Here is a 60,143-nt window from a genome sequence, read left to right as displayed (position 1 = left end):
ATTCAGCTATTTATATCTTAAATCTCTCAATTTATTTTTATCGTCACAGTCATGTCAATTTTATGTCTTCCTATATAATGTATTTATGCTGCTGATTGGAGCATGCAGGCGGGGATCGGCAGCAGCCCGACGGCTGTGGCTAGCAGGGGCGGATCTACGGGGAGGGGGGAGGGGGGAGGTGTAGGGGTTTACCCCCAGCTGCGATCACCTTCGATAACTTGGGGGAATCAACACTGTAACCCCTGCAAAACATGGTCCTGATCAGTGGCGGATCCAGGGGGCCCGGGCCCCCACCCCTGGCCAACAATTAAGTTTTTAAAAAAATGGTAACGTTAATTTTACCTTTAAAAAAAAGATGCCCCCCCCCCCCTCCCCCTGCCAATATATATATTTTTTAAACAATTTTACAAAGGAGGGTATTCAAGGTTGTACTTCACAGAAATGTAAAAAAAGAAGACAAGTATTAAACTTTGAAGGGGATATCGGAACACTGAAAACACACGCACGTACACATACAAACTGCCCTCCTTATGACGAACATTCGCCCCCCCCCCCCCACCCCCACCCCCAAATAAAAAAACAAAGACAATATGGAAACGGTAAAGGAAAACAATTTTTTACCATCCAACGTAAATAACTTAAGTGCTTACTTCAATTAATTCATTATGAATAATGTATACTACTGATGACACGTTTGTAATATATTGAAATCAAGTTTCCAGACTATAGTTATAATGCACAACATTTTGTAAGAATATCGTTGTATAAAACATGGAGATTTGGGAAAGAGTCCTTTCCCTCGCCAAGAAAAGTTCTTAATTTTGAAGAAAATGATGAATAAATGGAGCATATGCATGTATGGGGGGGGGGGTAAGTGTACGTGGAAGAAATATTGGAGGTAATAAGTCCCCAGAATGGTTAAAGGTAATGCAAAGTTTTGGAAAATTTTGAACATTGGATGGATAGTAATTCTTTAAATATTTTATATATTTGGATACCCTGTGGGTGTATAATAAGCACGAGAAAATTTAGCCCCTAAAACACTTCTGCTTTCGAGAAATTGAATAATAAAAAATTTACCGGTGCTCGATCCGGTAAATTTCAAATATTTCAAATAGCGCCCAAGGCCGTTCCATGGTAGCTGCAACCATGAAAATCTCAGAAAAGGCTATGCAGTTATGATATATAATTTCCAAGCGGGAATAGCAACTCGGTCGATTGTAGCAAGAAACATTGTTTTAAACTTTAAAAATATCAGTCCTCAGAGGGAGCTATACAACATAAAGAGATTATTATTTACAATTTCATCATTTTAGTCTCGACTAATTCAACCGCGACAATAAATTATTAACGATCAATGAATATTGTAAAATCGCATAATTATGCTTTATAGAAGCTGCATATAATTAGGGCCGGCCTAATTCACTGCACAGCGTTAGAAATAGGATGTATAGTGTGTAGAATCGTTGGAGGAGCCAGGTGAGGGGAAGGGGCATGTGCTTCCACGACCATACCCACTCTGCATGCATATGAGACAAAACAAAAATCTTCCCCCCCCCCCCTTATTGTGACCTTGCAGCTAATTTTACTCCGGGCCCCGGCCCAATTTGCTTGTCAGGGAACTTCTGTGTGACGATGAAAGGAACACACAAATACAGTGGCGTAGACAGGTTCGTACACCTGGGGGGATGACTCAGGGGCGGATCTAGCTTTTTGCTAAGGGGGGGGGGGGTTGACCAATAATGACGATGCGGAGCATCGTCCACGAGCCGCAAAGCGGCGAGCCAATTTTTTTGGGGGGTGTTTATTTGAACCCCGTAAGTGATGTTTACCTGGCATCTATTAACACAATGGAGACCATAAAAAGCAGTGCATGATAACGTCTTTTTTAATCAAGTAACAGTTAAATACACAGTTATATTGAGAGTTATCATGTGTTTGGTTAAGTTACCAGATGAGTTGAATATCTTCTCACAATATTTGCACTTGAAAGGGTTTCTCTCCAGCGTGCGTTCTCTTTTCTTTCTTTTTTTCTTTTTTTTTTCCTCTTTTTTTCCCCCCTTTTTTTTGTTTGTTTTTTGGGCCGCCCAAGGGGGGGGGTTTAAACCCCCTAAACCCCCCCCCCCCCCCGTAGATCCGCGCCTGTTTAATCTTGTGGTTATCTTGTGGTTTCCAAACACAAAATACTTGTAAGATTTTCTTTTTTTTTACCGTCTGAATTGGCTTTCACCGTGTGAATGCGGCTAATAACAATAAACACAATTACAATAATGATGAGGATTATTATTATCATCATCATAATTATTATTATTATTAATATTATAATTGTTATCATTATTATTATTACTATTATTATCATCATTATGACTTATTAAGTAAGCAAATATCATTCCCCAAAACCTGGGGGGATGATTGTACATGCCATCCCCCCCCCCCACACCATGTGAGGTGGGGGGGGATGCATCCCCCTCATCCGCCCCCCCCCCCCCTGTTGTCTACGCCCCTGCACAAATATGATGGCTTTTCTTTCCGTTGTGTGCGTGTGTGTGTGTGTCAGTGTGTGTGTAGTTGTTGCTTGCTTGCTTGCTTCCTTTTGAGATAGGTAACAACAGCTGTTGTATATTCCTATTTTTTTATTGGGGGATCAATAACTATGTTTTTTTTTAATTAAAAAGTGCCTATATATCCCATAATGACAATGCGTGTGGAAATTTTGTAACATTAACTTGTGATATCATCAAATCCATTAAATATTGCTTACCGAGCTAAGTCGTCCGCTTCACAGGCTTACCCTACTGTTAAATCTGCAATATCATGGGTTTTTTTTTAATCCTAGATCAAGCTATTTAGGCCTAGATATGTACTTGCGCTATAGTTCAGTGCCCGCCAATGACAACTCGATCCCGTGACTATACATATACGAAATGTCACGCGGACGATCTGTCTAGGGCACGCAGGCCGATCAATCAAGCTAGGTCTAGTGTATCGCCCGTACCTTTACATACAGCTAGATATGTGTTTGCACAATGTTACGTTTGAGCGAATAATTACGGCGCAGATGCAGATCTGACTAACTGTCTTGTATTTATTGTCAACGTGGCTTCCGCAGTGGACACTGACGTTGTGAAGCAGATTTGTGGCTTCTCTTTTGAAATTTTGAAATCATAAGTGTATCACCATGACGAGAACAATGTTATCAATCTTACTGGTTTGCTGCTTCATTCTGGCTACCCATGTTGAAGCATTTTATTTGCCAGGACTTGCGCCGGTTAGCTTTTGCGCTCCGGAAGTTCAGAAAGCCCACGAAGAAGACCCTTCATTTTGCAAGGTGATTATGAAGGACATGACTGATAGTGATAAGTGATATATTACAGTCTACTTAGGCCTACTTAGATCTAGGCCATCTAACAATAACAGTAACGTTGTAGAATCAAGACTAGAAAAAGTCTACTGCTAATTTGTCTGAGATGAGATTTATAATCAGATAGACTCTAGAAAGAATTGGCGCTAGTTCAGAAGTCTAGCCAAAATTTGACCCGTAACCAGTAGGGGCGCTGGTCCGAGAATAAGGATCGTCTTCATAAACGAGGATCGTCTTCTTTAACACTGACCAATGCGTCCTCAAAAATAAGGACCGTCTGCATTTTTGCAGACGTTTCATATTTTTGATCGGCGCATTGGCGATGCAAAAAACGGATTCTGCAATGATTTTCTTGATGCAATTTACATTGACTTTGTACAGAGACCTTCACATTATTTATGAGCAATAAATCCTTGGGAAGACGGACAACCCATAAAAGTAGACGGACAACTAGGGTTATTTTCCCCTGGGGAATCCATTTTTGGCATCGCCAGCGGGCCGTTCTGTAACATGAAACCCCCAGAGCGCCGATGAAAAAAAACGTCCTCGAAAATGCAGACGACCCTTATTTTTGAGGACACATTTTGTCTTCGTTTATGAGGATATCCTTGTTTATGAGGACGATCCTCATTCTCGGACCAGCGCCCCTACTGGTAACGCTGGCGTGGAGATACCCTACTAAAACATAGATCTACCCAAAAAGGAAGTAGATCTAAATATGCGTCAAATGTCCAAATAAAGGTCATGATTTAAAAGTCAATAGGCCTAGGGCCTAGGCCTATGTTGTTACGGGTTTTGTGTCAATTTTTTTAAATCTTTTTCGGAGTATTTTTCCTAAAAATGAAGAAGTTATAATGTGCACTTTGTCACGGGATTCATGGCAAACTGCAGCACAATACAATTGCCCGTACCGACGGTGGTGCGGGCGCGCGCGTCTTTAATTAGCGACTGTAAACCAAGATTACAGTCGCTAACTGAACACACGCGCGCGCCCGCACCCCACCGGTATGCAATTATTGTGCTGCAGTTTGCCATGAATCCCATGACAAAGTGCACATTATAACTTCTTCATTTTTAGGAAAAATACTCCGAAAAAATAAGGTTGATAAGATACCTTTACCCGAGATTCTGGAAGAATGCTGTGTTCTCAGCAGTCGGGCTTCCAGTTCAATTTCATTTTCTTCCTTCTCGTAGTTGGGTGTCTTCTTGCATTAATCATTATAATCCAACATGGCGGCCCGCATGTTTTGCCTCTTTTCTCTAATATTATTAATTTCAAAGCCATGAACGCAGGATTAATTTTACCCAAATTAAAAACCCAGATGGGAAAACAAAGTTTTTCATTTGATGGTGCGGCTTTTTTTTAATAGTTTACCTAATTTTTTAAGAAATGTGCCATCAAATTCTTCATTTACTCTTTTGTTTTGGCGTTATAATAATTTAAATCAGTAAACTGGTCCATTGTGTTGTTTTTATTTCTTTTCTTTTGTTTGAAAATGTTGTAACTGAATTCATATTGTTTCGATTTGGATTGTTTACATCAATATGTTTGTAAATTTTGTATTTATGTTGTAGGGCCTCCACGGAAAACAGTATTTAAATACTGATGGAGCCACCCTACTAAAAACAGACTAGTAAATAAATAAATAAATAAATGAAAAGGCACTAAATATCAACAAACATGTTCTACAACAACTCCAAATGACAAAATAATCCCAGCTATGCATTTTTTTTTACAGCATTTGATAGCCCAAAACTTGAAAAAAATTTGGTGATCGGAAATTATTATCCGATCTCACCTGATTGGCTCAAGATCGGCCCCCGTTCCGATGATTGGTTACAGGCCTATTTGTACATGTATTATAACAACTGAATTAATCATACCCCTTGTAAATTTGATGTACACTGTAGTTTGTGCTTTTCGTTACTCAAGAATAAAAGGTGGACTACCGGGAGTTGAATTACGGTCTTTGTTGAATATTTTAGAATAACTATTGTCAAGAAACATATAAATCAAGGTACCTAAAATGTTATAAAACTTGGTAAGAGTATAAATAATTTAGTTGTTCAGTAACTGTATGTTCATTTATCAAACTTGCTCATTTTATCAACCCTCCTGTTTGCTATAATACCGGCATTCAACTTAATATTTAACCTGTTATGTACATGTACATGTACATGTAAAAGAAGAAATGTGCATCAAACAGATGTACCTGTACAATGTACATGTAGTATTAATGAAGTAAAATCCTCTTATCGTTATTTCTTCCATTTCTTTTTCTTTTTAGAGTGACATCAATCTGTTTGTCAACCGGTTAGACTCTGTGGAAAATGTCATCCCTTATGAATATGACAGGTTAGTATGGATGTGCTTGGTGCTGTGGGTTGCTACGGATACATGTGATTCCACTTGCCCATCATTGTATTTGTAAACAAACTACACCTGTAGTTAAAAATGCATCTGTGTGTATGCCCACTTTAATCTCAACCTTATTGCTCGCACAGTCAGGTACATATGATTTTGTATTTGCATATTTACCCAGTACATGAAATAGCTTACATGTAGGTATGTTGATTTATGTGGGCAGGTTTTCTACATTGTACAGGTACCCTTTTACTAGTATACAAATTTACACTGTCTTGAGAGGTTCTGGTTGAAACTATGGGCAAGAGGTGACTCAACTCAAAATGATCATTTTTAGAGGGTTATTGCAGCAAGCCAGTTAGACATCATGAGTGGTATTAGATTCAGTACAACACCTACATGTATTAAGCCAGTGTTTTACGTACATGTAACTGTTGGCTAAGTGTAATGTCTTAACTCATCGCATTTTCATGTACATCTTAGCATTAAGCATTTTACTCTAGCATGCTGACTTTAAGGCAAAATACTTACTGATCAATAAGCATTGTGACAATACATACATGTACATGTATAATCCATCAAAAATAATGCACAATTAACATTACAGGCCTTAAATTTCAATATTTTTAGGGCAAGGCCACTTTTCTGTAGGGCACATTCCTATATTACCTCACAAATAGGAAGAATTGGTAAGGGCACAACAAATCTCCAAGGCCAATGAGAGGGGCATTGGGGCCAATCAAAAAGGCATCCACGGCCATGGTCTTGGTGGCCTTGGATTAATTTAAGCCCCGACATTAAATTGTTGTTCAAAGCTTGTGATGACTAAGTATGAAAACCAATCAAGGCCCGTATAATTATTGTCTGTTAGGGAGCTGTCTTAAACTTCTAAATGGTTACAAAAACACTTGGCCAAAAGCTTCAAATGAATACCGAAGTTGGCAGAGTATTTGTGTGCTCAATTTCCACTCCCTGGGGAGCATTGCAGCCAGGCATTACTTGACGCTAAAAAAATGTTTGACCAACCATGATGATCGCATCCTACCGGGTACCCGTTTAACACCTGGGTGGAGAGTAGCAAGTGCAGGTTGATATCTTGCCAAAGGATATTAGTGCCATGTCTGGATTCAAACCCTTGCCTTTCGCATCTCCAGTCAAGTGCTTATACCACTCGGCCACAATACTCCCACTTGGAGGAGAAAACATTATAAGTGAGCTGCAAAAATTGAGATCCATGTGATTGTTTTGATAATTACTTCATGTACTGTTCTCCCCTTTCGTCTAAAGTCCAACAGCTAAATACATCTACATGAACGTATATTCAAACCTACATTCAAACCTACTGACCAATATATATCATAGTTTAACTTTTAAGAGGGGGTCAATCACCAAAAAGATTATATATTAATTGATATTTGTTGAAGTCCCCCACCCCCCTTTAAAGTCTACATTTGGCTTCTTCTGCCAGATCAAGCAACAGTAGTCTCTACAGTAGTTCTGGAGAACCTTGGATGGTCGTTCAAGAGCATGTACAGCATCTATCCCTTTGTGATTCAAAGTTTTGTGTACCGGTAGTGTAGGATAGTGTAGGATATTGAAGGCAGAGCATGCGTTGTACAACTCCACACTTGTGTGAATTCACACTTAATGCAAATTGCAAGACCTTTTTGTTTGATGTGTCCCAAGTTTATATTTGTGCTGCACAATATTGTCATTATCAGATACGACTTCTGCCAGACCAAGCAAGAGTACTCCCCATCGGAGAACCTGGGTCAGGTGGTCTTTGGGGAGCGTATCACCTCCTCACCGTATAACTTCACCTTTGGTCATAACAACACATGTAAGAAGGTCTGCACAAAGAGCTACAAGGCTGGAGGTGAAGAGGCAGAAAAGGCAGAGATGAAGCACAAGCTCAATTTCTTGCTTCGAGGCATTCAGCTGAACTACCAACACCACTGGTAAGTTTTCCAATATACCGGTAGATAGAATTGAGCACTGGTCGAACGATTAAATTGTGAAAGAAACTTTTTGAAATGATCAACAAATAAAGAAATGGAGTCATTCTTGATGGAAATCACATATGCTGCACATACAGTATGAGTCAAAATAAACTATACGATTTAACGCGTTTAACGTTAACGCTATAAATAACGCGTTACTAACGGGTCGGTTCTGTAGTTGCCGTTAAATATCCCCTTGCCGTTAAATGTCTCCTTGCCGTTAAATGTCCCCTTGCCGTTAAATGTCCCCTTGCCGTTAAATGTCCCCTTGCCGTTAAATGTCCCATACCCGTTAGGAAGTTCATTAACGGGTATGGAATTTTTCGAGTGCGCCAGGAATGTCCCAAACATTACAGTTGAAAGCAAACAGGGTCTGGTAAATTTCGCAGAGACGTACGTCTCTTTACAAGAAGCCACAACAAGTCGGCAATATCAAAGAATATTTAGAGAGCAGTGTATAGCAGCGTGGGAAACTTGCTCACAACGTGGTCGAATACAATCACGAAGAACGATCTTTTTAACTTAGCGATTTTCCTGTGAATTCACTATTTTTAAACACAAATATTCAGAAATGTCCATCCAAATGATATATGTCAATTTTCATGACTTACAATTGCTTCATTCCCGAGATATATCCCTCAAAACCTGGTTAATTTTTCAGCGGAAATGCCTCCAATATCTGTCTTTTTATGTCACATTTTTTTACCAGCACGTCGCACAGTAGCTAGCGGAACGCTATTTCCGCATAGCAACAGCTTTATAGAAGGGGAGGAGCTAGCCGAGCGTAATAGGCAAATTGACGTGGGCGGAACGGGAGATCTATGGCGGTGTAGACCGTCAGCGCTACGGCCTCGCTGTTGTTGGTGTTGTTATAATTGTTGTTGCAGTTATAGTTTGACACGTTTTTATTTTGTTGCCCTGCATGCTTTTCAGACGCATTTCGAGCATTGCTCGTGTTTTCAGTTTAGCTTGCTGGTGTTCATTTTATCTTGTTTCTTTGTCACTTGATTATTATGATGATATTCAGTCTCAAAAATAATTAATGCTATTTCGAGTTCTTTCCTTGTTTTTCACAACGGATTTTCTGAAAAATGACTGGTGTTTGTAGGCTCTACTACTTTTTTATGCATGCTTTGTTCTGATTTAAAATCCCGTTTTGTTTTTAACTAATAAAACTATGCATAAATTAGGTATGAAGTGAGGAATACTAGTACCGGTAGTCTACTTCCACAATGATCTATGGCCCTTTATAAGCCACATATTTGTTTTTCGTTTTTAATTTCTCTTATCTGTTAAATATGTATATATATATATATATACGAGGGTGTTTATGGCTTTATTGTCTTGCAATCAATACGTAAGTAAGTTTTTTTCACAAGCTACCGGTAGCATATAATTAATCATTATCCTGAGACACTACTGCTACCCCAATCCCCCCGCCCGCCCAATCATACGTAAGTTTTTCCACAAGTTACCTCTTGCAGACAATTAATCATTATCCTCCCCCTGCATCAAGACACTACCTGCCACTCCAACCAAGAAACGTCAAGCCACGAACCGCCCGTGATTCCTAGGGGTGTGATAACCAAGGCTAAGACCCCTCACTGCCTCAATCAAGCCAATATTTACGACTACGATTAGTAGTGAATGTATTTTTATGACGAATACTTCGAGAACAATATCAATTACCTACCTGTTTCCACCAAGTTCTGTATAAATTTTACAGTCTATGCCCTCTTCTCCTTTGGTTCCTCACCAGAATCGCACACCATCCTCGTCATCCTTTAGTCTTCATTTGGATGTACAGTTTGTACATTATATCCCATATACAATACCAATATAATGATATGCATGCAATTATGAATACTTTGCTATCAATGTAGCAATATCCAATACAAACTATTAGTCCTGAAAAGCAGATGTATGTTACGGAGATCAATATTTTTTCTAGCTCATGAATATGTGATAGTTGGCATATTCGCCGCGATGATGATAAAGAAAAGCGATGGTGATGATAGCACAAATAGCACAAATAGTTGCAATCGATTGTAAGTAAAGACGCTTTATTTTAATATCTTTTTTGTAAGCGTTTCATTCAACAAATCAGATTTGCGCATTTAAAAATAATGATGATGTTGATACTAACATGATGATGGTGATGATGATGTGATGGGCTGATGATGAAGTGACGCAGTATACATTTATTCAGGTAGGTGAATCATTTCTTCAAAGACAATGTGGATTCAAGCGACATCATTAGAAGGAACATGCATAACAATTCAACCACTTCCTTGCCCTGGTCAGGGCATGGGTCAGGTAGGTGGGCAGTAATTTGGGTACTACACCTTTAATCTCTCTCTCTTGATAATCTATCTCGAATCACCAATGTCTCCTTTCTTATCTTCCTCTCTCTCTCTCTATGGATGTTTGTCCCCCCCCCCCCCCCAATTTTTGTTTTGTTATCTCTCTCTCTCTCTAATCGTGGACCTACACTGATCTACAAATATGTTTCATTTATTAATGTTAATTATGATTAAGTTATGATAAAACATTGGCAATTCTCGGTTTAGTGTTTTTTGGGACGCACTGTATAGGCTGATTGTCTATCTAAAATGAGGCGTCATGTCAATCAACACCAAAGTTCCAAAACACCGCGTATATTCATGTATTTAACTTTGTTACGCGCCTTTGTTCTGAGAGCGCCACTCGGGACATACTTGTGGGGGGGGGGGGGATGTCATAATAAATCTGTGATTATTTTATGTCGTTGTTAAAGAGCTATGCCATGTGTATTGGAACATACGGACCATTTAAAAAGGAATTAAGAAATATTTTAACTTCTCATATATATTTACAAAAGGATAAAATTATAATTTCACCACCTCATCTTTCAACATCCATCATCTCTTGCATCCTTTTTCTCTCCAATTCCTCTCTCACTCAGTTTTTCTCTCTCCCACTCTCTAATGATCTATGACCTTCTCTCTTTTGTTTTAGATGCACACCCACCCCAATTTCAATGAAATTCCGAAAAATAGATATTATAAAAGTTAGGTTTTATTATTTATAAATTATTGACTACGATCGTCATCCCAGCTGACCGTAAACCAAGGACCTTTCGTAAACCTAGCTAGATGTATATATATATATATATATATATGTATCTAATTGGCCCCGAGCCCTGCCAAAAAAAAAAATTAAAAATAAGGAGGTAACCACAAATGTTGCCTATTTTCTTTTTTTGCTTCCCCCCCCCCCCCCCCCCCCCCCCCCCCCCCCCTATGCCGGCGGCGAATTTTTTTTCCCAAACGGGTTTACCTATGAGAGTAAAATCCTGCCTCCTGATTGGTTCAGAGGTATACGCGTTATGAATATTCACGAGCTGAGTTCACAGCACTGTGGCTGAGCGGCAGTACCTAGTATATGTATTACGCATGCGCGTGGACTTCAGTTTTGCTGGCCATTTAGGTGTACAAAATGTATGTGAGCTAGCTGTGGTGCGAGGGGATTTTTATTGGGGGAAGGGGGGGGTCTGTTTGTTTTTGAACATTTCTGGTTATTCTGGTGCTTGGTTTATATAGTTTTACACTGAGGATTTTTTTTCTCAAAGAGTTCACTTACAGTACACACACTAATATTCCAATTTCACACATAGGCTATACATACAAACACTATCTTTCTCTCTCTCTCTCTTTCTCTCTCTCGCTCTCTCTCTCTCTCTCTCTCTCTATAAACACACACACCCACCCACCCTCATGTATTTACAAACACATAAGCAACAAATGCACACACTAGCTGTCAAGAATACACAATAGACACACACAAGGGGGTATGAATTATCTTATCAGGATGGTCCGACATGAGATGGTTGGATGTGGGTCAAAGCCACTGTGTTGCTCCGAGCATGATATCTTGACAAACATTTAATATTATCACCCGTAACTGAAACCAACACACAATTAATATCACGGTATTAGTCTCTTTTTTGTTCCACCAAGCTAATTTTTGCACCTTGCACAAATGCACTTCTCAACATGAAATATTTCACTAAATTTGTTTTGTTATTTTCACTCAAAATTAATTCAGCCATGCTCACTTTTAATCACTTCACTTATATCTTATTTAACATTGAATACAATGCAGTTGCATGGGTTGTTCTTTTATTTTGTTAACTCGGCAGAGGCCACGGTCATGTTCAAGCATTTACGCTTACGACATGTGGTCTCCTGCTTTTTCCTTTTGTATGAAACTTTTATTTTAACTAGAAACAAATTTTGTCAAACTTACATGTTATTCATTATATTTATTTGTATGTTTCTTTGTATTGATATGAAAAAGTGGAAATAAAACAAAACAAACAAACATATCAGTGGTTCTGGTTCCTTTGTGACAGATGAACCTGGCCAAAGAAAACAAAGGACATAAAGTAATATATACAGGCTCTACACATGTCAAAGACAAGCTTTTATTATTAATATGCATACCAAGTGCACATTACACTGATTCATCTCTTATTTAAACATGAATATCTGACTAAGTCCTTTTCAATCTTTATATCTTCAAACTTCTTTTTTTTCAAGATTATCTTACTTAAATCAGAATCAAAACAATATTTAAAGGACATCCATTTCATTGCATTAATTTGAGCTTTCAACAATAAATACAAACAGCAGGTTCATAACCTTTGACCTAGTCTACTTTCATGAATTTAAACTTGATATGACATGCACAGGATATGATTTTACATTTTCTGTTATTAAGATACAATCCCCACACACATTTATTTCACTGCCTCTGTCAACTAAATTTGAGACTCCATATATATTGCATGCATGTGTCACTGCTTTTGAGACTAATTCAGAATACATAATAACATAACCTACTGACACTATATACTGACAATTTCAAAGCATTAAAATAAAAATGGGATGGGCCGATTTACAATTTCACAATAATATTGTGGTACTTACATAAAGACTTGTATGGTTCTTGCAGAAGAAATCGGTATTCTCTTCTTTAGAGCGACCAAAATTGCAGAGAGTTGTACTTGTAGACTCCGCCATAATACTATAGCTCATGTAAAAGTTATAACTTAGAGCCAATCACTGCGCATGCATATCCATGCATGCAGTGTATAGCCTACGTACTATAGCTGCGCTGCATCAACGAACTCAAACTTGGATTTCGATGAGCTGCATGAGCAGCTTCGCCTGGTGTCACGCGCATGCGTAATACTACTAGTATCTTTCAGCTCAGTCATGAATATTCATGATGCGTATACCTCTGAACCAATCAGGAGGCAGGATTATACTCTCGTAGGTAAACCTGTTTGGGAAAAAAAAATTCGCATCCCGGCGACACTGCTTTCCTCTATTTTCATCATCTCTCATACTGTATATCCTCTCTCCCTTTCTATCTAAAAATGTATCATTTCATCAGTCCCCTCTATTTTCCCTATGAAATGAAAATGTAAAGACAAGCAATTCGTCGGCGTTTACATGAACCGTCGAATCCGTCGATTTTTGGCAAATTTTTCAAAATATTTTTTTTTCCATAATTGCGTTGACTGTTATGATATCTTTCTACTAACAAATTTTCAGATGCTGATTTGAGATAATTTTTGACAAAAATATGTTTATATTTTTACTAAAAACGAAACGTTGCGCGGAGCGATTGCATGAACCGTCGAATGCGGATTCGTCGGTTCATGAAACCAACCCTCCTTAAATTCTAGCAGACGATGAACCGTCGAATCTGTAGCATCGTCTGAACGGGATGTAAAAATTGGTAAGTAAACTGTGTTTCGTGTACCTAGTTGTACTTTTATGAGATAAGATGCATGAATTTAATGAAAATCTGAAGTCGCTGCTTAAATTATACCAATTTATAACACATTTAAGCAGATATTTCGAACTCAAAACTCGGATTGTCCCACCTGTTGATTTAGATGTTAGTAAATCTAGAGATTTCGATAAAATCAATTTCAATGGACAATATACTATAGGTCGAGGTCAAGACGGACGATTGTTCGTGCTATGAATCTTAAATTAAACTCTAATGTGTTATCATTTCCCTTGTTTTTTTTAAATATGGGTAGACTTTTGAGTATTACTGTTGAAATTATTAAGTGTCGACGGCGGTTAAGTCTGGACTGTACTGTAGACTAATGTAGTGTGGTGCATGCATGGTGTTGCTCATGGTTGCAGGTTGTCACTCACTACTATTCATTTTATTTTAAACTAGAGTTTAGACTAAGTTAAGTAAGTGGTGCATGCATGGTGTTGCTCATGGTTGCAGGTTGTCACTTACTACTATTCATTTTATTTTAAACTAGAGTTTAGACTAAGTTAAGTAAGAGTTTAGCCACCTTGACACTTCCACAAATTTTGTTCCCCCATATACGCCATACTTAAATATTGTTCACGCCATTAATATTCACGCAGTGTTATAATTAAGACCCTCTTTGCCGTCACTTTTTCTTTCCTGTTTTCCTTAGTTTTCTGTGCCGTTGAATGCACATGGGTAAACAATGCGCAAGTAATGTAAAAACTGCGGGAAGTATCGGCAGCCGATGCACAAATTATGAGCAATTTATTCGTAAATCCATCGTGAATTAGTTGAAAACATGCGTGCCACTCGGGCATTGGCACGCACCAGTCAGTATGGACACAGGTAGAATACGTATAGGATACTCATAGTTCCTGAAGTGTTCACGAAAGTCGTCCACCAAATTTGTTGTGCCAAAATTTTAAACATTTTGAAAATTCTGCCACAAATTTCAAGCTTTGTCCCGCATGGGCCTCATCCTCCAGCATGTTCCGCAAACTCTTCCCGTTATGGCAGAAACATGGCATGAAACGATGGGCAAACCATGCACAAACCAATGTCGTGCAAGTGTCAGGGTGCTCTAAGACTATGAGTTTAACTTTGAAATTAGTGACTAGATTTTGTCTAGATTTAGATCTCTACTGTTTGTGTTAACTAGTTAACTTAGTATGCAAATAATTGTGGTACCATTCATTGTTTCAATCCCTTGCCTTTTGTTTTGTTTTGATAATATTGTAATAGAAAGATGAGTATGGGTACTACATGTCGATGTTTATTACTTGAGTACACAATTTCTGTGCGGGGACACTAATAACTAATAGGGGCCTGGTTGGTTATGGCTCTGTCCTGATGATACTGACACACACTACAACAGCCTTAATTGGTTCTGTGATTTGTGTAGATCTACTCACCTTTTCTTTCCATACATTCACAAATTGAAGATTCTTTTTAAATCAATAAAATTTGAATTTGAATTATGAAATATCCAGCCCCACCCTCCACCCCCATGCCGCCTACGCCTATATGATGACGACTCGGACAGTCAGGTATTGGACATTTATATATATATAATTATATATATATATATATATATATATATTTTTTTTTTTTTTTTTTTTTTTGGGGGGGGGGGGGCTGAGGTGGTTTCCTTGTAAAATGTATCGTCTTAATTGTCACCAAAATAAATGTTCATAAGTTTGACTCTAAGTTGAGGGGGGGGGGGGGAGGGGGAGCAAGATTTCCCATAAAGGGGGCAAATTATGATAGGATTATGGGTGTGTTATGTTTTCCTTTCTCTTGTCCCCACTGGAGCGGGGGAAATATATTAGCTAGATTATGGGGATGTCTCTATATAATTATCAAAGATGAAAAGAAAAGACATGATACAGGGGACGCCACCGTTCCCATAATGCCTTATGGTCACAAAATTGAATCTTATTTGGCTTAAAATCTTGAAAATCCTTACTTGTATTGTATATTTACGAAAAGCTTGAATATAGTTTATAACTTAAGTCCCTATAACCCCCTCTCTGTCGCTTCCTTCCTTTGCTGAGAATTAGGGACATGTTAGATCAACCCCTTGATGGCAACGGTGCTACACCCCCACCCCCCCCCCCCATGAAACACACACCGGCTACGCCATCTATGAACTACTTGGACGAGAATTTTCGATAATATGCACTTGTACCAAGGAAATACTTCAGGGTGGGATGGGTCGAATCACGCAGCTTGGTCGGACTGATGGGGGGGTGGGGGAAGGGGGCTAGGGCCCGGGATGATGGGTCACATATCTTATTGGGGCATGCCTTTTTCTAATATTTTTTAAAAGTATGTTTTCAATGAATGTTTTCTACAAATATTCGGGCCATGTGGTATCCCCCCCCCTGCACCCACCCCTAAGCCGTGGGGTGTCCCCTATCCATTTTGCTTTCTTATTATCATTTTGTTTATTGCTTATTTGACTTTTATTTTTGTATGAATAGGGACCCTCTTCTCCTATTATGAAAAGCGACTGTCTTCTTGTATTATGAATAGCGGCCCTCAGGCTTTTCTAGTATTATGAATAGGAACCCTTTTCTCAAATTATGAAAAGCAGCCTTATGAATAGCGGTCCTTATGAAAAGCGGACCTTATGAATAGCGGACCTTATGAATAGCGGACCTTATGAATAGTGGTCCTTATGAACAGTGGTCCTTATGAACAGCGGACCTTATGAATAGCAGACCTTGTGAATAGCGATGTTGAACTGATTTTTCGGTCTAGGTTGGTGATTATTAAGAATGACTACTTCAGTTTAGTTCAGGATTAGGTAGCATGGTTTGGGTTAGACAGAAATAACCATCTGGTATGGGTCATTCTTTAATAAAACAGAATTTTGCCAACATTTCCCATGTAGACGGTACTTTTACGGCTCGCACAACAGGGGTAGATTGATCGATTGCTACCGATTTTGTACCACTTCCAGAAGTTCTGGTAAAAAAACTTTCTCCCTCATTTTTCTTGATTTAGATCTAATTGAAATAAAAAATCAGACAGAAGAAAAAATACATATTTCTTTTTTATGTAAAGTTTTTAAAATTTTAATTACGTATTTCCAAAGGCGAAATTTATGGAATTCCTTTATACGAGTTATCCAATTTTTATCTCAGAACCAGTGAAACGGTATGTTTATGAATTCAAACTGTAATCTAGTATGACAAGACCCGGCCAGGTCAACTTCGCAAATAATAATAAAAATTGAAACTTTTCATTTGTTTTCCAGCAATAGATAGTTGGAAGTTTCTCGCAGAAATCCTGGCATGACCTTTGGCTGTATTCTCGTGAAGAGTGCTGTGTGATCTGGTAAGTAATTCAGTTTGACCTTTTTTCTTCTTTATGTTCTCTTTATGTCTTGTTTGTTCAACAAAAGAATAATTGTGATAAGGTAAGTACCCCTGCCCCCCCACTCAGTGTTATTTAGGGTACGCATATGCTCGTACCCTCTTTTTGAAAGCACGCCCTATCTGAGCACTGCCAATATTTCCGAACCCCCCTTTCGCGGGCTTTTCGCGCCTTGGAGACCCCCCTAAATCAGGAAAAATGCTCAATGTACCCCCCTAAATTCGGAATAATTTCTCAGGAGTTCAAAGAGATGAGAGAAAAAAAGAAAAACACCCCCTTTTAAAGAAATCTCCGGTTGAAAAGTCAAATACACCCCTTTTTTTACAATTCTCGGGCCGGACTTTGTCGCACGAAAAGTACCCCTTTACCGGACATTTTGGCAACACGCATGCAGTCATTCCGACCTCTGAGTGGGGGGGCCGGGGTAAGTACATGTATGACTGCACATTATTGTCACATACCGCCATACAATTTGGAATTGACTAGATAGGTTCTGGCACATGTGCTGTTTTTAACATTCAAATATAGGACAGCTCCCCCTCCCACCCCCCCCCCCCCCCCCCCACTGTGTCAATATCTTGAAAATTACAGTGTGGTAGAATGTGCAGTGAGAATATGTTAATCGACATGACATGATGACATGATAACAGTGTGATTATTTTCTTTTTTAAGTGACAAATGCTAGTATAAGGTTCATTTGTACACCTTATTGTCTTGAATATTATCTTATTTGATAATGAATCTCAATCGAGTTTAACATACTGGTACCTGTACAGTATATCAGATGCCATGTGTTGCACGATTCGTCACATAAATTGATTTGCTGTAGAAGTCAATTGTATTAATTCATATATTTTATGTTTTCTAAATTCATCCCAGAATACATGGTTGCACTATGCAGTGAAAGGCATTCTGCAGTTGGGATTATGGTAGATTGACTGCAAAATGTGAGGAAGCAATCTATTGAATACTGAAAACCCAAAGTGACTACTACTTCTCCAGCAGCAAGGGCTATATAATCTAAAGATTTCACAGTTGGTGAGTGACAGCATTTATAAAATAACTTCAGTTTTGGCCTGAATGTGACATTCGAGATTATTCTATTCATCTTCTTTTCACAAAATTGAATAATCCCTAACAGGTACAGCTATAGCCCACAAGCTAGACACTTGGTATCCTACACGTAAAAAAGGCCCCCAAGCTAGACCATAAGTTAAAAAGGACCATGAGCTAGACTCAATATCTGTATTACGCAGTGTCAAGCTTGTAGGTCTATTTCACCTAGTGTCTAGCTAGTGAGCTGTATGTGTTGTGTGCCGTTTACATCATAGATTGTTGATCGTGTGGGCCATATGGATCGTGGGTGTCTAGCTCGTGGGAACACCTTCTCCCTCTCTGAAGGTTGTTGCAATTCATCTGATCATTGTACAGATCTGAGCATGTTCTCTTCTATCTTATTCCCATTTCCTTTTCTAGAAAGAGGGTTTCCATTCTTGTTTTTGTTTTTTTCCTTTTTATCATTGTGATTAATGCCTTCTTTCTTTTTATAAGAAGGTACTGTACATGTACAAGTCATCTGTCAAGTGTTTTTTTTTTAAACGTACTTGATAGCAGAGTGATTTACAGAGTCATTATTTAATTGTCATGATTCTCTGAAGAGATTTTTTTTGTCTTGTCTGCATAGCTAGAGTGAGACATAGGTACCGCTTTTTCCTACCGTGGCATCAACAATTTAAAATCACTCTCATTTCAAAAGGTTATGTCCAAATTTGATGAAAATTGCACATAGCAATAGGCCATTTTCGTAATGTAACCAAATTTAATGCATAAGTCTTTGTGAAGTGCCTCAGTACAAGTTATTTCATTCACCTTATAAGAATAATAGTATTTCAATAGTCAGAAGGCAAACTGCATATATTTAGTGTTGCTAGGTAGGTCAAGCCATAATGTTTGTCCAACCTGGCAACAACTAATGTATGCAGTTGAATGAAGTAACATGTATTGAGGCACTTCACAATGACTTATGCATTAAATTTGGTTACATTACGAAAATGGCCTATTATCAAGCATCACTTTATTATGTGGAAGAAATTTTATGAACAGAGTCAAGGTCAAAAGTAAGTTATGTTTAATATTACTTCAGAAACTTTTAAGTAAGCAATTTGATGAAACTTGCACGGATCATTATTAAGGATCATACATGTAGATTATGTGGAAGAATTTTCATATCCTAGGTCGTGGTCAAAGATGAATTATGGTCACTTGTGTTATATTTTGCTTCAAAAATAACCTTTTGTTGAATTCTCATTTCAAAAGTATATGTCCAAATTTCATTAAACCTGCACCCAACAATTATGAGGAAGAATTTCATCACCAAGATCAAAAATCAATTATGTTTTAGTGAATGAATAGTGTTGCCATCCAGTGGTTGGTCATTTAACCTGTTTTTAGTCAATTTGGCCGAATGCTACCAAATTTCTCATGAGATATCAATTGGTAGTGTTCATACTTAATAGGCAAATTGCGAGGTGCAGACATCACATGCAGTTTGACTTGTTTTTCTATTTTATTTATGCCTATATCTTTTTATTTTATTTTCAGGTGGAGATGTCCTGAACTTGCTTTGTGCTGCAATCTCTTGTACATGTACCACCAGATTCCAGGAATGTGATAACTCAACTTTACTTTCATCATAGAGGTGTTGTGGTCTAGTGAATAAGTCATCCGACTGCAGATCACAAGGTACAGGGTTCGAGTCCCGCCGCAGCACTAATGTCATTTGGCAAGAAGTTAATCTACATTTGTCACTCTCCACCCAGGTGTTAAATGGGTACCCGGTAGGATACAAAAGTTAATGTAGTTGGATGAGCAAGTGTGCGTTTGTAAAATGGGGACTGGGCGGAATGCTCCCCAGGGAGTGAAGAACATGCTTGTGTGCGGGCAAGCCTAAATCTGATGACTGGGTAATGATATATATATATCTGTAAAGCGCTTAGACACATCGTTGTATTGATGTATCATGCGCTATGTAAAAGCAGAATATTATTATTATTACACCTGTAAGAACATCAAGATTTCAAGGTTAAGAATTTCATAATTATAAAAAGCAAGGTGATGAATGAGAAATATAAAAGATTCAGCCTAATTTAATTGTCAATAAATGATGCAAATGAATGTAAAACCTTTCATGATTCTATGGTTACACTGATGGAGCATGCTTGCATGTTGTAATTATGATTCATATCAAAGTTATTTTGATTATCTTTTGCCAATTGCCCACTTTTGTAAAATAGAATATTTCAAGCTATCACATCTGGTTAAAGCTACAATAGCTGACAGTTGGGAAAGCATGTTCAATTTGTTTTGGTGTCAATGGGTGCCGGCTTAATGTGCATATGTATAGTGTTGGGTTCATGATCATACATCATGTTGAGCCCTTATTGTGTCGAACATTACCTCTTTAAGTGGTTATTTATATTAGGTATTGAAGATCAGTACAAGTTCAAGGCAAAGTTACCATAAGCGCATTACAAATTTAGTACATTGACAAGGGGCATTTAATAACAATTAGTGAACTGGCAGCATTGTATTAGAGAGTTTTTTGAAATTGTGACACTGTGTCTAAAACTTTTGATGAAGGAATAACCCACTGTAAATACAAATAATTTCAAAAACATATCTTCACTGAAAATATATGTGAGAATATAGTGTTACATGGTTTTGTGAAAACCACTGTTCTTGTGCATTACCAATATGACAATATGAGGTATAGTATACCAGGCCAGCAGCTGATTGTGAAATCATGAACATTGTTACCAGTTCACTTTAATGCAGATCTTTATTTGACCTTTACTCAAATCGTTTCGGAACTCATGATAATATTATGTAGCTTGTGCTGAATTCATGATATAGCCCAAGAAAATAAGTACACTGAATGGCACATGATTTGAATTGAATTTTTTTATTCATCAAATATGTGTAACACTCGAAAATTGTCCTGTTATTTCACCTAAATATATAGGATTATGATGTGTTTTAGATTAGGTCACACTACAATCGTCAGTGGTATCAATGCCACAGTTGTCATTACTCAAAGAGTTCTAATTTGATTATTAAATAATTGTCAAGTGTGTTTAAGATTGATGTCAAATAAATTTTGGATGTGAAAATATAATTTTGTCGTGTTTAGTTATTATTTGATAACGTATACAATGTTCCAACATAATTGTAGTAATCTGCCTGTCATACTTAAGGAAAAGGGGTTACAAACTTCAGTTCAGGATTATTTCCTATACTAGAAGTAGATGCTAAATGTCAAGCATGATATCAATAATGTGTTTAGCTTATGGTTACATTTTCGTTCATATAAATCAAGGTCTTCGAAGAGAGATGGTTGGAAATGAAATTATGTGATCATGAAAATACCCAAATTACGAGGGTGTGTGAGCGAAAATATATGGAGACTGAAATTGATTCAGAAAAGTGAAAGAGAAAGAAAAATAGAAAGAGGATAAAGAAAATAATTAAGTGGTATGATCGAGAGGCCAAGCAGTATGCAATGATTCAATGAGTGGTTGAATTCAACTCCATATAAAGATGAATTATATAGAAAACGATTGGAGAAACAAGATGTGATGGAGGGGGGTAGGATGGCTAATTAGACAAATTGAAACAGAAACAATATTATAAGGAACAAAATTTGAAGGGAGATTAATATTTAGGAAATGTTTATGAAGTCCTGATATTTCCTGAATTATTCATTTATCAATTAAAAGTCTCATTAAGAAAAATGAAAGTAGTAGGCCTAACCCAGATTATTCGATAGGTAAGCTCGAACAGTTCAACATTAAAAGTTCGATGACCCGCATTGGGCGCGTGTATTAAACGAGCAAGAACGGTTGCATGAACCGACGAATCCATGCGCATTCAGCGCTTTTGTGCTGCGCGTATTCACTTTCTGTTTTTATGAACCGTCGAATGCGCTCCGTTTGCCACTTTCTGTGGAAAAGCGTAGTGCGAAATTACATCATCATTTTTATTTTATCATTACTCGACGATTGTTCAAAATTATGATTTGTTTTTTATATGGTGATTGTTAGCTGGTTTCAGGCTTTCACACTGACTAAAAATTATCAAAATCAATTATCGTACATTGCGCTATAGCGATGTTGGAAAATGTCGAACTTTCAAACGCGTTTTTCTCGAAAGTAAGATTTTGAATTCAGTGGACGGATTCGACGGTTCATGTAAACGCCGACGAATTGTACGCATATACAATTTCAAATTATGTTCCTGTATGTATATTCGTATCAATAGCCGTCGGAATATATTCCAACACTATAGTAATAGGAGAGCTACGGTCAAGGCTTAATAGCAAACTTCCTGTCACATACAAAAGAAGCTTACTCTGAATGTGGCCTGCTATTGACATTCGGCGGGGGTAAAGGGCGTTGTCCTAGCTACAAGGCCTAATGTCTATTGTTCAGGGGGACCCTATGTTCAAGGGGATCCCCCTTGAACAATAGGTATTACGTAAGGATCTAAGCCACTGGCTATAGGGAGCAGTAGCAGGCCGGAAATGAATAGAATAAGTGAATGGCCAACTGTATTTGTGTTACTTTTAGCTAGCGGTACAGTGCTCCCCCCCCCCACATTTTCAAGTACCTCAAAAGGGCCCCCTTTTCCATAGAAAAGTGCCCCTTCCCCTTTAATAACTACCCTTTTTAACTCGGATAAGCGCTCCTGGTATTTTCACAAATGCTCCTTTTTCTATTGATAACTATATACCTCCATTAAAAAAAAGAGAAAGAGTAGCAAGCTGAGAATGAATAGAATGAATGGCAGACTGTTTTTGTGTTACGTTTAGCTAGCGGTACAGTGCCCCCCCCCCCCCCGTTTTTCAAGTACCCACAAAGTGCCCCTTTTACTTTGACAAGTGCCCTCTTTCCTTTGTTGTAGAAGTGACCCTTCCCTTTTAATAACTACCCCCTTTTACTACTTCCCTTCTCGTAAATGCCCCTTTTCAGGTACGAGAAGTTACTCATTTTTACTTCAGATAAGGGCCCCCTTCACCTCCGGAAAATGCCCCTATCAAAATATGATTGGTGCCCCTTTTCTTTCAACTAATGCCCATTTCCCATTATCGTAAGTGCTTTTTCATTCCTGATGAGTGCCGCCTTTTGTAGCTTTAAGAAGAGCCCAATTTTCACCTCTTTAATTATAACCTTTATCGCAAAACTTCATAAAAAGATGATTTCAAAGTTGTATCACATCTTATTTGGGTTATGAACTTGTATTAATATGGACAAATATGGCTGTTGTGTCAGAGAAAATGACGCGCATGCTGTGAGATTTTCAGGAAAGGAATGAATATGAGAAAAGTTGAAAGGACGGGAGAGGAAGAGATGAGGGGAGACGGGGTATATAGAGAGAAAGAAGAGAGAGAGATGGGGAGGGAGAGTGAAAGAAGGAGGGAAGATAGTGAAGAGATAAATGGGGCGGAGTAGAGAGAGACTGGAAGAAAAACAAAAGATCGCTACTATATTCACCCCTAAACTTGATTTACTAGTATGTGCTCGCGCTCGCGTGGCCCTATATAGCTGTCACATTCCACCAGCCTTCAACCACCAAGTCCCCAGAGAAACAAATTTATCTCTTATCTTGCTGACATAAGTATATCAGTCAACGACTAGATTCTAATCTCAATTTCTTGCTGAGAGACTTGATGCATGGACCTACTACAAACCATGCTTGATGACAGAGAAAGTGCATTTTACGCAATGTAAGAGTACACAGGCAGGGAGGAAGTTTCCATTGATTTAGGTTTCCACCCTAGGACCAGGGACTTGGAACTTGAAGACTGCTAGGACCTACTTCTTGGTAACTTTTATGTACTTTAATATACCATGTAGGGACTTCCATGCTAAAAATAGCTATGCTAAGCTGAAAGCAAGTTTTTTTAATCACCGTATTTAAATAAATAAACAAACAAAACTGGCTCACTGCTATGCAATATCAAGAGCACGTTCGAAGCTCCCGGTAATTCAGATTGTATTGCACAGAGATGGTTCTCCAGCCACGTAATGATTTAATTAGAAGATAAAAAGGCATTCTCCTCGTGGCCATCTTTTTCCCTTTATTATTTCATATATCATGTCTTCCTCTTTCCAACATTTACTACCTAGTCTCACGAATCAATCTACGATACAGGTTGGTAGAAAGTGATGAGGCACTTTATACACAAAATGATGTGCCTGATGTTGGCAAGTGCATAAAGTAAGTACTTGGTCATCCTACTAAACAATTTTATCAATCAAGTAATTCAAGTATGTCAATAATTGTCGGATCGCGTTATTACCAAATGACAAATTGAAGAATCGGAAGGAATTAAATTGAATTCCAAGAACCAAAAATACGTCTCTTCTGAGGACTCGATGAGGTCAGGTGCATTTACTGTAAGGGGGTCGGGGGGGGGGGGGGGGTTGTAATACAAAGTAGTCATTTTTTTAGGAAATCAATAGTGAAAAACAAAATATCTTAAATATTAAAATAATGTTGGAAAGACTGAATTAGTAACGAGTTGCAAAGAAAAACTAGACACCAAGTCCTGAGAACAGTCTAAATCCTTCCCCATTCACCCCAAAACTGAACTACCGCTTTAAGATATGTTAATGGGGGAACGAAACATGATTTTATAAGAATGAAAATGTAGAAAGCGAGTAATACAAATTAGTTATTTCTAAAGAAAATCAATAATGAAAAACAAAAGATTTTAAAATAAAGTCGGAAAGACTAGATAGTAAAGAGTTTCAAAGAAAAAATTAAACACCAACAAGTCATAGTGAAACATAAGTGATGTTCAAAATATTACTCTAATGCAGGCAAGAAAAAAAAACGATGTCAAAATAAAACGTTGAATGTTTGAAAACTGTTAAATTAGTATTATAAACGACGTTAGTACCAAAAATAGCAACCAATAACAAAATAATGAACATAAATCAACAACATGCATATTTCTGTAAAAATAAATTCATGCAACCGTTCCTGAAGGCATGTTTTCTGTGCCATGTCCTGGATGCAAAAGATTAAAAAAAAGACACACTACAAATTAAATATTTAAAGGCATGGAGAAAATAGAGGTGTTTCTCGTTATTGGCAGCAGGTGGCTACTAATTATTATGTACTGCAAAAGTGAACAAAAGAGCTAGGCCACTGTTCATGATTGACATGCGATGGTAGCAGTAGAGACGCTGCTCGGATACATGCGTTGCATTGTTCTCCTATATGGGATTATAAATGTGTGGCAGGTTAATCAAAAGCAGGGGGAACAAATTTATAAAGCAGTAGCTATCCGGATAAATTGGATCCCTATCTTTTATACTATTCATCGCGTTTTTCTTCCTCTTTGTCCTGCTATGAAATTGGCAGAAAATGAGATTTTGCTTCTGATGTTCACCTTGCGAGACCGTAGCCCTGTAAAAACTCAACAACTTTGAGCTAACAGTGGGCATAATTGGCATCGAATAAAATGGCTTTGATTTAGGGCGAGCAACCGTTCAATGATGAATCGGGATGACTACAATGCTTTTTCACTTGTCTTACGTTTGCAAAATCTCGCGCTCATGATGACATAATTGCTTCATTATTTTGACCTTATTGATGGAATAGTACCTGGATTTGAAGTCAGTTATCGTCCGTCTGCATAAGTTATCATATCAGCTTAATTTAAGATAAGTTTGACATTATTTTGTCGATTTTTTTTTTTAAATTCCATGCTCGTATTTTGAGTTGATAAGTATTTCAGATACTATAGGCATCATTTTCTTGAAGCGCATATCCAGACTTCGTTCGGTAAATTTTAGAAGATAATTACAATGTTTCAGAAATTCAGATTGATATGGCATTGTTCTATCGTAAATCACTTTGAATATAATTTTATGCGTGCTTGTTTTTTTAGATGATAATTACGATGCATGACTCAAACATCCCCTTAAAAAGTAGGGACATCACATTTACAGGGTTGTTCGTAATCCCTTATAAGGGATTACCTGCTAATCGCCTTAATCCTATCATAGCCCCTATTCAGGATCTGACAGTTATATTCATGAGCCAAGGGCCAGGGAGTGATCTTCACAGTGTAGTGCACGTGTAGTTCTGTGATATTGGCATTTATTTTTTTCAATCATTTTTGTCACTGCGTAGGCTTACTCTTTGCCATAAAAGCCTGTATACATCGGCGATATATAATTGATTCGCTTCTCTCCCCTTCGATCTATCTCTCTTTTATTTTCTCAAGCCCCTAGTGATAACCGTGATATTGGTATTCATTTTCTTCAATCAATTTTTTTATTTTTCGTCGACTTACTTTTTGTCGTAAAAGCCTGTAACATCAGCGATATATAATTGATTTCGCTTCTCTCTTCTCTGCGATCTATTTTGTCAAGCGCCTGGTGATATTGGCATTCATTTTCTTCAATCATTGTTTTCGTTCCGTCGACTTACTTTTTGTCGTAAAAGCCTGTTACATCAGCGATGTATAATTGATTTAGCTTCTCCCTCCCCTTCGAGCTATCTCTCTTGTATTTTGTCAATGTCCTGGTGATATTGGAATTAATTTTCTTCATTCATTTCTTTCGTTCCGTCGACTTACTTTTTGTCATAAAAGCCAGTAACATCAGCGATATTTAGTATAATTGAATTCACTTCTCTCTTCCCTGCGATCTATCTCGCTTTTATTTTGCCAAGCGCCTGGTGATATTGGAATTCATTTTCTTCATTCATTTCTTTCATTTCGTAGGCTTACTCTTTGTCATGCAAGCCTGTAAGATCAGCGATATTTATTTGTTTTCGCTTATTTCTCTCCCGCGATCTATATCTTTTTTTTTCCTTCTCAAGCGCCGATGATATTGGCATTCATTTTCTTCATACATTTCTTTCGTTCCGTCGACTTACTCTTTGCCATGAAAGCCTGTAACATCGGCGATATATAATTGATTCGCTTCTCTCCCCTTCGATCTACCTCTCTTTTATTTTCTCAAGCGCCTAGTGATAACCGTGATATTGGTATTCATTTTCTTCAATCATTTTTTTTCGTTCCGTCGACTTACTTTTTGTCGTAAAAGCCTGTAACATCAGCGATATATAATTGATTTCGCTTCTCTCTTCTCTGCGATCTATTTTGTCAAGCGCCTGGTGATATTGGCATTCATTTTCTTCAATCATTTTGGTCGTTCCGTCGAAAGCCTGTAACATCAGCGATGTATAATTGATTTAGCTTCTCCCTCCCCTGCGATCTATCTCTCTTTTACTTTGTCAAGCGCCGGGGTGATATTGGCATTCATTTGCTTCAATAATTTGTTTCGTTCCGTTTACGAACTTGTCATAAAAGCCTGTAACATCAGCGATATTTAATTGAATTCGCTTCTGTCTCTCTCCCGCAACCCATTAATTGTTTTATTTTCTCAAGCGCCGATGATATTGGCATTCATTTTCTTCAATCATTTCTGTCGTTGCGTAGGCTTACTTTTTGCCATGAAAGCCTGTAACATCATCAACATTTGATTGTTTTCGCTTCTTTCTCTCCCGCGATTTAATGTCTCTTTCATTTTTTCAAGTGCCAGTGATATTGGTTTTCATTTTCTTCATTCATTTCTTTCGGTCTGTCGGCTTACTTTTTGTTATAAAGGCCTGTAACATCAGCGATATTCTATTGTTTCCGCTTCTCTCTCTCCCGCGATCTATATCCTTTTCAATTTATAGTACAAGTTCTAGTACACACACACACACTGAGACAAACGCAGTTAATCTGGCACACTCGTGATTAAAGGTATTGTAGTCAAGGTGATTACGTAATAGATAATTGTCCCTCGCTAGTTAAGAGGATTAGAGATAATTAGATTTACTTGGAGAAGAGGTAAAGTGAAAGTGATGTCCTGAAGCCCGAGTAAGCAGGGACTTAATAGGATAAAGGGTAGACTCGACGTTTGGGGCATGGTTTCAGACATTTTAGGCATCAATTTCTTGAAGCGCATATCGTTAATTCGTTCGCTACTAAATTTTGAGAAGATAATTAGGATGTTCACATTAGTTTGGCTTTGTTTTATCGTAAATACTTTTGAATATATACTCGTATCTTGAGATGATAATTACGATGTTTCAGATATTTTAGGCATCATTTCCTTGAAGTGCATATTGTTCCTTCGTTCAGTCAATTTTAGAAGATAATTACGATGTTACAGATATTTTAGGCATCATTTTCTCGAAGCACATATCGTAACTTCGTTCGCTAATTTTGAGAAGATAATTAGGATGTTTCAGATTAGTTTGGCATTGTTTTATCGTAAATAATTTTGAATATACTCGTGCTCGTATTTTGAGATGATAAGTACGATGTTTCAGATATTTTAGGCATCGTTTTATTGAAGCGAATATATCGTTCCTCCTTTCGGTCAATTTAAGAAGATAATTACGATGTTTCAGATATTTTAGGCATCATTATCTCGAAGCACATATCGTAACTTCATTCCCTAATTTTGAGACGATAATAAGGATGTTTCAAATTAGTTTGGCATTGTTTTATCGTATTTAATTTTGAACATACTCGTGCTCGTATTTTGAGATGATAAGTACGATGTTTCAGATATTTTAGGCATCATTTTCTTGAAGCGCATATATCGTTCCTTCTTTCGGTCAATTTTAGAAGATAATTACGATGTTTCAGATAGTTTAGGCATCATTTTCTCGAAGCACATATCGTAACTTCATTCGCTTATTTTGAGACGATAATAAGGATGTTTAAGATTAGTTTGGCATTGTTTTATCGTAAATGATTTTGAACATACTCGTGCTCGTATTTTGAGATGATAAGTACGATGTTTCAGATATTTTAGGCATCATTTTCTTGAAGCGCATATATCGTTCCTTCGGTCAATTTTAGAACATCATCTAACAAAACTAACAAAACTAACAAAACTAACAAAACTAACGGGTAACGCTAACGTCTAACGGGTAACGCCTACAAACGTTAAATATATAATTAACGTATTGCAAACGTTACACGCGTTAGGGGGGTTAGTTTATTTTGACTCATACTGTAGACATGGGTATTACAAGGGACTACAAGTATGGAACTACATCAGGACTGAGTGTCGTTTCCATGCTTTTCAGCTATTTCTCATCGTATTTCAAGTATGAGGTCATTTGAAGAGCAATCTTTTCAGGGCACGTTTCTAGTGTGATATTCACATTCATCAAAACTGACGTATATTGCTAGCATCATGTACACAGACCTGCCAACCAGTACGATTTAGTCGTATTTTGTACAATTTTTAGATGCAAATACGACAGTACGATTTTCCTCAATAAAATACGATTTTCAACAACAACAACAACAACAACAAAATAATTTTTTTTTAAATTTATGTATGTGCCATTTTCAATGGCAAAATGCCCATTCTGTCCTGTAAAGTATCCTACAAGCATCTCACATCGGCAATTTGAGGATTTTTATTGGTTCATTGAACACAACAGTCGTGACGAAATCATGCATATTTAACCATTGACAAATTTCTTCCCTTACATGTATGTAGGAACGGTAAGAGGCATTGATCCACGTAACAGTCACTAACATTTTGTTAGTAAAATACAATTTTTGGGATTGAGGAATACGGTTTTTGAACTCCAGAGGTTGGCAGGTCTGTGAACAATATGTTTAGATTATTATACATGTACACAAGACCACTTGCTCGCACAATGGAGCAATCATAATAGCAAAACTGAATTGAAATTTGACCTTCCCTATTGGCAAGTTGAACAGAATTCTGTGTTCATTTGACCTTAATAATAGACAATGACCTGCTGATCAATCCAAGTAAATGCATGTACACTGTTTACATATTTAATCAATGTTAGCAAAGAAAATGCTCCTGATCAAATTGGGGCATGGACCTTGTCCATTTGTAGTAGTGCCCATAGTTGAGGCATGTTTGCAGAAGAAAAAGATTGGGTCAAGGAAATATTTTTCTAATTTACCAACCAGATTTGATAAATGTTTATAAGGATGTTTATTAGTGCTAGCACATATAAATTTAAATTTGCCTTGTTTTAGTATGCATTTACATGTAGCTTAGTTATTTTTAATTGTTTTTTTTTAAATACTCATTTCTATTCTATTCACCTTTACAGGATTATTGACAACATGCCAGTGACGTGGTGTTATGAGGTACAGGGTGGCTCGAAATATTGCTCTCCAGGTTTTCCAATTGGATGTTATGTTGATAAAGATGGCAACCGCAAGGACGCTTGTGTCATTGATGTAAGTCTTCTCTTCCTTTCTTTTCTCTGTATGTAACATGTTTTCTTCTTCTTCTTCGTCTTCATCTTCTGCTTCTTCTTCTTCTTCTTCTTCTTCTTCTTCTTCTTCTTCTTCTTCTTCTTCTTCTCCTCCTCCTCCTCCTCCTCCTCCTCCTCCTCCTCCTCCTCCTCCCTCTTTCCCTTTCCTCCTTCTCTTCCTCATTCAAACTTCTACTCTCACCCTTTTCTTTTTCTTCTTTTTCTTCTTCCTCGTCTTCTTCTCCCCTTCTTCTTCTTCCTTCTCTTTCTTCTTCTTACTTCTTCTTCCTGCTCTTCTGCTCTCTTCTTCCTGCTCTTATTTTAATTCTGTTTCCTCATATTCTTCTTTTTCTTCTTCCTGGTCCTCTTCTTTTTTGCCTACCCTTCTTTTCTTTTCTTCTCTTCTTTTTCTTTTTTAAAGATTTTTTTCTTCTTCTCCTTCATCTTGATCTACAGCAATTCTATTATTGTAATCATTCCTATTACATGCGCACATGTGTGCCCTTTCCTTATTCGTTACCAGGCCCATTACGAGAAGGAACAACACTACTACGTCTTCAACCATATTAACATCACCATCGCCTACCATTCCCTTGATGACGGCATCAACCGTCTTGTTTCTGCCAAGCTTGAACCACTCAGGTAAGCACAGGGTTCAAATCCCTCCTACAACCAGTGTCCTTTGGCAAGACTTTAGCTCGTTAACAGCTTTGATCAACTGATCATACAGAAAGTGGTTAGCAGCGGTGGACTTTTATCACACATACAATGTTAAAGATACACATACTCCTTGAAAGCTTGAGCACCTTATCATGGTAGCCAGGCTAAAGTCGGGTTAATTATATGATTTCAGGGGCCTTGAGAAGTACAATTTTCATACCGCTGACGTTACCCTGGCTATATATGACCACATTATTATTATTATGAGCATCAAGTGTGTGCCTGACTGCCCATACTGAAATCGTCAATTTATAAATGGTTAATAGTAAATGGCTTTCATGTTCAGAAAATATTAGATTTGTCAAAGATTATCTTATTGTTTGCTCATCAAGTTCCATTTCATGTACATGTAATGGCTGACTGAAGACATCCAGTATCATCGTGTTTATTTTGATTAAGGACTATTAGGTTATATTTAAATATTCTGCGCATTTCTATCCCATTTTCCACAATAATTGCAAGAGGAAAGGCATCATTTATTTACCTGTATATGGTGAAATCCTTTTACAGAATGTGCTTTAATTGTTAAAAGTATGTTCACCCCCTCTCTTACTCTTTGAATGTCTTTTATTTTTTGCTGAAAGCATTTTGTAGCTTGTTATAAAATCGTTGTGCCTTTTCTCTCACCAGTATGAAACACAGGACGCCAGACGAGTGCGTCTTCCCTCATAGCGTGAATTACGAGCCGTTGTCACTCCAAAAATCAGACTTGAACAAAGACCTGGACATCACGTATTCCTACTCAGTACACTTTATAGTAAGTACCCAAATTGGATTTCTTGCCAGATAACACTTTGGTTATGCAATAGCAATGTGAAAGAAACTGAGTGGAAGCGATTTGAAAGGTTGATCATGTAGCATATAGTTATTGGTGTATACTTTGACATTTCGGATTCATCAAAATGATAAGAAATCGGATCCGTCTAGCATGCACCGTACAAAGAAACGTGTACATGGGACTACACAAAAAGGTGGCATGAATGCTGTGGTCCTGAACCTTAAGCTGTTTATACTTGACATATTTCGAATATGAGGGCATTTGAGGAGCCATCCTTTTCAGAGGACATTTTGTCTATGATACTCTGACCATACTCACAGTAGGCCTAAAAAAAGAAAGATGTTGTATTGCCCTTTAGGTGCCAAAACATTGGTCGGTCGGTTTTTTAAACAATTTTCCCTCTTTGGGCTGATATTTCTCTTTTTTGTCTGCGTTACTACATTTTTTCTCAAAAAAACGGTAAAAAAAAAAGAAGCCGACGGCAGATTTCAAGATTTTTGTGTCGGTCACAAATTTACAAGAATGAAAACGTCACTCTTTTTTTCTTCCATCTTTTCCAGAACTCAACCATCCCATTAAAGTGTACCTATCACCAACAAAAATCTTTCCCTGTATGTTAGGGACCCCATGACGCTATACTGCTTTCAATATGTTTTGAGAAAATTACAAAATATTGGAAGTTTATTGTATACTCTCAAGCAACAAGAAGACTGGTTGGTGCACCTATGCATGCTCGCTTAGAATAAGGCCCACACAAAACCCTAGTCCTACCTGGGTTCCGTTTGACAGGGTTTTATAGTACCAGTATTCTTTATTTTCCTCGTACTCCTTATCCCAAAGTAATTCCGAGTTTTCTTAATTTCTAAATTAATTACTATTCCCTCTTCAATTTGCAACAATTAATCCTATATTCCACACCTTCATAGTTTGGAAAAAAATTAAAAATCTTTATTAAATGAACCAATGTTTGCAAAATCGATCCAATAAAATTGCCAATTTGTTAACAAAAATAGCAAATTTATATTACACACTGTGTTGCCAATTAGAGACTTTAGTTACAGTTACTTAGTTACAGATAAATTATTACTATGTAGAACTCATCAGAATCCTTTTCTCTTGCTTTTATGCAGCCAAACCAACAAGTGCGTTGGGCATCACGTTGGGATTACATCCTAGAGTCCATGCCACATACCAACATCCAATGGTTCAGGTAAGATAACAATGCATAGTTTTGTTTTCTGAATGCATCTTTACATGCCACTCCATTTCCCTTGGTTACCTAATTATCAAGTGAATAAGAGAAACTTTATATTTGTGCATAATGGGGGTTGCTAATACCTTTCCCCATTAATGTTTGTAGGGATTCTTATGTTTCATCCAAATAAAAGTATTATATATATGTATATAAACTCCCTGGTGATTGCTCTGTTCCCAACTGGTTTAGTAGCCATAATCGTGCAGAGGACACTGCTCAAAGACATCTTCCCAGTACCATTTGTTTAAACCATACTGTATTTCATACCTGATAATAGTATGGACTCTCTGGTTATTGTCCTGTTCCCATCTGGTTTAGTAGCCATAATCATGCAGAGGACACTGCTCAAAGACATCATCCCAGTACCATTTGTTTAAACCACTCTGTTTCTCATACCTTACAAATAGTATGGACTCTCTGGTTATTGTCCTGTAACCATCTGGTTTAGTAGCCATAACCATGCAGAGGACACTGCTCAAAGACATCTTCCTAGTACCATATATTTAAACCATTCTGTATTTCATACCTTACAATATTATGAACTCTCTGTTCATTGTCCTGTTCCCATCTGGTTTAGTAGCCATAATCATGCTGAGGACACTGCTCAAAGACATCTTCCCAGTACCATTTGTTCAAACCATTTTGTCTCTTCCACATTACAGTATTATGAACTCCCTGGGGGTCATCCTGTTCTTGTCTGGTATGGTAGCCATAATCATGCAGAGGACACTGCTCAAAGACATCTTCCCAGTACCATTTGTTTAAACCATTTTGTCTCTTCCACATTACAGTATTATGAACTCCCTGGGGGTCATCCTGTTCTTGTCTGCAGGGAATAATTTTCCTCAAATTTTTTGATTAGCAATTTCAGCCGATGGATAAATATTTCAAATGAAATTCTGTACATTTCTATGAAAGAAAACTGCTACACAAAAGATATTTTGTATAGCAGTCATGCAAAAATGCATAGCAAATTGCGATGCGATACCAGGAAAATTATTCCCTGGTCTGGTATGGTAGCCATGATCATGCAAAGGACACTGCTAAAAGACATCTTCCTGTACTGTTTGTTTAAACCGTTTCTCTTCCACATTACAGTATTATGAACTCCCTGGTGATCGTCCTGTTCTTGTCTGGTATGGTAGCCATGATCATGCTGAGGACACTGCACAAGGATATCTCTCGATACAATCAACAGGATCTGGTAAGTTTGGTTGAATCTTTAAAACTAGGCAGGTCCAAGATGAACGTGTCCCATACATAACAGACCACGATTCCAATTTTCAGGCTCAATATTAATTTCAGTCCTGACATCTCCTTTGAAGGCTGCAAATGGATAGATTACTGTTTAATCTGGAACAAAGTCAACTAAAATCATGCCATTGTGGAATGAATTTTTCATTTTCATTTCATGACAAGATGTATTACATTGAATCATTTTGTAACAGAATAAAAGTAATTGGTACAGAATAAAGGGTTTGACACTCAGGACTCCATGAATGACTAAACCAAGTGGAACAAATGAAGTGGAACCAAGTATTTATGAACTTGGTTAAACAAAGTTGCAGTAACTAAGTTGAAACTGACTAAACTTAGTCCACACATAGGATTACGAGCCTATGAGTCCTAACATTTCTCCACACGTGATGCAGGAAACTAACCCTGTCAGTTAGGGCTCGGATCGGATCGGAAGATCGGAGCGACACCCTCGCACCTTTGATCGGTATCGGATCGGAAGATCAACCAAAAAATCAGCTGATTTTTTTTTTTTTTTTTTTTTTTTTTTTTTTTAATGACGAAAATTTTCAACTTTGTTGCTATCAAATGCTCAAAAAAAATTCACGGCTGGGATTATTTTGTCATTTAGAGTTGTTGTAGACCATGTTTGTTGATATTTAGTGCCTTTTCATGACTTTGAAATTAATAATATTGGTCTAAGAGCAGAGGCAAAACACACGGCCTGCATGTTCTGTCTCTGCTCTTAGATGTTGATTCTAATCATTCATATTTTCTACTATCAAGGAGATTTCATGTTCTTGATTTTGAATTTATAAAAAGTATAAAATACTTGAATTTTCACTTTTGAATATATTTCATTTTAAGGCTCCAATGGCTGTCCATAATTTTTAAGTCGAACTTAATGTTAAGTTCTACTTAGGATCTTTGTGAAACACCCCCCAGGTACCTACATGTGGGTCGAGTCTTGCAAATGTTGATTAATCTTGCCAAAGGAAGTCAAAGCTGCGGCAGGGACTCAAACCCTGTTGATCCATTGTGCTTCACTGTCCATGAACAAGTCTTTATCATTTATTCTGTCCCCGTAGGAAGAGGCCCAGGAAGAGTTTGGCTGGAAGCTTGTCCATGGTGATGTGTTCAGGCCACCGAGAAGCGGTATGCTCCTCTCCATCTTCCTAGGAACCGGAGCCCAGATTGTCATCATGTCCTTCATCACACTTGGTAAGTCAGGCCCCTGTTTCATAAAACTTGTTATCAAGAACAACTGCCTCAGATAATAATAATAATAATAGTGTTAGGTGTTTGATTTCAATTCAATTTCAATTCAATTTCAATTTATTTTCCATCTTTAAAAAAAGAACAAATATAACATAGTATTGACACATTGTATTAAAAAAACAATATAAACATAAACGTGGAGGGATACCCTTAATAAGCAAGTTGCTTGTAGGCAGGGCCCCGGTTTACAATATAAACTTTACAACTTTGTTAGAGAAATATCTAGACATTTGAGAAAATTATAAAACAGCAAATTACATATAAATTATGTAATTATGATCATCTTAACAGCTACTATAAATAGACAGATACAGGTACACGTCCACACACACCCATACAAACACCCTAGCATACACACACACACACACACACATAACCATATGCCGACAGTTAAGAGAAGATGAGATAGATGAGACCAGAGTAAAATATCATAGGAAAGGAATACATAGAGAGAAAGAGAGAGAGAGAGAGAGAGAGAGAGAGAGGGGGGGGCTCAGTATTACAGAAGAAAATAATTAGAATGAGTAGGCATGGTGAAAAGAAAAGAGAAAGAGAAAATTGTAGGAGTGGAGTAGAGCGCACACACCGTCCAGCGACAATCATGGCGCTAGGTCTACAACAAATCTACTTATGGCCAATCAAATGGAAGTCAGGATTTCAGTAGCTCTTGTTATTAAAGAAAAAACGCTTCATGAAACAGCCAAGAAAAACAGTAATTTAGTCAAACCTGTCTGTGAAGGTCACCCGTGAGACACAGAAACAGTGGGCTCAGTAGAGAGGTGGTTCTTCTAGACAGACCCTTACTTCCTTAAGGAAGACATTGAGGACTTAACAGAGAGGTGTCCATCAAGATGGGTTTAACTATATACTTACTGTGATACTGCAAAACCAGCAGCTTTTATAAAACTTGCCAGTGGTTCAGTTTTGAAAGTTTTCATGTCGAGTAATGGCACAAAGTTTGTGCAAGTAGAGAAAGAGTTATTGCGAAAGGAGCTGTGCTTAAAAATTTACAGAAGTTCTGGCAAGACAATTCTTGGGATTATTGTATCCAGGTTTTTGATTGATAAAAACAGGTATTGGAATCTGTCATCAGATAGTATTTCGACATCACTTTGATTTGATTACATTCAAGAACAATGACAAGAAAAAAGGTTCCTTTGGGTTCACCATTCATGAACTTAAATTGGAAAGCCTGGCTGGATTGCTCCCCAGGGAGTGGAGAACGTGCACACAGTGTGTGCGGGCAAGCACTGAATCCAATGACCGGGGTAATAGTATATTTGTAAAGCGCTTAGAGACAGTGTATTAAGCGCTATATAAAAGCTAAATATTATTATTATTATTATTACTCTTCTCTTATATGGTATTTTCAATTTTTTTTTAAATTTGTCCTCAAGGTTTTGCTTGTCTGGGATTCTTGTCGCCAGCCAACCGTGGTTCTCTGATGACCTGTGTCATGGTTCTCTATGTCCTGTTGGGATTCATTGCTGGATACGTCTCCTCCAGAATATACAAGAGTAAGTGACTTCTGCCCTCTGTGGAGTTCACACGGATGCCACTTTTCTGTATTGATATTGTACAGAATGATGGGTAGCTACAATATTTCCAGGTATCTTTTCAGGCTAAATGAGTAAAACCAACAGGTATCCCCAAGAACAGATTGATAATAACTGTTAGAGCAACTAGAATATATACAAGAGTAAGTTCCTTCTGCCCGCTTTTTAGTTTACAGGGATGCCTCTTGGCAGGGTTACTCTTGTTTAGGCCTAGTCATTTCTCTGTACATATTTTTTTTTCAGGATTGATTTTGTACAGAATTTATGCAAGTCCAGTATTTCTGGGTATCTTTTAAGGCTAAATTGGTAAAACCAACTGGTATGCCAGATTGATAATAACAATTGGACAACAACAATAAAATGAGAAAAAATGAAATACAAGGAAAGAAGCAAAAGCTCAAGCCTCTATCTGAATAAATGCTTTCAAAAGAAAGTGCATAGTGTGAACTCGCTTTCCCTCTTTTAAACTATATGATGATTAGCAATTAAAAAGCCGATTATCTGAAATAAAGTGATTATAAGTGAAATTGCAAAGTGTGAACATTAAAACTATATAATACTAGCGTTTCCAGCCAGATAGATAGCCATGTCATTCCGCCCTTCTTATCATTAACTAATTTCTTATTTTACAGCATTTGGTGGTGAGCGCTGGAAGTCTAACGTCCTCTCTACCAGTTTCCTCATCCCAGGCATCATCTTCGGTATCTTCTTCATCCTCAATCTCATCTTGTGGTATGAGCACAGCTCTGCAGCCATCCCCTTCAGCACCTTGGTGGCCGTCTTGGCTCTCTGGTTCTTTGTCTCCACCCCCTTGGTCTTCATCGGTGCCTACTTCGGCTTCAAGAAGCGGGTAAGTGATCATAGTTTTAGAAAGACTCTTTTCCTTAGGAGGTAGCCATCTTTTGCTGCATTGCTTCTTACGCTCTACCTCCTGATCTTTATCAGTGCCTCTTTGGCTTTGGCTTCAAGAAGCGGGTAAGTGATCATAGTGTTAAAAAGACTCTTTTCCTTAGGAGGAAGCCATCTTTTGCCACATTGCTTCTTACGCCTTACCTCCTGGTCTTAAAGATAAACTTGAGTTCTGGTAAAAAATGAAAATGAATTCTCACAGAATCTAACGAAACTTACACTGAATGTTCAATATTACAAATAAATGTCATGTGCCAAACAATTTTGGAAGAAAATGTATACTGACTGAGTAATGAGCATAGAAAGATAAGGAAATCAGGGTAGTACTAGCCCCGACATCATGTGTGTTGTCCCATATACATCTATCTGTGTAAGTGATTGTTACTTTACCAAGACTCTGCCAAATTTATGATGATTTTGATGACTCTAGAACCTTGCATTACACACCATTACTTACATGCTATATGATCAACATTTCTGATCCATTCCACACCTTTTCTTTCACAATGCAATTGCATTACCAGTACTCAAGTTTATCTTTAATCAGTGCCTCTTTGGCTTTGGCTTTGGCTTCAAGAAGAGGGTAAGTGATTTACCCTATCATGGTTTATTCATAATTTTTATGCCTCCGTTACGAAGTAGCCGGAGGCATTATGTTTTCGGGTTGTACGTCCGTCCGTACGTCCGTCCGTCCGTACGTCCCGTTCTCGTGATCGCGTTATCTGAAGAACTGATTGATGGATTCCTGCCAAACTTTGGTCATGTATGTATCTTGCAGAGCCGATAAACTGATTAGATTTTGGGGTCACAAGGTCAAAGGTCACAGGGCTCATTATGTATGCACAAACAGCTCGTGATCGCGTTATCTCAAGAACTGATTGATGGATTCCTGCCAAACTTTGGTCATGTATGTATCTTGCAGAGCCGATGAACTGATTAGATTTTGGAGTCACGAGGTCAAAGGTCACATGGCTCATTATGTATGCAAAAACAGCTCATGATCGCGTTATCTCAAGAACCGATTGATGGATTCCTGCCAAACTTAGGTCATGTATGGTACTTGCAGAGCCGATGAACTGATTAGATTTTGGGGTCTTGGTCAAGGTCAAAGGTCATGCGGCTCATTATGTATGCAAAAAATAGCTTGTGATCGCATTATCATTAGAACTGATTGATGGATTCCTGCCAAACTTTGGTCATGTATGTATCTTGCAGAGCCGATGAACTGATTAGATTTTGGAGTCACGAGGTCAAAGGTCACATGGCTCATTATGTATGCAAAAACAGCTCATGATCGCGTTATCTCAAGAACCGATTGATGGATTCCTGCCAAACTTAGGTCATGTATGGTACTTGCAGAGCCGATGAACTGATTAGATTTTGGGGTCTTGGTCAAGGTCAAAGGTCATGCGGCTCATTATGTATGCAAAAAATAGCTTGTGATCGCATTATCATTAGAACTGATTGATGGATTCCTGCCAAACTTTGGTCATGTATGTATCTTGCAGAGCCGATGAACTGATTAGATTTTGGAGTCACGAGGTCAAAGGTCACATGGCTCATTATGTATGCAAAAACAGCTCATGATCGCGTTATCTCAAGAACCGATTGATGGATTCCTGCCAAACTTAGGTCATGTATGGTACTTGCAGAGCCGATGAACTGATTAGATTTTGGGGTCTTGGTCAAGGTCAAAGGTCATGCGGCTCATTATGTATGCAAAAATAGCTTGTGATCGCATTATCATTAGAACAGATTGATGGATTCCTGCCAAACTTAGATCATGTATGTATCTTGCAGAGCCAATGAACTGAGTAGATTCTTGGGTCATGAGGTCAAAGGTCAAATGTCATGGGCTCATTATGTATGCAAAAATAGCTTGTGAACGCATTCTCATTAGAACTGACAGATGGATTACTATTTAACTCGGGACATCTTGCAGAGCCAATGAACTAAGTACATTTTAGGGTCATGAGGTCAAAGATCAAAGGGTCATATATGTGAGAAATTGCTTTTTGGTTTGTAAACTTGCTCTATGACGGAGGCATCATTTTCGACTGCGCGCAGTCGAAGTTCCATCTAGTTTGTATCTTCTTCATCCTCAACCTCCTGTGGTACGAACATAGTTCTGCAGCCATCCCTTTTAGCATTCTGGTAGCCATCCCAGAGATGAAAGGACCAAGATGAAATTGTAAGTGCATGCATGTACTTCTAGCCATTCATGACATTCTAAATATGAACCCTTTGTATTTGTTGACAGCCCATCGAGTTCCCTGTACGCACCAATCAGATCCCTCGTCAGATCCCCGAGCAGTCTTTCTACACCCGCCCCTTCCCAGGTATCATCATGGGTGGTATCCTGCCCTTTGGATGCATCTTCATCCAGCTTTTCTTCATCCTAAATAGCATCTGGTAAGTTATCCATTACCATGGCAACATGGATTGAACGTTTTTGATCTGTATGGAGGATGTAGATGATGTGCCTATAAGGGATTTCATGATTACCCTATCTGTTTTATTATTGTTTTTAGTAGTTATAGTACTGAAATACTAGTGAATAATGTGGTTGGTACAGTTAATATGCTTTAATACATACAGAGTAATGAAAATATCTTGGTCAGATAAGTTTTGATTAAAACAACAAAAACAACATTTCTAATGCAGGCTTTTCTGTCATAACAAATGTCCGATGTACCCCAAAATAGTCATATTGAAGAACAAAAATTAGAAAGTTATTTATAAGACTAATTTAAATTCTGGACCCAAAATGCGATACTTTATTTGATTGTTTTCTTTTACCAGGTCCCACCAGTTCTATTACATGTTTGGTTTCCTGTTCTTGGTGGCTATCATCTTGGTCATCACTTGCTCTGAAGCAACCATTCTCCTCTGCTATTTCCATTTATGTGCCGAGGTAAGCAGTCTCTCTTTCTCTCTTTCTTTTTATCTCTCTCTCTCTCCACTTTCTCTCTCTCTCTTCTCGCTCTCTCTTATCTCTCCCTCTCTTTCTTTTTTTCTCTCTCTCCCCCCCCCCCCCCCCCCTCTCTCTCTCTCTCTCTCTTATCTCTCTCTCTCTCTCTCTCTCTCTCTCTCTCTCCCTCTCTCTCTCTCTCTCTCTCTCTCTTTCCCTCTTTCTCTCTTTTTGTCTCCATTTATGGACATATTATGGGTAGTTTAGTTTGTGTGAGAATAACTGTGGAGCTGTTGCAAGTACCAATATGAGGAAAATGTTCAGTGACGACTTGTGTGTGTATGGAAATAATTACAGTTAACTGTAGCCAATGAGTTACATATTTTTTAGATAGTGAAGTCAGGGCCCTGTTTCATGTAACCTGTCATCAATAACAAGTGCTGAATTCTATGACAAATTTGCTCTCAGCCAATCAAATGCCACAATTTCAGTAGCTTATAACAGCTATTGTATCTTGTTATTAATACAAAGTTTTATGAAACAAGGCCCTGATTATAGCATGTAAATGTATACAAAAAGTAGTTTGCAGGCACAAACCAATAACAGTCCAGATGTTTAACAGAGTGTCAGAACTGAATGTCTGTTAACCACTTGATTATGAAATTATCTTGTTCCCATAAGTACAGTGAGCAGCCATTTCCCCTAAGCAATGGGTGAAGACATCACTGTCTACTGCCCTCTGTAGGCCATGTACAGTAGCTGCTGCTGTCACAGCCGGTGACTCACAGAGTTAGGCGAGGGGCAGTGCTTTATGGAATTGTGTTAGTGCGCCAAATTTGAGTCTTTGTCAGCAAACTAGTTTTTTAAAAAGGGTACATCAGGAATAATCAGTATGATTAGAATGATTCAGAAAGCTAAGTTTATTGTCATCGATCTGCATTTAAATGTTTGCTGCCTTGTTTGTTTTGTTCTAGGATTATCACTGGTGGTGGCGCTCCTTCATGACGAGTGGTTTCACCGCCATCTACTTCTTCATCTACTGCATTCACTACTTTGCCTCCAAACTGACCCTGCACGGCTGGGCCAGCACTGTCCTCTACTTTGGATACACAATCATCATGGTTATCCTCTTCTTCCTCTTCAGTGGTAAGTGTAACAGTCCAAACCTCTCTACAGTGCCAACCTCTCTAGAAATGCCACCTGTCTACAGTGATGCTTACCCCCTCCCCCTAAAGCCTCATTCTCACATGTGGTAAACTTCTGCAGCCAAACAAACCACTTTGCACCCCCCCCTCCCCCCCCCCCCCCCTCCCCCTTCAATTTATACATATCATTTTGCTATCATTGTTGTATTAGCCCTTCAAATTGTTAATAGGACTGTGCCACAATCTTTACAATTCTTTCCTGTTATGTTTTCACTTTGCAGGTACCATGGGATTCTTTGCTTGCTTCTGGTTTGTCACCAAGATCTATGGCTCAGTCAAGGTCGATTGATGAGGCAACAAATTGGGACTTTCCCCAGAAGAGGGACTTCCCCCAATCATCGTAAGCATAGAGGAAACGTAAGGGCTTGTGAATATATATATACAGGATTTAACCACTTTTAATATTTGTTCCATATTATTTGAACTATTTGGAATATGTAAATACACTGGAAGGTTTTCAATAAGTTTGAAATTTTTATCAAAGTATGTTGTAGAGTGTGACCAATGTACGGCATGATGGCGAATCATGAAAGCACTTCGAAAGGCAGAAGTCAGAACTATGACGTTGCTCATATCCTGGGGTTTTTCCTTCAAACATCTGCCGAATATATATGTCGGTTGTTTTTACATATTTTCTAGAAATTAAATTTATGTTACTATGAATTATTTGACAACAAAAATCTTTTTGGGGGGCAAGAATTAAGATGAGAACCATTCTTTTGATATAAATGAACAGTGGGATAGTCAAGATCAGGGGGGCGTTTCACAAAACTTGTCATCGGTGACAAATAACAGTTGTTGTTAAAGCTACAAAAATCCTTGCTTCTGATTGGTTATCAACAGATTTGTCACTGATTTTTGTAATTTGTCATTGATGAAATGCTTTGTGAAGCACCCTCCAAGCCATTGCCTCTTATACTAAGAAATAGATAGTGACAAAAGGTGCTTGGGCTTTTCTCAAGCATTTCGTTACTCATCATTAGTGCAGTGCCTTGTGATTTGCATATAGATAATCTCCCTAATTTTAGTAAGTAACTTTATTTGTAGCGTGTTAAGAGCTTAGAAGTTCTGAAGACCTCTACAAAATGCTGCTTCTCTCTTCATCTTTTGAAATTCCCTAGCTCTTGATATGAAACCAGGGGGGTGTTTCACAAAGATCCCAAGTCGAACTTCACTCTAAGTTGGACTTGAACATTATGGAGAACCATTTGTGGCCTTCAAATAAAATGAATTCAAAAGCAAAAATTGAAGTATTTTCGACTTTTCATAAATTCTACATCAAGAACATCAAATCTCCTCGATAATAGAAAAAAATGGGATCGCTAAGCATAAATAATTATATGTAAGCTAAAACAAAGGTTAAACTGGAAATTTTATTTCACAACAAACAAACAATACCCAATGGTATGACCACATTTTGTTGGAACTATAGAACAAATTCCCATTATGATATTACATCACATGCTCTTTTTATAACTAATATTTGTGTTTTTTTTTGTCGTTTGTTGTTGGGTTTTTAACCGCTCAGAGACAAATTTCCCATCGATTAATACTACTCTATCCTGCATCTTAAACGTATTGTAAATATGATGAAGGGCCTTGATAAAGTCTTTGATATTTTGCAATTTTTTTCTATGATTTTATTTGCTCATTTCAATGGAAATTCCTTAAATCTGCAAATGTGTGTTTATAAAATATACATGTAGTTTATCTGTTTTCCATGTTATTTCAAAGATAGCGTCAGACTTCATGAAAAGTGGTTGTGGAAAGGTCTTTCGATACCTGAAGGCTCGTTCAGATATGATGCGGTTAACCGTTGCGATGTTTTTTTTTTTAAAAACTCTTATCCTGCGATAATGAATACAGCCCAGTGCCACAGGGCTAATCCCCGTTGTGCCAAGCCACAAATCCCCCTTGTGCCAAGTTTATTTCAAGATAATCTGATGGTGCGATCAATAGCGCGTGGGAAGCACTCGGCACTCTACAATGAGCATGAACAATAACTGCTATTACAAATGCGAGCATGCATGCATGAAGCAGTTCAGCTGTGGCTCGCTCGCGTAATTAAGCCTCTAATCGAAAGCGTGCTCGCGTGTACAAAGCACTATAACTGTGGCGTGCATGGGGCCTTATGGCAGGATATGAGTTAAACACAGGTTTTGCTGCGTCATATTAAACCTGAACGAGACTTGAATGTTTGTAAATTTTCTTTGTGTGTTTAAGCAATTTATTGTGTATACAGTAAAAGATGGTTTATTGATTATTTCATTGCATGAAGTATAAAACTGTTGTTTATTTATTCCACTCTATCACCTATTTAGGAAATAAATGATGAAGCGTACATTTACATACATTATTAAACTAGATAAGTACACTTGGAACAAAAAGCTAATTCTCCTGTGACAATAAGCCAGTTCATAGTTGCAGTCTGAGCATGAGCAGATAAAGGTATTTGCAGACCAAATTGTGAAATACACGTAGATAAAATACTGGATACGTGCTCATGAAAGTTATGTTATCATTTTTCATTTATGCACACACAGTGCACTCCGTGATACACAGGTGGAAGTATTCTTTGAAAAAGGGCAACAAAACATTTCATCAATAATAACTAGTGTCTCATTTAGATAACAAATTTGTTCACAGCCAATCAAATGCCAACTATTTTAGTTGAACAGTTATCTTCGCTTGTTATTGATATCAAGTTTTATGAGACAAGGACAGACAAAGAGTAAATAATTGGAATCCTGCAATGAAATGAAAAAATTATGCCCAGATGCATGTATATTTTCTTAATGCCTTCTACAGTCTAAATCCATGTAGATATTTGTAAACCTAGCATTGATAAAATTATTGCTTTTGTAAGAGTAATAGAGGGATTCAAGAATATATCCTCAGAATCTGTCAGATTTTTAGCTTTGTGTAATTTTGATTTTGACTAAGATTCGTAAACCTTATTGTCTGTATATTTTGGAAGATTCATGTAAGTAAAGCTGGAGATATTGAATCTGTAACGAGCCATGTGATACTTGTGAAAAACCAGTGAAAAGCTAGGCCCTGTTTCACAAAACATATTGTCAGTCATGTTTCTGTAACAAGTTCACAATCGACCAATCAAATCCATTGATTTCAGTAGCTTATAACAGTTATTGTAACCTTTAACCCGAAAATGAATTTTATGATACAGGGCCCTATACCATTGATGTTGCTTGAAATATTTTGTGAAAGTAGGCTGATGCAAGTCTCCAATGGTTTTTAGGTTTATTTTTATTAAGACGTAACCTAAAATTGTCATGTTTTTGATTTTTTGGTTTTGGTTTTGGTTTTTCAGGATTGTATTGTATGATCATGGTAAGAGGTGTGCGAATGGAGGAGTAGGGCTGTACCGCTGTGCTTCTATGCTGTATTCTAAATTATTTTCTGTTGGAATTATGTTGGTGGTTTCTCAAAAATTGTGAGGAAGTATTATCTGTAAGAAATCTTGTCACGCTTAGTATAAGTAATCTTCTAGTCATGAACTTAGAATGATATTGGTTTACATAATTTCATGTTTTCATAAAGTTTTTTATTATGAATTCACATTTCATTGCATTTCATATTTACACATGAACCCATACACACAAGCTAGCATTAGTGTTAACGGCTGAAGAAGCGTTTCAACAGTCACCTTTTTTCTATTTATGTTAAATGATTATCTTAAGAATGCTCTAATTATGTAACAGTTCTGGTTAGTTGGAATAGAACATTACGAGAGCAGATGTGGCATGCTCATTGTAACCTTACATTCGTAAATAGAACAAAACATTGATATTGTTCTGTTTATTGTAATAAAATTGGAAAAGAATATGTGGAAACATAATTAGAATCAGAATACGGAGGTAATTTCGAGGAGTGGTTATGCAACAGCAAACAGGAAGATACAGTAACTGAATTTGTTCACCGCTGCTTTGTTTTGACAAGCACCATGTAGTATGCAGAGTGATGAAAGCATGAAGAAAAGTTCACTCACTGAAAAGCACAGACATGGAAATACACATCTGGGACTACACCTGGCAAAATGTCATATAATAAACGCTCTGAACATTCAGTGTGAATTTGTTTGTATTCTGTGAGACTGAGGAGACTTGGAATTTCATCGTTTTGTCCTAATTGAAACTGGAGGAGTTCTCTGTGCAGGGATGAAGTATGGTTGAAAACATGAGCTTTGAAGATGCAAAATGAACAGCTAATGATAAGCCATGTTTAATATCTATAAAATGAAGAGGAGGTATCAGCGTAAATTGTATTGGGTTGCTTTGTATAATTTTGTTACTTATGTTTTGCAATAAGTTTGAACTTACGTGATAAAAAGGTTGCTGTGAGTTAATCACATGAACATTGCACTGTAAAATTACTTCTTGATTACTAATTAATTACTATTTTTCATGATTAAAAAGGTGTAGTGGCCTATTTTGATGTACAATGTAGAAATGGAGAAAAAAAATGAATTCATGCTTTTGTAACTTTCTCTTGTAGAGTACCAACCTATCAATTAAATTCTATCTACTATCCGTCTAGTGTCAAAATTTGGTTGTCTCATTTCATGTTTACTTCCTAAGTTGCAACATATATTTAGAACAAGAAATATGAATGAGCCTTGACGGCAAACAAAAATATGAATATGTAACATCACCCTTTATGGTACAGCTGTGTTCCAAAGGAAGAAAGTGCAGTCGAGAGATGTGAAAATAGAAGTATGATAATTGTCTTGATTCGGGTTCTATTTTGTCATTTCAATCAAATTCGAATGCGCATCGACCCTTTCTTTCTAAGAAAAGACCAATTATCTCTGAGTTATGGTCTTATTTTATTAATTTTACTATTTTGTATGACTGTCACAAACTTCAAGCAGATGGAGTAAAAAACATGTCTGAATTTACATAATAATATTCAGCTTTTATATAGCACTTAATACGTCTCGGACGTCTCTAAGCGCTTTACGGATACACTATTACCCCAGTCATTGGATTCAGTGCTTGCCCGTGCACACATTGTATCCACTCTCTGGGGAGCATTCCAGCCATGTGTTACTTGACGCTCAAAACTGTTTGACCAACAATGACGGTCGCATCCTACCGGGTTCCCATTTTAACACCGTGGTGGAAAGTGGCAGTGCATAGGTTAATATCTTGCCAAAGGATATTAGTGCCGTCTCGGGATTCGAACCCTCAACTTTCGCATCTACAGTCAAGTACCCTAAACCACTCTACCACGACACTCCCACGACACTCCCACGACACTCCCACATGTAATGATACCGCTGTTACTGCTCTCTTTTTAATGACAAAGCAACTGGAGCAGCGTCTCACAAAACTATAATAGAACAAGTTTGCCAAAATCCATCAAAATATACCGGTATGTAAATGTATTGAATGTCGGTAAACTTGAACTTAAACTTGCACTTGTTATGGGTTTGTGAAACCCTGCCCAGCCATCTGAATTTGGATGCATTCGGATTGTACAGTGTGCGAAGGACTAATTGATGGGTTCTGTAATTATCTAACCAAAGAATAAATCAAAGATGAAAGTGACCAAAGCAACAGTCAATCGTATAAGTCAGGGTAGACAAAAGCTCAATTTTTAATCTGTATAAATTTGTAATAAAATAATCAAAATTGATATTCTCATAGAAGGAAAACATTGCGGAAAAAAGTAAATTCATTAAAAATACAGATTTACAGAGCATGTTATAATTGGTTTGAGTTGATATAATGGAATATAATCACAACATTCATTTCCATCCACTTGTTTATAGGGGGTTTATAGCCACTGATATTTAATACAATGGATTAGGTTTCACTTTAGGTTGTCATTTTTTCTGCAGGTGCACAAAAAGTCAAACGGGAAAAAAATATATAATCTTTACCATTTTCTTCGAGCATTTTGAGATTAAAATATGTGCACAATATAATGATGAAAATATAATCAAGTGATATATCTTTAGCAACATACGGAAATGTGTACATGAACTACGATTGTGTTAAAAGACAAATGTGTTGGGTTTCGTTGTTTTGATCCCTTCACAACATGGTGGTAAAGTAGTATGCTACCTGCATTTGTCCAATCATACAATCCAATATAAATAATTTCCTAACAAATTAAATGTAGGATAGGGGCTCGTCTATATTTTGCAGAGAGTACAAAATAGACATTCTCCCCCACCCGCCGACAACTCAAAATTGCTTAGCAAAACCCTTGTTCTCTGAACTAGGAAGCCCCATCATTGACAACTATCACAGTACCACATAATATCTATATTGACTTTGTTGTTAAATAAGCGAGTTGTTATGACGTTGAGGGCTGCATTCTTTGAAGTCTTTCAAGAAGAGCTCGTGCAGTAGGTCGCTCACTCGGCTTCAAAACCAACGCAGATTGCACGAATGTTCGATCCGATTTCTTAACTTGTTTTAGAGGTCGCGGCCAGCGGAGAGGTCTGTTCATTGCTTCCCGAATGTTCTTGTTTCCATAGCAACCGAATGGCAAGTAGGTGGTGAGGATAAAGAATGTGATGACCCCGGCTGACCAGACATCGGCCGCGCGTAAGTCTGTGACGCGGGAGTCCAAAACCTCGGGAGCCGCGTACGCGGGAGAACCGCCTAACGACGCGATTCCTTGCGGGATGGGCGAAATGCTTTCAGCCCTGCTAGAGCAAGAGTCGGAAACTCCATTCTGACTGTCACCATGGTTACGTGAATTTGAAGTTCTGCGTGGTTGAGATGTTCCATTCGAACCAACCGCGATTTCTACCGCGAGTCCAAAATCGGCAATCTTCACATCCTCTCGCTCATCGACGAGCACATTCTCGCATTTCAAATCGCAGTGCGCAACAGAAGCGGTATCGTGCAGGTAGGCCACGCCCTCAAAAATCTGTTCGCACATCTTCAGCGCCAAAGCCTCGCCCAGGCGACCCCGTTGCCGGACGAAGTTCCGCATGTCACCGTTTTCAGCCAGCGCGAGGACGATATACGAGTGATCCTGGAAGACGAAGTAGTCGAAGATCTCCACGACGTTCTCATGGTTGAGTTTGAAGAGTATCTCGGATTCCCGAGCAGACGACCGTGACGGCAAATTGATTTTGATGGCGACTTTGCGCGGAGTTTGGTAACGCGTCGACGTTGCAAGTTTCACGACACACTGTCGGCCCTTCCCCAAGATAACAACGGGTTCAGACAACACATAACCGTAGCGGCCCTGCATATTATCGGTCAAAATCCAGTCGTTTTCCCGCTTTTCTTTTCACATCCCATAAAGTTCCATCGAAAGGTTAAATCTATTCAGGAATAAGAAAATACGAAGACAACAATTTGAACATGATTTTTAATAAAGCTCAACTATTTGAGAAGATTTTGTTGATGTCAAAAAGGGGTGTCACAGTCAAAGGTGGGAAACTTCTGGGTTCGAACCCCTCCACGTCACTATTGACATTCGGCAAGACAATCTATTTCCCAGTGGTAGGAATAAATGTCAAATATGGTATGTGAAACCGAAATCGGTAGTCCAGCGAGAGCTGGGAGTATTGGGGCACCTGGAGGAATTTTTACCTGGTGGATAGGAGCGCCATAAACGTATCAAATACTTGTATGATGTATTATCATCACTCTTTTGATAATAGTTATGTTAATTTCACTGTTTTATATGTTTGGTAAGTTTATTACCATCTTGAAGTACAGAGTGACAGAATGGATGGGTCTTCGAAAGGTCTGAAACAATTAAGTCCACTATCTAGCCGTGCGATTTGAAAAACGAGGATGATTTGAATAATACCCATTCTTTATTGTGAAATGTGACGATCGTGAAACAAAGGCCTCGAGATAGTATTAGAACGTGAACTTGTCTGTGTTCCACACAACACATCGATGCATGGACCATATTTAACAAAAAGGGTCAAAATCAAGGCCGAGATGACTTACCTTTATAGGATCTACACAAGGCTCCACAGACAAAAGTCCCATCAGATTCAGTGTGGCTGGGTGTTTGACCAAGGGAGAAACACAAAACTATGTATTATTAACAAGGCAAAAAATTATATCTATGAGCTGTCGATCGGCTTTGATAAAACATAATTAGGCCTATTATCCAAAGTCCGAAGTCAAAGGAGATAACGACATGAAATTAATATATCACTCGGTGCACTTCGATACGCCTTCCTCAGAGTGCCCATGATATCACAATAACATTCTCCTGTTATGCACTAGTCAAGCTTAACATGAGTTTAATTGAACGAAACACTTAATGGAACAGACGGATTTGTCATGACCGATGATCGATAACCGCAGTCAAGATCGCAATCGATTTGAGCTCCAAAAAAAAGTTCCGACATGTATTGACAAAATGCGCGCTTTTGATAAGGGACGATAAATCAATATTCCGTGCAGATTGAAGGTTTCATTATTGTTCACCGCGTAGACTAGATCAAGTGGATCATGTTCGTCGATTAATTTCTGTTTACAGAATGACCTACACTTTTGCCCATAAAGTTGGAATAATTTTGTCTTACTTTTTCATAATATGATTTTGACAATATTTATTCTTGATAGATAAAGTATACTGTTTCTAGGTATTTATCTTTCAAGAATAATGCCACAATCACTTCATGAAAACAGTAAGAAACATTATTCCAACTTAACGAGCAACAGTGAACTTGAAATGTATTTAAAAAAGACGCTGAGCTAAGATTCCAATGAAGGCGTGATCCTGGAACCATTTTTATAGGGTAAATAAGGTTCATCTTTGTTGTCCGTTCGGAGATGGCAATTTGTGGCATTTACATGGTATGGATAGACACATTCATACAAAAAGACATATTTAATAATTTCGAGACAACAGGGAAAGAAAAATGAACACAAACAAGCCTGTCTCATGCATCAAAAATTGTTGAAAATATTGATAATTTCGAATCGGTCAAATCTCATTAAAGAGAAGGTTGAGTTCTAGGAAGAGGTGAAAAATAATTTGTGAGCATTACTCATTCTTATTATGCAAATGTGAAAGAACATCAGTTAAGACATGTTCCCTGAAAAGCATGGCTCTTCAAATGCCTTCATATTCTAAATATGCATGTAACATCGTAAAAATTGGGGGCCGGCTTTTTACGCCACGTGTTCGTGTAGTCCCATAGTGTTTGTAACTTTACCAAGACTTGGCCATATTTCTTATCATTTTGATGATTCCAGAACCTTGCAATACACACAAATTCTTATATGCTAGATGATCAACCTTTTCTGGTCGGTTCCACACCGTTTCTTTCACAATGCAATCGCATGACCAGAACTCAACTTCATCTTTAAAAACTCATTTCTAAAATGAACATGTGTTTCTAAGAGAGGTCCACGAACTTTTTGTGATTTCAAATCGTCACCCTTTATAGCTCAGAAAAAAGTGAGGTGGGAAATTCGTTACTAACCGGCCAATCTCACATTAAACGGCCCTCAGACCATAAACTTACCGGCCCTCAAGTCAAAATATTGAGCAGCCCGTGGCCAACACGCCCCGAAATACAGACTTCAGATTGGAAGAAGGGGGAAGGATTTAAAAAATGAAAAAAAAATGATGACTGAAAACTTACCAAACTCGTAACTCACTAACTGTCCCCCTTTCAAAACACCATGGTAGTAATTATATTTATAAAATTCACAACCAATCATCAAAATATCTTCTATAGGTCTATTCAAGGATAAATGCATAAACAGGCATATTATGACTCAGTAATGATATCCATTCGAAACCGATCGACTCCGGTCTACATTGGATCCCATCGACGACCTGATATGAAGTGCACCGTCTCAATTAGCCGCCATTGTATGGACGTCAAATTGGTGCTAACGACCAATTATTTTCGTCTCCAAGAGGCGACACTGTTTGCGTTTCAGATTTTAGGGCGGGATATTTATCCGCTACCTGCATAACAATTAATTGTTAGAGTCAGTTCTTTTGGCTGGGAAACCTTAACGGTTTGTTTAAGGTCAACATGGAAACAAAACATAACAGTGTGGGAAGTAGCTCCGGTATCCTCTTTTTTCTAACGGCCTTTGACATCTTTTTCAGAACAGAGGAAGAGCTATTAATGGAGCTTTGGAAGTTGGTTTTATTTAGATTGTAAGCAATGTCTTAATGGAACAACCTACAACAAGCAACCATCGACCAAACCTCCCCGCTCTCATTTAAAAATGCAGTTAAAAAAGAACTTTTTTTCCAAAATGTAATCGTCCACCCTCCACCCCCTCCAGTCAAAACTCTTCGGAGTATTTAGGAGGAAAAGAATCCAAGATCCAAGAATGGAAACTCAAGTTGCCTGCGCAGAGGTAAAAAAGCCTAGATCTAGCATGATTTTTTTGTTTTAACCTGCCAAAACTGATATAGTCTAGGTCTAGATCTAAGTCTAGTCTAGCGTGTAAGGATCTTTAAACCGAAACATGGTGTGTCCAGACAGGTTGTGTTTTCAGACAGTTGATTTAAAACAGCGATTTGAGGAAGTTTAAAAGCAATATTTCATAATGATTGTTGCTATTTGATAGGTATTTGATTGTTGCTATTTGAAACGTACTTTCTGTTAAATGAGAAGTCTTATGTTTGTTAATTGTCCGGACACCCAGCCCCTTGCCCAGCCCTCCTCCCCCCCCCCCCCCCCCCCCCCCATCACATAACGATAAACTGACGCATTTAAGATAGCGTTGCCTGCATAAAATCTATCAACTTTCATTATAATATAATCAAACAATTCGTACTTACAAGGCGATTTAATAGTTTAAGGCTGCTCTCCTTTCCGTCAGTGATTTGAGAAAAAAAATAAAACGGTGATATCTCATCGAGGATTTATCCATAAGGTATTATAGTAGCGCGCGCTCAATACTTTTGGGCGCATAATGTACTACGCTCTGCGCATTTTAATTTGCAAGGCCACTTCATCATCTTTTTCATCCTCCTCTTCTTTTTCTTCTTCTTAAGCATTTTATTCTTCTCTTACTTCTTCTCCTCTACACTCCATCTTCTTTTCTTATTCTTTCGTCTTCCTCATGTTCCTCTTCTTCTTGATCCCAGTTTCCCTGCTCTTTCTTTTCCTTGTTCTTCCAAGATGATAGATGTCTATATTTTGCTTACCATAAACCAAAACGCACCCTGTTCGTTTGTTTCAGTTTATCCTTTGTCCATCCAACGTTCTTGGTAAGTGATGTGGCTTCAATATACCCACTGAGGGGAGGGGGGGGGGGCTGCACTGTTGTCATATGGGATTGGATGCTATTCGAGTGAACGAGGCTAGTAGGGTTTCGTATCATCTTTGTATTTTCTTTCTCTCACTCTCTTTGTCTATTTCGTCAGTTTAGAGCCAGAAGGGCGGTGACGTGTAACCATTTGCGAAAATGTAATGCCCTTCTAGTTGCAAACAGTAGATTTTTTTATTTGTTTAACTTTCCACGTTTGCCACACGATTAGGGGCACGTGCCGCCCCACCCCCTGTACCACCCCCCCCCCCCCCCCCCCCGTAGCCACAGGGGATGGGGCAAAACGCAAACCACCTCGTGTTTGAACACCGGATTCAGTTTGCTTTTGTATATTGTGAGAAGAAGAAAACAACTTTTGAAGTTGACAAGTAACAGGAGCTTTAAAAACATTTGTTGAGCAGCTTATATCAAAGAGCTCCAAGCTCCAAGAAATCTACCCTGATATTATGTTGGTGTTAAAGGCACACTGTCCTACTTGTAGCTACTTGCTCCCTCTATATAGAAAACTTCCCAAATCGGTGCCTGTTGGTCCCCCATGATCCTCTTTTTCTTATGTTAAATGAGAGCTGAGTTAATGAGATAGCCACCTGTCACAGTGACCTCGATGGCTCACTGGGTGGTCTAATCCCTTCTTGCTGAAGTAGTAAAGCCTCCCTTTAATGCAGGTTTGCACTACTTGTAGCTACTTGCGCCCTCTATAATATAGCCAACCATGCCTAGGCTATAAGCGGTACCCGTTGATCCCCCATGGTCCCGTATTTCTTATGTTATTTGACTCGGAGCTGATTTGATGAGATAACCACCTGCCAGTGACCAGCAGGGAGGTCTGATCCCTCCTGGCTTAACTAGTACAGATAGACTTTAATATAAGCTGAACAATGAGAGAAACAGATTAGTGAAAGTGTGCAAAAGTTATGCATTTTTGAAGGTGTTATCAGTCAAGCACAAATTGGCACCTCCGTGACGAATCTTGCGAGCTCGCCTCCCTTTTACCATATCCTTTAAAAATAAAAATAAAATGATAATGAATTATACTTTCCCTCAAGAAATTTTTCAATCATATACATTCAAAGAGCAAATAAGAAAGGAGCTCGCAAAAAAAAAGTCTAGTGTTGCCGATTAATATTTCACTCATGACAACTAAGAACATTCAAAACTTTCATATTGTTAATCGATTTTTGCTCAAATTTGCAGCGATTTATTTCTCTTATTTTTCTTCTTGTTTTGTTAAAACCAACTTAATATCAAGGTGGACTTCCCCTTTAAAATCTTTCAAATGGTTTCCAGCATGGCCACTGCTTGTTAATTGAAAAAGAGGCAGCAGACACGCATTAAGTACTTTGAACATGAAACTTGGGATATACAAAAGAATAATAAAATAGCCCTTGAACTGATATTTCACAAAATAGTTGCTCTCGTGTTAGTCACATTATCAGAACGTAACTAAGGTCAAGTATTTAATAACAAAACACATCATTTGTCAAGGATATCCTGAATTAATACGATGTATTTATTTCCGTTTTTAATATGAACATAAACATGTACAAATTAAATTTGAATTCAATAATAACATAATGCAATGTAATAAGTTTGTATAAAAAACAAACAAAAACATACTGAAGAACTGAAAATGATAACAGAACATTGCTGACCTAAATGTATACAATGAAACGGAGGGCATACTAAAGAAGCAATGCTTGTATGGCGCAAGCCCCTAAAATTCAGTTACATAAATACCAATAGGGAGATTTTGTCAAATAAGTTACATAACAGTATTAAGAATACATAAAGCGAATATGCATTGGCAAATCACGGGCAGTGGCGTACGCAGGATTTTTTCAAGGGGGGGGGGTCAACATTTTTTAATCGGGCCGAAAATTTCGCAACGATTCAGCAGGCGCTAATTAAGCGGGGGGGGGGGTGCAGGAGCACTTTTTTTTTTTTTTTTTTTGGTCCCAAAAATTTCGCAACGACTAAGGGGGGGGGTAAGGTCACTCTTTTGGGGTCACCTTTTGCACACAAACAAATTAAAAAAGTAGTAACCAGTCACGCTGATGAAGACGGACACCTTGGCCTTGTTCCATGAAACTTATTATCAATAACAAGTTACAATTACTGTTATAAGCTACTGTAATCATGGCATTTGATTGGCTGAGAGCGAATTTGTCATACAAAATTAAGCATTTGTTATTGATAGCAAGTTTTATGAAGCAGGGCCCCGTTGAACAAATCTTACTATTGATGGTAACTTTGCCATCAGTGGTAACTACCATGGAAACCTTGATGTTGATTGGCTGTTGAGCCCTGTTACCATGGTAGTTGCCATACCTTTTTTTTTAAATTAAATTTTAGTCATTTTCTGTGATGAAAAAAAATGGGAAGTTTGTCTGCCACTACATCAGAAAGACACTGTCTATTCAGCCAATATGAAGAGCCTATGCCTATAATGATTACGACATGTACAAAATCATACCTTTAATTTTGTCTACTTCTCTAATTTGGCTGCCTTCCTCTAGTCTAGAGTAGTTTATTATCAAGGTCAGATTTCCAACGATCTACAGAACCGTAGAAAGCCAGGATTTCCTAGGGGAGGGGGCCCAACATTTTTTTTTTTTTTGCTCCCGAAAATTTGAAAATAGCGCCGGCCGAAAAGAGTCGCTCAGTTGGGGGGGGGGGAGGGGGGCAGTGAGCACTATTTTTTTTTTTTTTTTTTTTTTTTTGCTCCCAAAAATTGGCATTCCCCCAAAAAGGTAAAAATCACGCGTTTTTACACGTTTGCCCCCCCCCCCCCTGGATCCGCCACTGGGCAGGGGAAAGTCTAGTCCAGAAGCTGGCCTATTTAATGTTGATCTCCACCCTTTCTTGCTACCAGCCGATGATGGCGTGATCATTAAATTAAGACGCCTGGCTTGTGAGCATAATATTATGAGTTTGTTGATAACGCCATCTTCGACGGCTTGAAAGTGTATAGGGAATTATAAAGGACCAGGCAGATTCTGGACTTTAGGGTATGTACCATATTACTGCAAATATTGCAGTGCTGATGTCAAAATATAATAGCTTTCTAGGAAAATGAAAGAGTAACAATTAAATTAATATTAAAAACTAAAATTCGATTATTTTTTTTTTTTTTTTATTTATTTATTTTTTTTGAGAGAGAGAGAGAGTATTGCAAAGTCTACATTTAAATGATTTTCTCACTCTTGTCATCTGTATGTACATGTACATGATTCAATTGAGAGTATGCCGTTCTCCTATTTTTCTTGTCCTGGTCAATCTTACGATTAGACACTCTGAGAGCAATACAGAGACCGATGATTAGTTCTACTAAGACTCCAATGACACCCCAATAAATAATGTTTGACCTATGATTCTTCTTTGTCTTCCGTGTTACTTCTTTGCTTTGGGAAGAAGTTGAAGCTTCTTGACAAGGCTCTGTAAGGTTGTTATAGGGATCCCAAGTGTAGTCTTTGCATTTGCATCGATCAATAGATTCTCCAACAACCACAGCAATAGCGCAACAAAATGCTGGCTGAGAATACCTCATCCAAATGATCTCCTTTAGAGAACTGACACCATCCCTCGGTAAATGTTCTGGCGGCACCCAAAATCCATTCTGATAGCAAATGATTTCTCCAACCAAACTACCAGGCTGGGCTGTGCATTGTAAAGAGCGCCAGTCATCAGCAACATTCCCTGTTCCCCACTCGCAAGACGCCTTACCCGGTGGATAATCAACTCTCAAACCAACTCTTGTGTCCTGAAGGAGTTTTCCATCACCGGCATATGCAAAGAGTTTGAAAATGCCCCTGTCAGACCTAGAGACAGGAGTGAACAGCATTCTAATGAAACAATTATCTCTCGTAATTTCATTATGAACTCTGTGCTTTTCATTTCTAGACAATGCCATTGATTCTGGAATGGCAGAATCGTAAAAAGCATCACCTTTTCCACGCTGCAACGTGACCTTCGGACTGTTACAAGGGTAACTGAAATTTAGTTGTATCTCTTCCCCTTCCATAGCACTCACTCTTATAATATTAGCCTTGGTTATTGCAACTGAACCGATAATGAAGATAAAAGTGCTAAATTTTAACAGAACTCCTGAAAACTTCAGCATTTTGGGTAAAAGCGTCAGTATATAAGTGTGGCAAGTAAAGGATATAGAAATTATACAACAATAACAAACTGTTTTGCTGTGCAGGTAACTCCTTAGTAATTACTATTTTTCCAAATTAAATCATTAAGTAACAGTATTTACTTCACTTCAGCGGTAGTAGGTTATTGTGTTTTTTAGCTGCACACAATAGTCTTTTTGTATTACACTGCACAAGGCCCGCCAAACCAGTGTGAGAATACACCAGATGATGATTTGTAACTATCCGATGCTTCTCGAAGCTGAGTCTGGTCACACCTTTCTCTTAGTTGTTCTTCACTGTCTAGTGTTATGAATGAAAATATTCCAGTCGTACCCGATCTATCTCCAGCAGGCACTTGTTCTTGAACCGAGTTTCCCAAAATAACGGACGAAATTGTTCAACAAAGATATCTTGGTCCGCAGATGTCACTACACGTTGTTCCCGTCTGGATATATCCATGAATATGTATTGTGCCCGTCTTAGGTATTCTGAAAAAGGATAATTAAACATTTTACTAATCAGATAGAACTCAAAATTATAAAACTTGATGAATGATCTTATTTCAGTAGTTCTGGATTAATGCTATTCCATCTTATCCACCAAATAAATATGGGGTTAAAAAATAGCGAAATATCTATCTAGAGATTTAGCTAAGTGACCGAAAGTTACTTTTATTTTCAAAATGTCAACCTTAACAAATGCCGTTTTATAGTATCCTGTACATCAATTTTAAGGGAGCACAAAAATTTGAAAATAGGCTGGTGGCTTAGACTTAGATCAACGGAGAGTGAATCTTTCTTGAAATGTTTCAAGTTTTTTTTTTCTCAAGTTTTTATTGTTCTACATTTTACAGAAAAAATAGACATACATATAAAATAAAAAATTATACAATACAATTGTACTATAAATGAGCACATCTCAATGATTCTCTATTCATATAATAGATTAGGTAGAATGTGAGGAATCTATTAAAAAGCAGTGCTTGTATAATATAGGTTCCTGGAAAAATAATTAATGTAAATGAGTAACCGTAGCAGAAGAGAAAGACTTAATTTAGAGGGGAGAATTTAAAACACAATGAAATAAGGACATTTGTATACAAAATAATGCATTAGCACCAATACCCATAGTCACCCGGTTAAAATGTTTAGTCAAAATGCGTATTCACCCGAGCAATTTAGTTACCATAGCACTAAGTAATTTGATCATAAAAACCGGAACATGCATCATTAATTAACAATTAAGATTAGCATTAAAGAAAAAAGGACTGTGAAAAAAAGGAATGTTGAACCCTTTAAACGCTTACTCCTCCTTTAATTGACCTCACATTTATGAGATGCCGAATCATCATAATTTATGCGAGGGATTTTTTTTTATTTTAATTTCCTTTTATTTCATTTCTCTTCCTCTCTTTTACACTCCTATACCCCGACTTGCGTCTTGCGCCCCTACGGATGTATCCCCCTCCCCGAAGAGACGCCACTGAGATACACTTAGTGGACAAGCATACAATCGTTAACATCAAATAATTTAGCTTTTAATGTGAAAAGTACAAAGGAATTTTTACCTTACCTGTGGTCATTCTGGTCCATTCTTCGTATAAAAGGTGATGTGCAATTTCTACTTTAAAAAATGAATTAAAGAAGACGAATTCCAAGATTGATACGCCCTTGTCCGTCTGATGGAGTCAACGTCATGAACGTGTAATGTCGAGAAGAAATTTAGATTGAAATGCGACATGATCAAATGAGTGTACTCAATTCTTATCAGCGACAATGAAATACAAAGAAATACACATGTAGTTTGCTTTTTTATATATATTTTATCGATGTGTTTTATTCCCATAAACACACACAAAGGATTGAACAAAGGGCTCCCTCCCAGCTGCAGGCGCGTAGCCAGAGTTCGACGTTTGGGGGGGCACATACATGTAATCGATCGAGGTAAAAAAAAGGGGTCTACAAAAGTTCAACCGATCTTGGAAATTTCAGGGGGGGCACGTGCCCCCCCGTGCCCCCCCCCCGTGGCTACGCGCCTGCCCAGCTGTCTATATTATCGGGTATTTGGATTTTTGCACTATTTAACGCGTGAAGGACGTCGCGGTTATTATGGAGATATGACTCACACCCTCAGACAGTCCCATATTGCTCCGATTGTCTCATTTTCGCTCGCTCGATCATTGCAGCACAAACATAGCTCGTTCGACGTCACTACCAAACTAGCCAATCAGCTGTCAATGACGTCATATTGAATGCGGCGGCAAATATATTTTGTGAAATTATCGAGAAATTGACTATTTCTAATTGCAAACTAGTTTTATTTTTGGATGGAAAAGCAGCCATTTTTATCTTGACATTCATTGAAGTAATCAGAATAGGGTAAGTTACTTCTCAGATGATTCAAGAGTTCCATTTTGTAGATATTTTTTTTAATTTTTTAGAATGTTCCACTGTGTTGCAGGGTACCAGGTGTATGCCATTGGGTGTGATGTGTTCGCGCGCTATAAGTACAGGCCACCGCGCCGTCGGGTGTATTCTCGTACTGATGTAGGTGCAAAGCTAGAATGGCTACCACGCCCACTTCCCTCTCTATGCCTTTCTGAACATTCCTTTCCTTCTCAATACAATAACTTTCAC

The 60,143-nt window shown here is 37.9% G+C and overlaps 2 protein-coding genes and 1 long non-coding RNA gene across 3 annotated transcripts; 2 read left to right on the top strand and 1 right to left on the bottom strand.

Annotated features, from left to right (window-relative positions):
- Positions 1-2,963: 2,963 nt before the first annotated feature.
- On the top strand, positions 2,964-46,661 carry LOC589226 (transmembrane 9 superfamily member 2). Its single transcript, XM_788876.5, has 15 exons — positions 2,964-3,328; positions 5,650-5,717; positions 7,448-7,684; positions 30,116-30,245; positions 30,786-30,904; positions 31,613-31,739; positions 32,891-32,970; positions 34,114-34,219; positions 35,340-35,472; positions 36,927-37,046; positions 37,718-37,935; positions 40,255-40,406; positions 40,797-40,908; positions 41,880-42,051; positions 42,332-46,661. The coding sequence occupies exons 1-15, from the start codon at positions 3,179-3,181 to the stop codon at positions 42,397-42,399; spliced, it is 1,992 nt and encodes a 663-aa protein (XP_793969.4). The 5' UTR covers positions 2,964-3,178; the 3' UTR covers positions 42,400-46,661.
- Positions 13,358-19,680, top strand: LOC115922715. Its single transcript, XR_004063574.1, has 4 exons — positions 13,358-13,513; positions 16,815-16,894; positions 17,813-17,971; positions 19,535-19,680. It is a non-coding gene; the product is annotated as an uncharacterized LOC115922715 (long non-coding RNA).
- Positions 46,662-47,717: 1,056 nt separating the features above from the next.
- LOC589243 (testis-specific serine/threonine-protein kinase 3) lies at positions 47,718-51,931 on the bottom strand. Its single transcript, XM_011680017.2, has 3 exons — positions 51,715-51,931; positions 50,060-50,115; positions 47,718-49,419 (listed from the first exon to the last, which is right to left on the bottom strand). The coding sequence occupies exon 3, from the start codon at positions 49,344-49,346 to the stop codon at positions 48,435-48,437; it is 912 nt and encodes a 303-aa protein (XP_011678319.2). The 5' UTR covers positions 49,347-49,419; positions 50,060-50,115; positions 51,715-51,931; the 3' UTR covers positions 47,718-48,434.
- Positions 51,932-60,143: the final 8,212 nt, after the last annotated feature.

The sequence above is a fragment of the Strongylocentrotus purpuratus genome, unplaced genomic scaffold (genome assembly GCF_000002235.5).
Source record: "Strongylocentrotus purpuratus isolate Spur 01 unplaced genomic scaffold, Spur_5.0 spur5_scaffold_12, whole genome shotgun sequence".
Classification (NCBI taxonomy): Eukaryota; Metazoa; Echinodermata; class Echinoidea; order Camarodonta; family Strongylocentrotidae; genus Strongylocentrotus; species Strongylocentrotus purpuratus.
The sequence above is the reverse complement of the archived record's forward strand: the minus strand, read 5'-3'. Positions and strand labels throughout refer to the sequence as shown.

What these genes read in the sequence shown, in the direction of transcription:
- LOC589243 (XM_011680017.2), bottom strand. Translation starts at nt 49,346, where the DNA reads ATGCAGGGCCGCTACGGTTATGTGTTGTCTGAACCCGTTGTTATCTTG.
- LOC589226 (XM_788876.5), top strand. Translation starts at nt 3,179, where the DNA reads ATGACGAGAACAATGTTATCAATCTTACTGGTTTGCTGCTTCATTCTG. An exon ending in CTGAACTACCAACACCACTG is followed by an intron (nt 7,685 to 30,115) that starts GTAAGTTTTCCA and finishes TCACCTTTACAG; the next exon opens with GATTATTGACAACATGCCAG. An exon ending in ACTTCGGCTTCAAGAAGCGG is followed by an intron (nt 37,936 to 40,254) that starts GTAAGTGATCAT and finishes ATTTGTTGACAG; the next exon opens with CCCATCGAGTTCCCTGTACG.